The sequence below is a fragment of the Lactuca saligna genome, chromosome 2 (genome assembly GCF_052625555.1).
Source record: "Lactuca saligna cultivar CGN05327 chromosome 2, ASM5262555v1, whole genome shotgun sequence".
NCBI classification, from domain to species: domain Eukaryota; kingdom Viridiplantae; phylum Streptophyta; class Magnoliopsida; order Asterales; family Asteraceae; genus Lactuca; species Lactuca saligna.
The window spans coordinates 171,999,052-172,071,140 of record NC_136418.1 but is presented as its reverse complement, the minus strand read 5'-3'; the positions used below and the strand labels follow the sequence as shown (position 1 = coordinate 172,071,140).

The 72,089-nt window shown below is 37.8% G+C and overlaps 1 protein-coding gene, 1 long non-coding RNA gene and 1 pseudogene across 2 annotated transcripts; 2 read left to right on the top strand and 1 right to left on the bottom strand.

Moving 5' to 3' along the window:
- Nucleotides 1-26,947: 26,947 nt before the first annotated feature.
- Nucleotides 26,948-30,481, bottom strand: LOC145032793 (uncharacterized). Its single transcript, XR_013677211.1, has 4 exons — nt 30,382-30,481; nt 29,601-29,803; nt 28,571-29,526; nt 26,948-27,767 (listed from the first exon to the last, which is right to left on the bottom strand). It is a non-coding gene; the product is annotated as an uncharacterized LOC145032793 (long non-coding RNA).
- On the top strand, nt 28,557-31,622 carry LOC145032791 (G-type lectin S-receptor-like serine/threonine-protein kinase At4g27290). Its single transcript, XM_078981715.1, has 7 exons — nt 28,557-29,838; nt 29,981-30,100; nt 30,191-30,315; nt 30,406-30,616; nt 30,719-30,956; nt 31,045-31,195; nt 31,271-31,622. Exons 1-5 carry the CDS (start codon nt 28,557-28,559, stop codon nt 30,781-30,783), a joined length of 1,803 nt encoding a protein of 600 aa, XP_078837841.1. The 3' UTR covers nt 30,784-30,956; nt 31,045-31,195; nt 31,271-31,622.
- Nucleotides 30,904-31,579, top strand: LOC145030387 (G-type lectin S-receptor-like serine/threonine-protein kinase SD1-1 pseudogene; annotated as a pseudogene).
- Nucleotides 31,623-72,089: the final 40,467 nt, after the last annotated feature.

Sequence of the window (72,089 nt, the reverse complement as noted above, 5' to 3'; positions counted from 1 at the left end):
GTTACCAGGTGATGCGCTGAGAAGAATCATATATGCAGGAATGAAAAATCGGAGGCAAAGCAGTTGTTGATGATTATTGGTGGCAGATGCAAGTGGTGACGGTGAACTCTTCTCTTCAATTTGAGTCAGTGTTTGGAGGGTGCCTGATTTTTAGTGTTTCTCCGGTTGATTCGTCGAAGAAGGTAGTAAAACCGAGAAATGAAGTATGATTTGGGGAGTGTGCTTGCATGTTTTCATATTCATGGATGAAGGATTTAACATGGGTTCCCACTAACTGATATTGTGATGGTTGGTGGCGGTATGAAATTAGGTTTGCTATAAAAAGGCTCGATGATAAGAAGGGTAACTATAATCTACCATAAATATAGAGATATAGTTAATATAATAATTAGTTTGATTAACTAAAATTACTATAATACACATATCAACTGATTGATCCATAATGAGTTATACATTTACATAATACTTGTTAATTACAAAAGATACATATATGAATTGATTGGTCCATAACGATACATTTACACAATAGTTGTTAATTATATAAAATACACATGAATTGATTGGTCCATAATGAGATGGTCCATAAAATTACTAAAATTGCTATAATACATGTACGTGTAAATTGATTGGTCCATAATGAGTTATAAATTCACACAATAGTTGTTAATTACAAATGATCATCTCTCTCTCTCTCTCTCTCTCTCTCTCTCTCTCTCTCTCTCTCGGAACGTGTTTGATACAAAGCTATTGAGATTGTTTGAGAGCTTCTAGTGTTTGACAAAACACTATGTTTTAAACAAAAAATTTCGTTTGATACAACAAGCTTTTAGCATTTAGTTTAAACAAAACGTTCAAAATCTGAAAACTATCTCACAGTGTTTAACAAAACGCTTTAAGTTTGGTGACTTCTTTTAAAATATAGAAAAGAGACAAATTTTGCTAATCATCATTTTCTAACAAGAATTAAGAAAAAACACTTATTCTTTTGTAGGTTTTATTTCCGAAATCGTATAATGGACTGATAAAATTCTAAATGATTTGAGGAAATTCTAAATGGGCCGGCACAATGGTCCCCGTATTTAAGGAGAATTTTTATTTCTCATTTTTCATCCAACGTTTTTCGCAATATATACTAAAAATGCTATGATGAATACGCATGAAGACAACAATAATAAAGGAATATGATAAGTTTTTGATTTTGTTAAGTTTATGTTCTAATCTTCATTTTTTTTAGTTTGTGGCATCTCCACTTGCAAAAATGGGATTTTTGGATGATATGGTTTAAGGTAGATGTTACCTACTAAAATCCTATTTTATTTTTATAGATGACACCTGTAAAAATCTTATTTTCGCAAATCACAACTTGTATCTTTGTAGGTGACAGCAGCATAAATACCAAATACATCTGCAATTATTTTATTTTATTATTTTTTTTCAGATAAATTTTAGTAATTTTGCAAATGATCCCTCCGAAAATACCATATCAATCATTAACAATGAAAAATGTTTTTTCACAGCTGGATCGGATATTTTCGCAGGTGCAACATGCAAAAATCCCCAAAAATCCATTTTTTTTCATAGGTGGATAACATTCTAGCTACTTAAACCTTTTTTGGTTAATGTAACATGTGAGCATAGATTTTAGTGGCCATATTAGTGTTAAAGCAAAGTAAATCTCCGTTTGATAGTTGTTAACTGAGAAAGTGCTGACTGGGAAAGGTATGTTTGGATACGAAATCCTGACTGAGTAAGAAACTTTGTTGTTTGATTGTACATCTGACTGAATGTGCTTACTGATGAAAAATAACAATTTTACCCTCCTGCTCTATACATTGTTTTTCAGCAATTCAAACAATTCATTCATTGACTAGATTCACATTCATTAATCAATTTAAGCAAGTGATGGATGAAATTGAAGAATCACGAACAGGGGAAACGTGAATAGATGAAATCAGGTGCTCCACATTTGAATACAAGGTCAAAAGTCAAAACTAAACTTTTTATGGTAGGAGCATGCATTTTATAAAGAAGGTATGAAGATGAGGAAAAACTAACAATCTGCAATAAGAAATTACAATTAACATGAAAGTTTTTTCATCACATTAAACAATAAAAATGCCAAAGCATTATATAGTGTATGTGCTGTTTAAGTGAGGAAATAAGTAGTACATACACTTGTGCATGTAGCCTTATCATAAATTTTTTGAAGAGTCCAATGACCGTCATATGAATGTAGACCTACCTGCCACCAGATGCATAAATTAACAATTGTTGTTAAATCTGATTTCATAATATGATTTCATAATCAATTTCGTAACTTATTTATGAAGGGTCCGGTTAGTGGTTTGGACTAGGCATTATATTGTAATAGTTCTTTTGGGTCTCTAATTGATTTTGATAGGGTATTTGTGAGTTTACGGCCAAGTCATGAGTTTACGGCCGTAAACCCAGTATCTGGCCCAGTCCACTATATATAGGGGTTTTGTAGGTCTTAAATGGTTGTTGATGCCACAGAGTTCTCGGTTGCCATACACAAGTTGTGCTAGACGTTTTTCATTAATAGAAGCATGTGCAAGCTTGTTCTGATTTCTTTTTCTACTTTATTCTTATTGTTTTGCTTGTTTGATCACTGGTAAGATCCGTTTCAGGACCTTACAATTGGTATCAGAGCAAAACCAGTGTCAAAGAAGCTTAAAATCGAGTTTTTGGCCATTTTCCTCATTGTTTGCGACTAGAGTTGGTGTTTGTTGCGAAAGGTAATTAAGTTTAATAAAAAAAATAGTGATTTCTTGAAGTTCTGAAAGTTTACTACCTAGAGTTTATGGCAGCAAACTCAGTTTACGGCCGCAAGCTCAAGAAATTTCTTGGGCCGTAAACTTCGTTCTTAGACCGTGAATCAAGCATCTTCATAAACCGTATACAGGAACCGCAAACTCTTCACGATCGTAAACAGAGTTTACGGCCGTAAAGACATCTTAGACCGTAAACAGAGTTTACGGCCGTAAAGACTTCTTTGACCGTGAACACTTGTTTTGACCAGACACTAAATTTTTTTAAAAAAAATAATTTAATTTTTATTTAAATTAATATTCAATGGATTCTCAAAATCAAACACATCATGAGCTGGACTCTGTTATGGGCACAACTACTCGCATTCCATGACTCTTGTCTGCAGATGGCTTTCCCGAGTGGAAATACCGAATTGAGAAGTACATTAAAATGAAGGACTTCAAAATTTAGAGAAGTATCATCAAGAATCCCGTCAGAATAACCACAACTGTTGCAGGGCAAGTAGTTGATAAAGTGGTTGAGAATTACACTGATGAATATTTTGAGAAGGTTGAGGATCAAGAACGGGCTTTGGCCACTCTGACCATGGCTCTGTCTTCGGATATAGCTCAAGGTTTTAGGGAGTATACTTCAGCAAAGGCTTTGTGGGAAACCCTAATTGAGGTATATGAAGGGAATGAAGATATGAATGAGAGTCGCTAGGACATGCTGCGCCAAAGGTTCAATATGTTCAATTACATTCCTGGTGAGACCCTAGAGGCACAACTTCAACGATTCACAACTCTCACCACTGAGATGAACATAGATGGAATCTTCTTGACAAAGTATGAAATAAACAAGAAGCTACTAAATACCCTTCCAAAGTCATGGGACATGAATGTAGCCGTTATCAAGAAGACCAAAGATCTAAATCGTCTTACTGTTGCTGAAATGATGGCAATCATCAAGGCGTGTGATATTGATGATAAACAGCGGGAGATAAACCATGTGAACTCGTACTCTGCTGCAAATCTTGGAATTTCATCTAACAATGCTCTTTCATCTCTCACTTTTCCCTTTACAGGTCAACCTTATACAGTTCAGCAAGTTCAGAATCAATCCTTTTCCACTCCATCAGCTACTTTACTTCCTGCTGCATCATCCATGCCTCTCCCTCAGAACCAATCATTTGTTGCCTTTCAAGTTGCTTCTTCTTCTTCTTCTAATGGGGCTTCCTCCTCATGTGCTAAGGAGTGTGATGAGAATCTTGCTCTTGCCACATGACTTGTTAACTGCTATAATGCTTTCGTAGCTGGAGATCTTCCATTACAATTGTCGTTTGCTGATCTGGATAAGATTCATCCAGAAGACGTGGAAGAAATGGATATAACATGGCAAATTGCCATGGCAGTTTTCAGGGCAAAGCAGATTGCTAAGAAGACCGGGAAGAACAACTAGGGTGTGAGTGCCGATAAGAAGGTAGAGTTACGTTGTTTCAGTTGTCAAGAGCCATGTCATTTTGCTCGTGATTGCCTGATGCCAGATCGAAGATTGAACAACGACAAGACAATTATGGCGATGGGAAACAATCGGGGAGGTGCTCAGGTCAATAGCGAGAAGGATATGGTCGCTCAGTCGTTTTATTGGGAGGACCACATGCAGGCCTTGAATATTTCAAAATCTGAAAATGCTCACCTAGCCCAAGTTAAGGATGAAGCTTCTGTGGAGAGTGTTGCTGCTGAAGAAAAGATGATGGAGCTTCAGTTTGCATTTATGGTATCTTCTACTTCTGAACCAAAGAAAAGTGAGGTAAGTTTGCCTTCATGCACTCAAGCTTGTATTGATTATGTTAAAATTCTTCATGAAGAAATAGAAACATTACGTAGAGAAGTAGAGGCTCTTAGATATAAGGGCTATCAACTTAGAAAAGGACAAAAACTCCTTAAGGCCCATTTAGAAACTAAAATAAAAGACTTTAGAAGACATCAGGAAGACTACAGTAAGAAATGTGAAAATTATGACTACATAAAGAGACAGAACGTTGAATTAGTTACTGAACTTGACACATTAAAGAGCAAATTTGAGACTGCTGATTTTGATTTTAGTAAATTTGATGTGTCAAGTGAAGTAGTTGCCAACATGATAGACCACTGCATGCAATTTAAACATAATCAGTCAAAGGGTCTAGGGTATGACAAAGTGCCTCCTCCTTTCAACCATTCATATCAGTTTCAACAGTTGTCCAAGGAGGGGATTGCCACTGAACCATTAATGGTTTATGGCAAGCCGTCTGGTTTTGTTTCGGGAGGATTTATTAATGTTGAAAGTACTAACATTTCTACTTCTCCTACAGATCAATCCTTAAATCAGTCAAATCACGAAGTTGAAGGATCTGTTTCTGAAAATAAAACTGATTTTCAACATGAAGTTTTAGTTTTAAATAAAGACTTTAATTTTTCTGATGTTGCAAGTGACAATGTTATTTGTGATTTTTTTGCACCTTCTAATACTGATTTGAATGTTTTAAAGTGTTTGATGATGTGGTTGACAATTCTAATGTTTATGATGATACTAATGAAAAACCACCAGTTTCACAAGTTTCTCCATCTGATACACCCTCACTTATCTCACAACCTAATTCTTGTTTATGTTCATGTGAGAAAAGCAAGGGTGTTGGTATGGAAAACAAATTTGAAAAGAGCAGTACAGGCTTTAACAATAACAAACAGATTTGTTTCAATTGTGGTATTGGTGGTCATATAGCTAGGAATTGTCCTAATAGCATGTTTGTGCATTATATGTCACCAAGAGGAGAGAATGAATTTAGAGGAAGGTGTTTAACTAGAAAATCCTCTAAAACTCATTCTCAGAATGATGATTGAAAGGATGATCGTAGTAGAAAACAGGGAGTTTTTAAAATTAATAAGAAGGTTTTTCATAACAAAGTCCTGAACAATTTGCCAAAACCAAACATGGCTCAGCCAAGATTGGTTTCGACAAGGAGCAGCTCTGGGTCTTCAACCAATTCTAGTAGAAAACCCAGAAGCTCAAGGCAAACCAATAAAAGTCATGTTTCAAAACCATCGGTGACTGTTAGAAAACCTAATTATCAAGGGCTACCCAAAATAAGTTCCAATCCATCATCTGTATCCTCTGAAAAATTAGTAAATAATGATAAATCTGAAAAGGCAACGGGTCAACCCAGGAAAGTGATGACATGGGTTCCCAAATCTAAATGAACCCACTCGTTTTGCAGGGACAGTTGCGGGGGAATGTCGTCAGACCTTGGTTCGTCGACAGTGGCTCCTCCCGACATATGACAGGAGATATCTCCCAATTGAACAATATTCAATCTTTTAATGGGAGATATATTTCCTTTGCGGGTGGAAAAGGCGGCAAGATCACTCAGAGAGGAACTGTTACAAATGGAGTGTTAAGTTTCGAGAATGTCAACTTTGCTCCCAAATTAAAGCATAGTTTGTTGAGTGTGTCTCAGATATGCGACAAAGGCTATTCTACACATTTCACTAACAATGAATGTATGATTCTCAAGCCAGACTTTGTTATCCCAGAAGAGTGGATTATTGTCAAATCTAAAAGGGATGGGAATGCTTACATTATTGATATGAATAGCAATCTCCCAGAACAAGTGACGTGCCTCTTTTCAAAGATCTCAGAACAAAATGCAATGTCGTGGCACCGAAGACTCGGTCATGCTAACACCGAAAACCTAAATCGTCTTGCGAAGAATGAGATGGTTCATGGTCTACTGGTCAGAGATTTCATAACATTTGAAAAGTGTGTGTCATGTGCCCAGGGTAAGCATCACAGAAAACCACACCTGCTAAAACAAGTTAACTCAATCAGTCAGGTACTTCAATTATTACATATGGACTTGTTCGACCCAGTCAACGTCTTAAGAATTAACATAAGTTCATACTGTCTGGTTGTGATTGATGATTTCTCTTGTTTTACGTGGGTTTTCTTCTTATCCAACAAAGCGGGGGTTGCTGAACTGATAAAGAAGTTCATAGTGTTGATTGAGAATCAAACCAATAATCGGGTGAAGGCGCTTTGTACTGACAATGGAACAGAGTTCAAGAATTCTATTCTTGATCATTTTTGCGCAGAAAAGGGGATTATGCGTCAATACAGCTCTGCTCACACACCTCAACAAAATGGTGTTGCTGAAAGGAGAAACAGAACATTAAAAGACGCTGCAAGGATGATGTTGTGTGATTTAAAGCTGCCTGTTTTCTTTTGGGCTGAGGCGATCAACACTGCGTGCTACGTTCATAACCATGTGCTGATCAACAAAGCTCAGATGAAGACACCGTATGAGATTCTATATGGTCACAAGCCTTCAGCCAGTTACTTCCGCGTATTTGGCTACCCTTGCACCCTTCTTCACCTGGAATCCAACCCAAAGTTTAACACAAAAGCCGATGATTGTTATTTTGAAGGGTATGTTGCTCGCACCACATATAGGGTCTACAAGAAGAAGACAAAACAGATTGTGGAGTCCTATGATGTGTGTGGAGTCCTATGATGTGTGCTGGTTGGAGGAGAATGAAACGGATGCTCGGGTGGGTCCGGATTGGTTATTTGATTACACATCACTTTTCAAATCTATCAATGTGTCTTCAGATAGCTCATCTGGGTCTTTCTCTGGTTCAAAGAATGTTTCTGAAGACGAAGACAAAGAAGTTGTCTACAGACCTCCAACAACATTCCCTTCACCATCTGAGGGGGAGTCCTCTGTTTCGCTTGGGGGGGAGTTTTCTGTATCATCTGATAGTCCAAAATCTCCAGTTCAGAATGATACTCCTGATGCTGAGGCTACACCACTCACTCCTATTGAAAGAGAGTTCATGTCTAGAGATGCTTCCGCTGTCACTTCAACTTTTATAGAACTACTCTTTCCTGAAGACATTTCTAATGAGTTTGTAGCAGAATCTTCTGGTGTGGAACAATCAGCAAATGAAGGAGGTGTCAATATTCACAATCTTCCCATCTCGCTTAATGATATCAGCCAGGAGATACCCTCAAGAATTCAACATGATCATCCGATCGAGAATATCATTGGCCAACTGGGCGATGGCGTTAAAACTAGAAGTCAAAGTGGAGATGTAAATACATGTCTTTACTCTTGCTTTATCTCTCAAATAGAGCCCAAGAATGTTGAAATGGCTCTGAATGATCCCAGCTGGGTAGATGCTATGCGTGAAGAATTGAATCAGTTTGAGAAACTCGGGGTTTGGAAATTGGTTGAGTTACTAAAGGGCAAAAAGTCTCTTGACACACACTGGGTCTATAGAAACAAGCAGGATGATTCAGGGGTTATAGTGCGAATTAAAGCTAGATTGGTGGTTTGCGGGTTTCGACAAGTCGAGGGTCTTGATTATACTGAGGTTTATGCTCCGGTGGCTCGCTTGGAGGCTATTCGTATCTTCCTTACATATGCTTCTTATATGAAATTCACGGTGTACCAAATGGATGTCAAGACTATTTTTTTGTATGGCAAGGTGAAGGAAGAGATCTATGTTGATCAACCCCCTGGGTTTGTTAACTCGAAGTTTCCTAATCATGTCTACAAATTAGACAAGGCGTTGTATGGATTGCACCAAGCTCCTCAAGTGTGGTATGCGACTCTAACAAAGCACTTGGTCGAGCATGGATACTCTTGTGGCACTATCGATCAAACTTTTTTTTATCAAGCATGTTGGTAATGATCAGATTCTAGTTCAAATCTATGTTGACGACATTATTATCGGGTTTACCAGTCCACAGATATGCAAGGAGTTTGAAGGTGTTATGAAAAAACGGTTCGAGATGAGTTCGTTGGGAGAAATGACCATGTTTCTGGGGCTTCAGGTAAAACAAAATTCAACTGGAATCCTGTTACATCAAGCCAAGTATGTGGAGGATATTCTTGAGAAGTTCGGGTTTCAAGACGCTAAGCCTGCATCGACGCCGATGGCTGAAAGACCTCTTCTAACTCCAGATACTGATGGCGAATCCGTAGATCATACACACTACAGATCGATGATCGGATCGTTGATGTATCTTACTACAAGTCGACCTGACATAATGTTCTGAGTTTGTCAATGCGCACATTATTAGGCTAATCCTAGACTTTCACATCTTATTGCTGTCAAAAGAATTTTTCGGTATATTAAAGGCAGCCCAAAATTGGGTCTTTGGTATCCGAAAAATTCTGAATTGATTTATATGCTTTTGCTGACAGTAATTATGGAGGTTGTGAGCTTGACAATAAATCTACTTCAGGAGTGTGTCAATATCTTGGAGATCGGCAGGTGTCATGGCAGTGCAAGAAGTAACACACTGTCTCAACTTCAACAGCTGAAGCGGAATATGTTGTTGCATCTACCTGTTGCTCTCAAGTCATATGGATCCAACATCAACTGTTGGATTACGGTTTGAATTATCTAGAAACCCCAATTTACTGTGACAATGAGGCCGCGATTCAAATTTCTAAAAATCCTGTCCAACATTCCAAAACCAAGAACATTGACATCAAAATTCATTTTATCAGAGACTATTATGAACGTTCACTCATCCGGCTGGAACAGGTTCCTACTGCTAATAATGTGGCAGAGCTGTTCACCAAGCCTTTTAACAAAAATCTATATGCGATGTGCTTGTGGGATTTTTTTAAAATGTTTCGTTTTGAGGATTAACTTTATTTTTATTTTTTACTTATTTTAAGTTTTTAATTTTTTTATTTTCTTAATTCTTATTTTCTAGCTTATTTTTGGTTAGGTTAGTTTAAATTTGCGCATTTTAGTCATTTCATTCTCACACATGCACAAATTTAGGGGGAGAAATAAACAAAAACCAAACAAAATTTGAAAATTTTCAAAAATCCAAAAATATTAAAAAAAATAGAAAAACAAAAAATCTGTTGCTAACAGTTTTGTTTGTAGGTGATGTATTGGGAAGTGATAACATGAAATCTGAATCTGTGTAACGTACCAAAGCTGAAGTGTCTATGCTTTGGGTTTGATGCGCCGGTAGGCACGAAAGATTTTAAATGGACTTGACTAGGCATATTTGAACTTAAGGAATTCAAAGAGTTGACAAATCTTGACCTATTTAGATCCGTTTAGCCTGACAATACGACGCTCGGATAGGTTGAGCAGGGAGATATGCATAGTAATCTACTGCTCACATTAAAAGAACCCGTATCTAGAACTGTGGATTAACTCTTCCTCGATGTGTGGATTCTGTCCTTAATTCCGATATTGATGGGGTGACTGGGGAATTCCGATAAATTAGGTCTGTAGAAAATTATTTTCTTGCTTTCTATCTGTTAGTCATATGTTGCCTCCTCTGCGCGATCGAAAGATCTGACCTGGACTATAACATATGCAATTCTATCTCACTGTATCTTCTATCTATGCAATTCTTTCTATCTGTTAGCCATATACTGTCTCCTCTGCGTGACTTACAATCTGACCTGGTACACAGTATATGCACCAATCTTCTTCTTAATCCATCTAAAACTTCAGTTAGTCATATGTTTCACCCTCTGCGTGATTGGAAGAGATCCAACCTGGGTGTATAGCATATGCATTCTAAAATCTATCTTATTTCTTAATAATTGTCTGCTCACACGGTGTAAGGAGTACTTTGGAAGTCCTTGATTATTGGGCATATCAGGAAGCGGGAAACATGTTCTAGTACACCTAAAAACTGAACGCTTACAAGTTGTCTGTAGATCTCGCTGCTCAATTTAGGTGGATAACAATATCCCTGGTCGTCGTCAGATAAATGGTCCCAAGGAGATTTATTTAAGAATATAGGAAATTAGGATCAAAATGTCTTGTCATTTTTAGTCTATCCAAATTCGTCACAGATTTTTCGTGTTTAAGTGGACCATAATACCGACGATCGATCAGACATGGACATGAAGGTAGAGGTACTGACAAGTGGATTAAGACTGTCTAACAACTTTGATCCCAAAGTCATAAAATTAATATTCAGTGTTTGTGAAGATAAAGTTTAGTCTATTTTGTCTTAAATCTATTTCTATTTTTAATTTTTTATTGTCAAAATTTAAAATTCCAAGTTTTGGAAATTATTTTGTTTAATTTTTTTTGTGTGTGTGTGTCAAAATTTTTGAAATATTTTAATTTTAAATTGCTATTTTATTTTTAATTTCATTTTGATTTTGATTTTTATTTTTAATTTTATTTTATTTTTAGTCTTATATTATTTTAAATCCTCAAAAATTTCATTTTTGAAAATTACTTGGGAATTGGAGTATGCCTTATACTGTATGGAAGCCAGGTAAAAGTTTATGGGGTATAAAATGCAAGTTTATAGCCGGAAACTCATTTTCCTTTTACTTTTCTGATTCCAGCCGCAAACACCCTTTCATTCTCTCTCTAGCTCGGAAATTTTTTGTCTGATTTTGTGAAATTGCTCCATTCATCTCGTAGGTAATCAAATTCCGACCAAGGATATGCATCTGTTTCATGAAATCGATGATTTATGAGACTAAAATCGATGAAAAACCATCTGTCGGAGTTTACAGCCCGAGCTTACTGACCAAGCTTACGGTTAGTAGTTTATGGCCGTAAACTCTGTTTACTGCTGCTAACTTACGACCATGGGTTTACGGCCGTAAACTCAAGTTTGACCGTAAACCCTATGTTGACTATAAAAAATTGATTTTAATCAACATAATTTATTATTGTGGGCTAATTTGAAATTGATTTAATAAATGTAGATTAAAAAATTTCATTGCTCAAGCATTTTTCATCCCTTATTTGGCATGTTTTTGTGCAGATCAAATGGTAGCTCTAAAGTTCGTAGATATGCACAATCTGGCAATAGTACTGGCAGATCCTCCAGTGGCACATGGAGAATTTAAGTCGATGATTCATGGACTAAGGGAATGCTGTCTGGCCTCCGCTATCACCATGAACACTGTAGTTTATCAGAACATAATAAGGGAATTTTGGCAAACTGCTAAGCTGACAACATATGATGATGGAGTAGTGACAGTACATGCAGTCGTGAAAGGATGCAAAATTGTGATCGATGAGCCATTTGTAAGAGAGACATTGCTGATAAACGTGATGGGTTTTGAGCATTCTAACACTTCCTAAGTGTACATGCAACCCTAATAACCTTGAATCTATGTTTTCTCTATATACATGTAAATTTCTTTTTCAAGGTTATTTCCTAACTAGCATGGCATGGGGATTACATAAAACATAAAAACTAGAAGAAATTCATACCTTGTTGTTGCTTGGATTCCTTCAAGACTTTGTAAGCCTAGCACCCCAAATGTTGTGCCTCAAATGAAAACACAACACCACAAAACTTGGAATAACTTGAGAGAATACTTCTTACACTTGAAAATTGGTTATGCCCTCTCTAGAAACACTCTAGTTCCGATTTTGCTAGCTAAAGGGTTCCTTTTATATTGTTGTCACAATTAGGGTTTTCACATGAATACTCTTAATTGTCATGACTCTTCATTTCTCATGAACCATGGGTTTGTAACTCCCATGGACTATCCATTGAGCTCCATATGGTTATAACCAAACCCATAAACCATGGATCATTAATCCACCATAAAAGAATTGATGATTGTCATAATCAACCCTATATATTTAATTAGTCTCACTTTGATCACCAAATTAATACTAGATTAATACTTGATCAATACTAATTAAATAATACCATTATTAATATATTAGAACTTATAATATATTAATAATCATAAGTGCCTTATTCTCTCATCTAGTCTATCCAAGTATTGCAATGCCATGCAACCCAAATTGACCATGTCGGGTCAGGTCAAGTACATACCAACTAAAGTTATGGACTTAGACACTATATCCAACAAAACGACCTACCAAGCTTTCCCACTCAAATTGGTATTGCAGATGCTTAGAAGATCTTAAAGAAGATGGGGTATGAAGGTGATTCTCCTCCTACATTGAAGAAGCTTTTGCCGCCCTATTGGAGATTCCTAGCCCACGTGGTCGTGAGTTGTATCTCCGGCAGAAGGTCTGGTGTGGATGAAATGTCCCTGAGAAACACTGGAGCTATTGTTTCTCGGGCTGCGGGGATTGGCTTCAACTTTTCTAGGTTTATCCTGGACGAGTTTGCGGTCAACATCAATGCCATCACTCGGGATACCTTTCTAATGTACCCTCGATTCGTTCAGATCTTCATCAATAAACAATTTCCTGACATGGTAAAGGAGGGAGAAACGCTTGACATGAAGTCCTTGGGCCCTCACACTATTGAGCTCATTAAACAAAATCGCAAACGGAAGGTTATTTTTCAAGGACTGTATCCATTGGTTAAATTTGGATGATTTGCTGAGCTAAATGAGGCGTCAGAGTCCCATGGATCCTCTGACAAAATATCTCCTGAGCCCACTTCATCAGAAAGGGTGATCTCGGAAGGCGATGTAATCACTGTGTCATAATAGGAAGGAGATGAAACTATTGTTCCCAATGTTATTATAGCAGAGGAGCATGACCTGCAATCTGTCCAAGTTGAAGGTGACTACAATGAAGGGCTTTCCAAGAATGCTACTGAATCTAATCAGTATGAAGACCTTGATCTTACAGGTTTTGATAAAGATGAGATTCCAACCAACTTTGGAACAAACGATGATTTTTTGTCTAATGTCAATCTCAACAATACTTGATGATATCAATGATGTTGCTCGCTTAACAACTGAGATAAGGGATTCTGATGACGTTCTCGAGTCAACACATGTTACTGCAGATCAAGTGGTTGATACAACAACTCCAATGGTGACAGTATCTGGGATTCCTCCCTTTGATGTTGTTTCACCTACTACTGAACCACTTCAGAGTGATGATGCAACAATCCATACCTCACAACCTCCGACAAAGAGAAGAAGACGTGATCCCAGTCCTGGGCTTCTGGACTCTGACCTGTCTCAAGACCTACCAATTACTCCAACAATTACCCCTGCTATCGTCTCAACAAAACCTTTACGTGAAGGCCCCGACACCACCTTTGAGGTTGGTGGTTCTTTTGCTCCCATAGGGTTTTCTCCTCCCAGGCCTGATCATGATGCAACATAGGTAAGGCTAGCCAGGCATCTGGCAGAAGAACAATTTCCAACGCCTCCTTCTCGTGGTAAAGGCATATCTATCGGAGAAGGTAATTCTGGAAAAGAGAATCCTACTATTATTAGACTACAGAAGGAGATCTCAGTGATGAATAAGAAGAATATAGAGCTTGATATTCTGGTTATAGATCTTCAAACGGAAAACACCAAGCTCAACAGTCAAGTTGCTGATCTTCTTGAAGATAATGCTCTGAAGACAAAGCAGATTATAGATCTTCATACTCACTTTGGTTTATTGACTGCCAGTTACTATGATTTGAAGAAGAAGTTGGAAGAAGAATTTTGCGATAAGTTTAAGACATTTGTCGATGAGCCAAGGATCTATATTCCCAATCAAACGGCTCCCATAGTTCCAACACCTGTGAGAAGAACCCGCGTTGTGGATCGTTTTGACATAGAGCCGGCACAAGCTCCGAATGTTGTAGCCTTGAAACACGCCAAATTGGCTAAATCTGCTGAAAAGAGACATCTATTGTTTAAGAAGAGCTCAGATCAGAACGCTCCCTAGGATCAACCCAAAATCACCGTCACAGATCTTGAAAAGAAAAGGTTCGGAACCGAATATGGTGATAGGTCAGGAATTGTCTCTTGGGACTTTCATGATACACAAGATATGTGGTATGTGAGACACAAGAGTGGCAATATGGAGATATACAAAGATCACAATGATTTTAATTCTTGGACCAGGGTTGATCTCACAGAACTGTCAAATGCTCCTTTTGCGAACGTATGTGGAAATCCCAAGGCTATACACTTCAAGATGTTTTTGGAAGACTAAGTGAAGAAGGGTTTTACTGTGATGAATACTGCAGAGTCAATTGTCTTAGAACACCCTGACATACTTGATCCGAAGACGAACCTTCCTATCCAGACAATGATGTGGCCACCAACCAATCAAGTGAAACATATTTCTGTGTTAAAGAGGCTGGTGATGGAGTTTTGGAGAATATGCATTACTGGGTATTTGATGATGCTACAGCTTCTGTTGTCATCAAACTCCCAAATGATTGCATTCGTTTATATCACAAGTATGATCTTCTACGGTTTGGAAAATAGGATATTCATCAGCTTTCTCATCATCAGATTAAGGTCACTGAAGACATTTTTCAGACTGCTGCTAAGGAGTACACATCCGTGGTCGCGGAAATTATCAGGAAAAAGATGTGGTATGGAGCTATGGGGAAGTCGGACGTACTGATAGTTGATAAAGACTGAGTCCATGCTAGCACCAAACCAAGGGGGAGATTGAAGGGTCCAGTTAGTGGTTTGGGCTAGGCATTACATTGTAATAGTTCTTTTGGGTCTGTAATTGATTTTGGTAGGGTATTTGTGAGTTTACTGCCAAGTCATGAGTTTACGGCCGTAAACCCAGTATCCGGCCCAGTCCACTATATATAGGGGTTTTGTAGGTCTTTTATGGTTGTTGATGCCACAGAGTTCTCGGCTGCCATATACAAGTTGTACCAGACGTTTTTCATTAATAGAAGCGTGTGCAAGCTTGTTCTGATTTATGTTTCTACTCTATTCTTATTGTTTTTCTTGTTTGATCACCGGTAAGATCCATTTCAGGACCTTACAATTTCCATTGTATTAACATACATAAATTGGTTTTGAGATCAAATCCCAACAGATTGAACAGATGCCTTGAAACGTAGTATCCATTTTTTTTGCAATCAATTAATGAAAACCATGGTTGAAGATCATTCAATAATAATCGGTGGATAAGTAAACAAATAAAAACCTTAACAATTAAAGTACCATAAAATCAGAATACACATACATAAATGTAGCAATTCCTCGATAATCAGAATACATAGAAGAAAGGCGATTATACACAATTTTTTTTGATTTCATAATGCTTACACACATTTGATAATCTGATTTGCTAATCTAATTTGATAATCTGATTTCATAATGATTTCATAACTGATTTCAATTGTATTAACATACCCCATTAAAAGAAGAAGGGATTTACCTGAAAGTTTTATGTGCGATCGATTGGAGAGATGGGGTGGGGTGAGATGGTGGCGACCGGCGACGATGTGCCTCTGGCGAGAGATGGCAGCGACCGGGCTATTGATGAGAAAATGTGCGACTGTGTTTTTTTGGTATGCGCTCTCTGTGTTTTTAGGTCACGATGGAACGGGAAGAAAGAAGAATGAAGAGGGAGGGTAGAAGTGTCATATTTCCCAGTCAGCGATGTGTATTATGCTTACCCGGTAAGCAATTTAAGATAACTATCTTACTAAGAAAGCCACAAATCAAACAAACAATGTCTGACCGAGTCAGCCCAATTTGCTAACTCGACCCAGTCAGACGGGTTTCAAACACACCCTAAGATAAAAGTCTAGCATTGTAGAACGTCCATAAGGTGGACGACGAACACTATTTAAAACCATAACTTCCAATAATGTACCATCTGGGGACCATTACTTATTCATTGGTTGATGCTTTATGGGGTACTCCCTGATGAACAATTAATAGCATTACAACGTTTACCATTTTCTATTTTGGTGTTTGAATTGTTGTTTGGTCGACTCAGATATTAGGATTTCGATTTTCCATTACCCAGACCTAAAAGGGACATTGAACTTGCTAAACTCAACGTTATGAGAACATGTGTTCCCTAACATGCCTGACTCCTCGTTGATACTAAATTATGTAAATTGTCTAATATGTAACAAGGGTTTTAATCACATTTCGAAATTAGAGTTTGTTTGTTATTTCTTTACTGATTAACTAATTCTATTAAATGTTTAATGATATTCAGTTTATGACATATAAACAAGGTTCTAAAAAACTCTTCATGGCTCTGTTATAGTGCGTCATGGCTCCGAGGCTTGTACATGCTACCAAACTTTACTAAAACACTGCCTTAACTCATATATGTATATAAAAATGAATAATAATTGAACATACATATAAAAATATTAATAATATACAAAGTTACCATCTTATGTCATGCCTTACAAATGATGTGGCTCGCCAAGGCTCAGAAAAGTTTGAGGCTTGACATTATCCTCAAATCATGCCTTACGTTATTTAAAACCTTGCATATAAACCATATAACCATTATATAACTTGCGTTCAAAATATTGTATATATAAATACGATGTATGTTTAAAAATGATTAATTAAATAATGGGATTTTATAAAATAATTTAAATTGATGATGATAGATTACTTAAATGTATATAGAAAAAAATGGGAGATATCCAGAAAAGTCTCAATATTTCGGGAAATTTTTTAATAAAGTCCTAAATTTTCTTTTATGAATAGAAAAGTCCCGACTTTATTTTTTATATTTTTGAATAGAAAAGCCCAAGAAACCAACTAATTAATTCACTTTAGCATTTTTTGATACATTTAGCAGGTCAGCAGACCATAGGACCAAATCGTTAATTTCTCCAAAATAATGAGATTTTTTTTTGCAGATTTCGTCAAAACTTGTATATAATATATAAACATATTATTTACGTATTTATATCTATTTTCATGTATTTTTGATTTTTTTTAAAGTTTTTTATATGTATATGTTTACGTATTTTTATATATTTTAAATGTATAAACGTATTTTTTATGTATGTATATGTATTTTAAAGCATTTTATGTATTATGTATTTTTATCTACTTTTACATATCTATGTATTTTTTTTAAAGTTTTATATGTATATGTTTACATTTTTGTTACGAATTTTAATTTTATAAAAGTATTTTTTAACATATTTATATGTATTTTTAAGTATTTTACGTATTGTTATTTATTTATTTTTATATGTTATTGTTATATGTATTATTTATTTATATATTTTTTAAGTTATATATATATATATATATATATATATATATATATATATATATATATATATATATATATATATATATATGCTAATGTGTTTTTATGTATTTTAAATGTATAACGTATTTTTACATATTATTAAGTATTTTATATATTTTATGTATTTTTTATGTATTACTTATTTATATGTATTTATATGTATTATGTATTTTTTTAATGTGTTTTATTTAGATGTTTATATATTTTTATGTATTTTAAATGTATAACTGTTTTTCTTTATTTATGTGTTTTTTTTTACTTCAAGTCGTCTTCATAGATTCAACTAATTTGTACATCTTCTTCGAGTATGTCTAGATGGTTTTCCTACATACCCACATATTTTAAGCTTTTCTTATTCGCTTATCTTGGAATTAAACATCAAAAACTTAAAATATGTGAGTATATAGGAAAACCATATAGACATATTCCAAGAAGTTGTGCGAATTAGATAAAATAGTGAAGACAACTTGAAATAAAAAATACATAAATACGTAAAAATAATACAATTATACATTTAAAATACATAAACATATATATATATATATATATATATATATATATATATATATATATATATATATATATATATATATATATATATATATATATATACATAAAACATAAAAAATACATAAAACGTATAAATACATAATACATAAAATACACAAAAAAATAAGTAAAATAGTTACAAAAATACATATAAATATGTAAAACAATACGTTTATACACTTAAAATACATAAACGTCTATATAAAAAAACTTTAAAAATACGTGAAAATACATATAAATATGTAATACATAAAAAACACATAAAAATACAAAAAAATATATGTAAAATACTTAAAAATACATACATACATACATACATACATATATATATATATATATATATATATATATATATATACACACACACACACATAAAAATATGTAATACATAAAAAAATAATACATAAAAATACATAAAAAAAATATGTAAAATGTTTAACACTACATATAAATACGTAAAAACATGTTTATACATTTTAAGTACATAAAAATACGTAATCATATACATATAAAAACTTATAAAATACATCAATACGTAAAAAAAATAGGTTTATACATTATATACAAATTTTGACGAAATTTGTAGAACGGTCTCCTTATTTTAGAAAAATTAACAATTTGGCCTCATGACCTGCTGAACAGGTCAAAAAATGCTAAAATAAATAAATTAACCGTTTGTTGGGCTTTTCTATTCAAAGTTAACAAATCGGGACTATCCTGTTTAAAAAATAAAATTTATGACTTTATTAAAAGTTTTCCCAAAATATTAGGATTTTTCTGAAGATTTTCCAAAAAACTTGTAAGAAGTTAATGATTAGAGATGTTTCATTAATGATTAAAGTTAATAAAATATAATGTGACGATAATTTAGGTCATAACATAGATAAACTATTGAAGTACAATAATTTTGGTGTAACCCATGTAGTGGCGAATCTAGAAACAAAAACCACGTGATTCCTAACGTAAATAATTTTGAAAATATGAAAGATTAAAAAGTACTAGTGGTGGCGGGTCAGGTTGTAAGCATATGGATTGATTGTGATCGGTGGAGGTGATGAGTGACAACAAAGGGTGACTGAGCGGTGGCCGATATCATGGTCGAAGGACGGCAACTAACGATTGGAAGTTGGCAAGAAAAGTAGTCGAACGCTTGAGGTCGCATGGAAGGGAAATCGTTGAATCGTTGAATGACGTTTCCAATTTTTTTGTTTAATTTTACTTGGACCGGCTATATTAAAACATTAGAATATTCAAAATGTTTATTGGGTATAGAAAACATGGGCCCATTGATAACTTTTTTTTCAAAATGATTAGGTAGTTCTTTTAGAAATAAGAGTAAATTACACGAATGGTCCCTATTTGGGGTAATTTGCGCGTTTGGTTTCTAACTTATTTTTTTAACTCGGAAGGTTTTTACTGTTTGTTTTTGTTACGCACTTGGTCTCTACTGTTTGTTTTTGTTACTCGTTTGGTTCATGTCATACCAAAAAAACCTATTAATTAAATAGGGAAAAATGATGTGATAGGTAAGATAAGGTGAGGAGGTGGGGTTGGGGGTGTGTTTATTTAAATAAGTTAAAAAATCAAGGGAAAAATAGTCTTTTTAGGTAAGACAGGGACCAAATGCGTAACAAAAACAAACCATAGGGACCTTTCGAGTTAAAAAAAATAAGTTAGGGACCAAACGCACAAATTACCCCAAACCATAGGGACCATTCATGTAATTTACTCTAAAAATAATAAGGTAACTTATATTTTTTTATGAGAAATTAAATTGTTTCCTGTCTTTTATGCCTACAAATATTCATATCCATTAAAATTATGACATGTGTCATCATTCCATATTTAATTAACTATCTTATTAATTTCTCATAATTTTTATTTATTTCGAATTCAAATAAATTTCTCATTTAATCGTTTCTATTTAACATTTTGTTTTAATCAACCCGTATAATATACGGGTTTCACAACTAGTATCAAATAAAATTAAATTGAATGATGAAATGATGACACGTGTCATAATGTTAGTGGGTAAGCATATTTGTAAGCATAAAAGGTAAGAGACAATTTAATTTCTCTTTTTTTATATATATACCAACTATTATAATTTTTAAAATATCCTCCTACTTTTATTCTTACAAATATTTCTACCCAATTAAATTATGACATATGTCATATTAGTATACTAAAATATCATTAAATTTTATTAAAAGACCATTAAATGTTACATATATCAATATTTAATTGGATAGAAAAATTTATAGAAACATAAAATAAGAAGATATTTAATTTCTCTTTTAAAAAATGTAGGCCTAGGCCTACCTACACTTAGCTTAGATACGCCCTTGGGTTTACTCGTGCTACACCTCATATTTTTAGGGTAGTTGGAATTCCTTAAGAAAATTTTCAATGTATTGTAATTTTTACTGCGGGATATCCATCAAATTTACGTGTTATCTCCAACTTGTTCTGCCTCCGCCACTAACTATATATTATCAAAGATTGTTTGAAAATTTAAAAGTTTCACTAAATAGATACAATATTTGGCTAGCTAGGCAAACCATTTAAATATTTCAGTACTAATCAATATAATGATAAAAAACGAAAGGTATGATACTACAAAAAATCATAACTTTCTACAAAATGATGATTTGGCTTGCGTCTTTGTATCGCACATTATTTTGTTTGCAGTTCAATTGTGGTCAACTAAGAAGTTAAATTCATCGACAGTTGTAAGTGAGAGCATTGTAGCTGTGTGTATGTGTGAGCGCACTAGGGCTAGGTTTAGTGAAGATCGTTTATGTTAATATTTTACATCCAGATTATTACATGCACATACGTACATGCTGAATATACTGTAATAAACTAGGCTAGATAGGCATGCAAAAAAGATACAACCATTTTGACAGATTACAGTCAACTCATTGAAGTTCTAAATATGGATTAGCTAGGTTTGCTATAAGTTATATTTGATTGCATTATTGCTTTCTTGGATTAGTTTTCATTTTTCTTGTACTTATATGCGAGTATACAAACATAAATAGCTAATGTCATTACAAAAAAGATCTGTAAATACATGGATAATTTGTGACTTAATTTATGTTCTATGTGGTCCTTATGTAACGCCCCATCTCTGGTATGTTGCTTCCGTGACATTTATTTAGAAGTTTTCTAGAGGGACTCGGCGAGTCTATGGCCTGACTCGTCGAGTAGGGACGAGATTTCGAGCACGTGTTAGTCGGCGACTCGGCGAGTCCGCCTGCCAGGTTGAAACCCTAAATCCCCGGGTTTGCACCCTATTTAAACCACCTTATGAGCCCCAAACTTGTCCCCTTCACCCTCAGAGCATCATTTAGCAAACCCTAACCATTTCCTTGAGTATTTGAGCATTTCTTGTGTGAATCTTGAAGTTTTGAAGAGAAGAAGGAGGCTAGATCCAAAGGAGAAGAAGAAGATCCAAGGCCTTGCACCCATTTCAGAGTTTATTGAGGTATTAACCGAACTCCTTCTGTTTCTATGATTGATTTCTATCTCACAAGCATATTTAGCCTCTTTTAGCCATTCCTTAGCTTGTTCCTAGTAGAGAGATCACATTAGATTGATTAGCCTTCGGATCTAGCCATGTTTCAGTTCCAAAATCGTAGATCTATCACCTTTATAGAGCCATTTTGCATGATAGCCCTAGATCTACTCTTCTAAGTGCCTTTTTAGCCTTTATCTCCTTTTATTTGCGTATGTACACGTAAAGTTGGAAACTTTACGTGGTAAATCAGCCTTAGAAACTCAGATCTATAAGTTGTATGCGGTGGTTTTGAGCAGAATCGAGTTTTTAGAATCTGCATGCATGTGACTCGGCGAGTCGTTCTTCGGACTCGGCGAGTCAGGTCGCGGGTCCCCGATCTTTCCCCTTTGAGTGATTTCGAGTGGGAACCAGTGAGCAGTAGGATGGACTCAGTGAGTCGGAGGTTAGACTCAGTAATGGAAGGGCTCGACGAGTTGTTCATACAACTCGGTGAGTCCAGGGCAATCTTCTTAGCTCAAGAACAACTCGTCGAGTTGTTCATATGACTCGGCGAGTCGGATGCAGATTGCCTGAGTTCTTGAATCGAGAGGGTACTCGTCGAGTCGATGCCATACTCGACGAGTAGCCACGAGTAGGGTCGAGAAGTGAGAATAGGGACTCAGCAAGTTGACGGCCCAACTAGGTGAGTCAGGTCAACTGTAGGCTGACTTTGACCAAGAGAGTTGACTTTGGCCAAGGGTAAAAGAGTCATTTTACCCCAATACAGAGATTATCATTTGATTGAGTGTGTTTATGGAATTGTAGTCGGGGAGATACCGGAGTAGCAGCAGTTAGCTTCCAGAGCCATACACACAGTAGCCAGTTCACGAGGTGAGTTTCCTTCCAGTAGGAACGGGTCTAAGGCCACAATGTCGACCCGTTCAGTTAGCAGTAGTTTCTGGACTTCGGTCCAATGCAGTAGTTAGTAAGTTTGACGCCTTCGTGGCTCAGACAGAATTTATGTGTTTGTGTTAGTTTATATGTTATGCTATGCTGTGTTCAGTTAGTCCGGACTTCGGTCCGATGCAGGGGACGGGGTCCCAGTCAGTTTCGGAATTCGGTCCAATGTAGGGGACGGGGTCCCAGTCAGTTTCGGACTTCGGTCCGATGTAGGGGACGGGGTCCCAGTCAGTTTCGGACTTCGGTCCGATGCAGGGGACGGGGTCCCAGATAGTTAGTCCGGACTTCGGTCCGATGCCGGGACGGGGTCCCAGTCAGTGGTAGGGATGAGATTTAGAACCGGAAAACCGAACCGGAACCGGACCCGTTAGAACCGGAATATATAGAATCGGGTCCGGTTCTGGGTTTAAAAATTGGCTTTATCCGGGTTCCGGGTAATCCGGGTTTGGGTCCATTGGGTCCGGGTAAACCGGGTCTAAAATCCGGAACCGGTTTTTGGAACCGGAACCACTTTTAGGGTTGGAATCGGTTTTTGTGATACGTTTACAAGATGCATATCTTATTCGTTTCAACTCCAATTGACATACGGTTTTTTCCAACATGATTTTAGAGTTTGTACATGATTCTAAACTATAAATTTGTCATTTTTAGTTTTATATTCATTGACTTACAGTCCTCAAAAGTCGAGATATCAAAGCTGGAAGTTTTTAGTTTTTTAGTTTTTTTGTATTCGGTGAAAGTTTTAAAACATGCATATCTAATTCGCTTGAAGTCGGATTGACATGTGGTTTTTTCCAACTTCTAGTTTACAGTTTGTACATGAGTTTAGACTATAATTTTGTCATTTTTGGTTTAACATTCAATGATTTACAGTCCTCCGAAGTCGGGATATCAAAACTGAAAATTTTCAACTTTTCAGCTATTTGTTTTTGTACTTTGTATTATGTGAAAATATTAACACAAGCATATCTCATTCGTTTAAAGTCGGATTGACATGCGGGTTTTTCCAGAGTGTATTTTAGAGTTTGTACATGATTTTAGACTCTAATTTTGTTAATTGTGGTTTTGTATTCAATAAGTTACAGCCCCCCAAAGTCGGGATATCAATATGAAAATTTTCAAAGTTCAACCCACTAAGTAGTAAGTAATTACCAAAAAATTCCGGTTTTTTCGGGTTTTCCGGTTCTAAACCCACTTTATCCGGTTCCAACCTACCCACTTTGATGTTTCCGGGTTTCCCGGTTCTAGACCCACTTTACCCGGAACCATACCCGGAACCGAACCGGAACCGGTTCCTATATACCGATCCGGTTTCCGGTTCTATAAAATCCCGTTAACCGGTTCTGGGTTTTCCGGGTCCGAGTCCATCCGGTCCGGGTTTGGATCCACTTTCATCCCTAGTCAGTGGGCAAGGCCCAATATGTGCTTTATATGTATTGTATGATATGTGGTAGTTTGGGGGAGCTCACTAAGCTTTGTGCTTACAATTTCAGTTCTTGGTTTCAGGTACTTCAGCAAGCAAAAGGAAGAGCTCGGGATGATGGCATCGCACACACCACGGCTTCAGTTTTTATCCTGGGAGTTGATTCAGTCTCTTTGATATGATTTGATACAGTTGTGATACAGTTTTCTCACAGTATTTTATTATGGTTTTGAAACACGCAACGTATGGTTTTATTATATGATACTCAGTTTCATGGTTTTTGTTATAATAAAAATGAAATTTTTGGGTCGTTTCACCTTATATGGAAGTTGTAACATCGATGATGCCCCAGTGTCTGATTGCTTACATGATTTGAACCCAACCTGCCATAAGAATGGTCTGTAGGTGTAGTGCAATCATACAAATTTCAACCAAGAATGAAATAAATTGGGCCAAAATGAATAACAAATAAAATAATGTATAAAACAAAAATTTAAACAATCACAACGATTCTATTCAAAATATTTAAAATCAATAATCTCCCTATTTTAATAAATAAATAAGTTTATTCTTCTATTGATTGATAAATCATTTCTAATAAATGAAGGTTTTTTTACCATTTGTCACACTCTCATTCAAATCGTCAAATGTTATTTTGTGGTTATTTTGAATTAATTTTTTTTCCACATGTAATTGTTGAGTTTTTTTATTTTATTAAATTTCACATAATATTTTAATATAATAATTACAATAAATGTAGTAATAAATGGATATCAGTTTCACTAATCAACTTACTTTTTAATTACAAAATTCTCAAAATTAAAGCTTATTCGTTTCTTTAATTTATTTAAATTAATATATGTTTAAATTTAAAAGATAAAAAACATTTCTATTATAATAATTTAATATTTTTCTTATTTTCTTATAAATTCAAAGTTCTCAAATATTGTGACCTTTATATTTTATTTTATTAAATTACATATAATATTTTAATGTAATAAATTACTATAAATATAGTAATAAATAGATATCAATTTCATTAATGGCTTACTTTCTAATTTCAAAAACCCCAAATTAAAGGTTATTACTTTCTTTTGTTTATTTATTTAAGTTATTTGTTTAAATTTAAAATATAGAAAAAATAAACATTTCACTTTTAGTAATTCATTATTTTTCTTATTTTCTTATAAGTATAAAGTTTTCAAATATTTAGACTTTTATATCTAACTTTTTTTTTTAAATTAACTTATTTAATACATGAGTCTCACAACTAGTATCACAATATTAGAAATCGTCACGAATATTATATGCCACCTATCGTGCCAAATGTCATCCTATTAATTATCCATTTAAAATTTAAATTTTTAAAATTTCCACACTAATTAAATTAAATTAATAACTGATATTCATTTCAAATTTCAAATTTTAAATTTCATACTCTAATTATATAAATTAATAACGTTTGAATAAAAAATAAAATAAAATAAATATATATTATAAGGTGATATAATTTCATGTATTTATTTAAATCAACGATTATAATTTTATATAACTAAAAAATATCTCTTAATTAATAATTTATTTGAAATAATTGATTAATAATTTTGAGTTTTTACTATGAAAGTTTAATTAATTTTATAACCATGGTTCTCACGGATTATAAACTAATATTCTCTAATAAATGAATGTTTTTTTTACCACATGTCTTTTTCTCCTTCCTTTTGGCACATGACTTTTTTTTTTTTTTTTTTTTTTTTTTTTTTTTTTTTTTTCATTTTCTTATTTTTCACATGTCATTTTTTAAGGTTTTTCATTCTTACATTAAATTTCCAGAATTTATGGTTATATATATGGAAGATTTTAATTCTATTCATGTATGGTTATCATTTTATTAAGAAAAAACATCATAAATGGTCCCTGTGGTTACCCAAAATCTGAAGTTTAGTCTCCGTGGTTTAAAAACCTCATAGATGGTCCCTGTGTTTTTAAAACTTTTGACGATTGGTTCTTATTGTTAACTCCGTTAATCGAAGGGTATTTTCGTCATTACACTACCACAGGGACCATTTATGATGTTTTCTCTCTTTTTCTTTAAATTAAATATTATTATTTAATATATATAAAATCTCTATCTCTCTCTCTCTCTCTCTCTCTCTCTCTCTCTCTCTCTTTCTCTCTCTCTCTCCAATTCGATTCTATAGTTCGTAAAACACTCATTTTTGTCAGCCATAGAAACAGTGAAGCGATTGTTGGTTCTTCTATTCTTCCCAAAAGAATCGTAGATTCGTATTTCGAATAATTCAAGGTAAGAGAAATGTGTTTGGGAGCATAATCATGGGGAATCGTTAATTTTGCTACTCAATTTTGCCATTTATACGTGTACTAGGTGTGAGCCCTATGTATTACATGGGTGTATTTAAAATAATTAAATATGTATAAGCATTTGAGAAATTTGAATTTATAAGAAAAATGAGAAAAATATTGAATTACTAAAATTAAAGTGTTTTTTTTTTTCTCTTTTAAATTTAAACAAATCATTTAATAAAATAATCAAAGCAAATTAATCACATTTTATTTTAAAATTTTAAAATTATAAGGAAAGTTAATTAATGAAATTGATATGCATTTATTATTAAATTTAAATACCATATGAAATTTAATAAAATAGGAAAACCACAAAATTACATATGGAATAAAAAATTAATTCAAAATAACCACAAAATGACATGTGGCAAAATGAATGAAAGTGTGACAAGTGGCAAAAAAAACCTTCATTTATTAGAGAAGATTACATTCTAGAAAAAGCTTAATGTAGATGAGCAAACAATTGGTTGTTCAGTTGAGACAATAATCATGAAGTGTAATTTGCTTCTACTGTTCTTCTTGTTGTTCTTTTGAAGTACATTTTAACATCAACACCGGTCTATCCCATTTAAGAGAACCCCATTTTGGAGTTGAAACCCTAAATTTTCAGTTGATGCTCTTGCCAATTTCACCAAATTGATTTCGTTTAATGCCTCAGGATTCTCACTTCCAAGTTCAATAGTAAATTGGTTAGGGCTTCATCTTCAAACCCTTAAGTTTCTTGATCTTAGTTCTTGTGAAATCTTTGGTGCTATTCCTTCCGGGCATGATGAGTGTTGCAATATCGAATGAACCACAACAATTGACCCTCTTAAATGCTTGAAATCCAGAGTAATCACAACATGGACTAGAGACAGATCGCATACATTCCTTGAACCTCTCTTTGGTTCACATCCAGTGGCATTACGGAATGTAGAAGCTCTACGAAAGGAGGATACGTTGCCTGGATTATGACCATGGGGAAGACGAATGGGCCCATCAATGAGTATGAGAAAATCATATGGCTTCAGCAGGATGAAAAGATTGGAGAGAAGGAGCTAGAATAATCATGACCATTGTAGTAGATGCAAATCCAAGAAATCTGATTATCCATTGCATCTTATAATTGTTAACCACTCTTGTGCTTTATAATCGCAAATCAACACGGTCTGGGTCTGTCGACAAATATGAAAGTGAAGCAAAAAGGAACGATATGGTTGTTCCGTCAGAACTGAAAAGTAAATGAATTGGGAATCAGGACTAATTTTTTATAAATCTGTACTTGAACTTTTACTATTAACCATATGAAGATGCTGCCATAGTAACAGATCCAAGTTCTTCTTTACATAGAAAAGGGCAATGGAAGAAAAAGGAGAATCCCCCCCCCCCCCCCCCCCCCCCCCCTAGTCTCAGCCGGAGCAGCGAACCTGAGAGAGAGAGAGAGACCTTTTTCATATTATTTCATTCTTTTTCTTTCTTTTTTAATAAGTGAAAACATCATAAATGGTCCCTGTGGTAGTGAAATGACGAAAATGCCCTTAAGTTATCGGACAAAACTTAACGGAGTTAGCAATAAAGACCAAACATCAAAAGTCTTGAAAATACAGGGACCATCTATGAGGTTTTTAAACCACAGGGACGAAACTTCATAATTTGGGTAACCACAAGGACCATTTATAATATTTTTTCTTTTATTAATTTGAGAATAAATTCACATAAATACTACAAACTCATTGATTTACTTTTTTTTTCAATTACTTTATAAAATGTTTAGTGTTTACATATTGACATTAAACTTTTTATTTTTAATAAACCCGTGTAGTACATAGTCCCACACCTAATTTTTAAAAGAAAAAAAACCTCCATTTGATAGAAAACTAAATAAATAGAGGAAAGACTTTTCTAAGTCCACAATGGCAACTAGAAAAACTCATGCACTCAAGTCTTCTAGAAAACATAAAACATAAAACAGGCTTACAGAGTAAATGTTAATTGTAGAGTGAAGATCAGATTGGATTGTATGGATCGTCTTACCATGATTTGGTTCTACTTGTATGCTCTAGTCATCATCCTGAAAGCTAGTAGTGCAATAGACACCATGTTTCAAAATCAGAGCCTCAAAGATGGCGAGACCCTTGTTTCAGAAGCTGGAGTTTTTGAATTAGGGTTTTTCGGACTTGGGACTTCACGTTTTCGGCACTTGGGGATATGGTATAAGCAAATATCAGAACTTACTATCGTATGGGTTGCTAATAGAGAGGTGCCATTTGTTGACCCCACGGGTGTGCTCAAAATCAGTGACAAGGGTACGCTAGAGCTTCTCAGTGTTAGCAATACCTCAGTTTGGTCATCCCAATCCTCCAAACCGGGGACAAATATGAATCCAGTGGCACAGCTTTTGGATTCTGGAAATTTTGTCATCAGAGATGATGTCAGTGGCGACATCATTTGGCAAAGCTTTGATCATCCTGGAGACACTTGGCTACCGGGAATGAAAATCGGCGTGGACCTTGTAACGGGCAGAAAAAGGAACTTGACATCATGGAAGAGTTCTGATGATCCTTCATCAGGTTCGTATACAGTTTGGATGGACATCAGTGGATATCCACAATTATATACTATGAAAGATGAATCAAGTTTCCAACAGAGGGTTGGATTTTGGAATGGACAAGGGTTTACTGGAATGCTGGGTGTAGGACCAAACAGCTTATACGCGTTTGACTTTGTTTTTACTCACGAGGAGATTTACTCCAAATACACAGGATTTAACAGTTCAATTCTTACAAGGATGATACTCCATCAACAGGGCAGTTTCACGCAGTTTGTGTGGATGCCTATAATGCAAGCATGGGATGTATATATGATTGTAGCTCGTGATATCTGTGACCGCTACGATTTATGTGGTCCTTATGGAAGCTGTAACATCAACCGTTCGCCAGCGTGTGTGTGTTTACAAGGATTTGAACCCAAGTTGCCAGAAGAATGGTCTGCTGCAAAATGGTCAAATGGGTGTAAGCATAACATCACTACTACCGATAAAAATGGGTTCATTAAGTTTACAAACCTGAAATTGCCCGACTCACGGGATTCATGGTTCAATAGCACCATGTCCCTTGACGAATGTGGGATCCTTTGCAGTCGCAACGTCTCTTGTACAGCTTATGCAAATATTGATGTTAGAGAAGGCGGAAGTGGATGTTTACAGTATTCAACTGAGCTGCTTGATATCAGAGAGGCTTCGGAAACAGATTCCTCAGGGCAAAACATCTACATAAAAAAGCCCACCACCAACAACTTAATTCGTAAGTGCATTTGTCATTCACTCATTACATTGCTTATGTTTCGCTTGGATGCTTGATTTTATTCCTAATCATGTTAATGTAAGCTCATTCCTGTTACTAACTACAACTACCACCACTAACGTTTTGAATGGGTAAAAAGCAGACAAGAAGAAGTTGAACACGAGTCTTAAAGTGGCCATGTCAATAGTACTCACAGTCGTTATGCTTGGCTTTGCACTGATACTATATGCTTGGAGAAGGAAGAAGAAATCACGTCTTAAAGGTGAGGGCATCTTACAAGTTCTGAGCTTTCACTTTGTATAGATTTAGGGAAGTTGAACCAGTCATTCATGTTTCATATAATCTTTTTTAGCAAACAAGAACAAGAAGCAAGATTCTGATCTACCTTTGTTCAGCTTGAGTAAGATAATCAAGGCCACCAGTAATTTTTCAATCCACAATAAACTAGGACAAGGAGGTTTCGGTGCAGTTTACAAGGTAAAAACTCCAATATCAAAACAACAATCAGCAATGATATATGAACAGTAAGTAAGTGCATCTGACCTATGAATTAAAAACGATATTCAGGGTGTGCTTGATGAAGGAGGAGAAATAGCTGTGAAGCGGCTGTCAAAGACATCAAAGCAAGGCCTTGTTGAGTTCCAGAACGAAGTTAAATGCATTGCCAAGCTTCAGCATAGGAATCTTGTGAAGCTTTTGGGATACTGCATACAAGGAGAAGAAATGATGTTGATTTATGAATACATGTCCAACAAAAGCTTGGACTCTTTTTTATTTGGTAGGCCCTTCTCAAGATTATATAATAGCACACACTTGATTAAATCATTAAAATACGTAATACAAACTTAAAAAGAAATTCCTTTTTTTTTTTTTGTGGCAGATGAAAACAACTCCTTGTTACTCGACTGGCGTCAACGCTACCACATTATCAATGGGATTGCTTGAGGTCTTCTTTATCTCCATCAAGATTCCAGGCTTAGAATAATCCATAGAGATCTAAAAGCAAGCAACGTTTTGCTTGATTCCAACTTGAACCCAAAAATATCAGACTTTGGCTTGGCTAGAATGTTCAAAGAATATGAGACCGAAGCTAACACAAACAAAGTTGTTGGTACATTGTAAGAAGCCACTAATCATAATGCATGTGTAGTAGCTTAACATATCCTCTATAATATCATTCTACACTAAGATACAAATATTCTGCAGGGGTTACATCTCTCCAGAGTATGCAGCGAATGGGCTTTTCTCAGTGAAATCAGATGTATTTAGCTTTGGTGTTTTGGTGTTGGAGATTGTGAGTGGGAAGAAAAACAGAGGATTCTCTCATCAAGATCACCATGATAACCTTCTCGGGCATGTAAGTTTGGTGAAAATAATCTAATTCCCATAATCAGAAATTAATCTAATCTTATTGAGCTTCAAAATGGTTTAGGCATGGAGACTTTACAAGGAAGACAAACCTCTGGAGCTGGTTGACACAGCCTTAGGAGACTCATGGATTGTTTCTGAAGTATTGCAATCAATACATGTTGGTTTATCATGTGTGCAACAACATGCAGATGATAGACCAATTATGTCCTCTGTGATTCATATGCTGAGTGGTGAGGGTGCACTACCTCCACCACAACCACCTGGCTTTTTCACACAAGTGCCTAACCCTGAAGTTAAGTCTAACTTAATCATGCCAGAAGTTTTGGTTTCAGTCAATGAAGTCACAATTACACAATTTGATGCTCGATAATTACATAAAGGTGTAGACCCATGAGCCATGACCAATTACCTAATCTGTATTCAATGGTTTGCACACAAACCGCCTTTCTGTTTCCTTTTCTCTTGGTGAATCGAGTATGAAACATCAAGATTTCTCTTCACGTCCCTCCCATGATCTTATTATATATTCAATGTGATTAAGTACAGAGCTTATAGAAAACCCAGTCCTGATTTGGAACTTAAATGACTTCATTCTAACCCATCAGAGTAGTAAGCAACAGCGATATCACATACGATCTGTATATAAAAGCTAACATCTTGGTTAGCCACAATTGAAATGCGGAAGTAGGCTATAACAATAACATATTCAAATTTATGGTCTTGCAAACGACATGTTTTCTTTGAGAACTTTCAACAAACACCTAATGGGCAATGTAGGTTACAATCAACAATCGGAATCTAATCAAGATTGGGAAAGTTGCAGCAGATTTAATGTGATGATTCAGATATTAAGCAATTCCTACCATTTTACAGCCCCATTACGATTCACGGCTAACGATCAATATCAAGACCGGGTCATGGAGGACGGATACATGAATTTTGTTTAAATTGCCAGCTGGGCTTTTTCCCCAACCCAAACAAGAATGAAATATGATGGGGGGCCTAAATGAATAGCAAAACAGAATAATAATAATAATAATAATAATAATAATAATAATAATAATAATATAATCATCATCCCTAGTAAATAATTTTTTTTTACCACATCTTATATTCTTATTTATTTTTATACATGTAATTTTTTGGTTATTTTAAATTAATTTTATTTTATTTATTAAATTCTAGATAATATTTAAATTCAATAATAAATACATATCAATTTCACTAATTAACTTTTCTTTTAATTTCGAAATTATTAAATTAAAGATTTATTAATTTTTTTTATTTATTCATCTAATTAATTTTTTTTAATTTAAAAGAGAAAAAAAAAACTTTAACTTTTATAATTCAATATTTTTTCATTTTTCTTATAAATTCAAACTTTTCAAATGTTTAGAATTTTATATTTAATTTTTTTTAAATAAATACATGTAATATATGGGTATTACACCTAGTACAATATGAGCAAAAGAAAAAAAAGATACTATTTTTTAAGGTTTAAATAGCAAACCAAATATTATATAAATCTTTGTGTCCCTACCGTGCCTTCGAAAATTGTTGTTTTACCTTGCTACCAATTTCATTTAATGTAATTACTTGAAAAAGAAAATTCTTTTTGGATTCATTAACAATTAAACAATGATTTTCATATTTTTGAAAAAAAAAAAACTTGTAATTGTTTATATATTTGAGAATTTAGACGTTCACAAATCATTAAAACCAAAATATGATGATTTTTTTTTTTAAATATGATTAAAATATAAAAGTTTTTTAAAAGTTAGTATTTTATAATATAATTTTGATGTTCATTATCTTACTATAATGTTAAGATATTTTTTTATTTGACAAAAAGATTATTTTTATTATAATTTTATCATAAAATATTTTATTTAACACAGATGATATTAGAGTAAATTACATGAATGATCCCTATGGTTTAGGGTAATTTGCGTATTTAGTCATAACTTATTTTTTTAAAGATCCTTATTGTTTGTTTTTGTTACGCGTCCTGTCCCTACTATTTGTTTTTGTTACGCGTTTGGTCTCTATCTTACCTAAAAATACTATTATTTAAATAGGAAAAATGATAGGGTTGTAAGGTAAGGTGATGGGGTGAGGTTGGGGGTGTATTTATTTAAATAAATTAAAAAATCAAGGGTGAAATAGTATTTTTAGGTAAGACAGAGACGAAGTGCGTAACAAAAACAAACAGTAAGGACCTTCCGAGTTAAAAAAAATAGGTTAGGTACTAAACGCACAAATTACCCTAAACCATAGGGACCATTTGTGTAATTTACTCATGATATTATATTATTATAATTTTATTATATTAATCATATCTTAAATATAAAAATAAGTTTATCTTAATATTATTTTATTCTCAATGTTTGATAATGGATTGTAACATTCCGATTGAAGTTTTCATGTGAATAATTGTTTTCTTCACTTTATGAAACAGAATATAATTTGTCTAACAAAGGTTCTTTTTAAATAACTAAAATTGTAACTTTTATATTTTTTTTAAGAATATATTTACTTTAATTTTACAATAAGATAATATATTTTTTTCAAATAGATAGAACACATTAAAATTAAGAGATAATACTTTTTGTCATGCTTAAAGTTAAATAAGATTAAAATAGAATAATATTTTCTATCAGACATAAAAAAATACAAAAAGATTAAAATAAAATAATATAATAGTAAATTAAAATTAAAAAACAAGTCTTATTTCTAAAACCCTAAACTTTGGATGATATTTATAACGTAAACATTTTGTTTTATTTAAAAAAAGTTATAATTCGTTGATGATTTGTTTTCTGTTAAAATATCAATATAAATAATTATAATATTTTATTGTTATTTTTGTTTAACTAATAAAACCAAAACTAAACAGTTAATAAACTATAGAGTTTTGTTGTAGATTTCTTAAATTCCAATAGATGAAAACCAACAAAGACAATGAGAATTTAAACAATCAAATTGGTTGAATGGTTTTAAAAGAAGACAAATGATTTGACACAAAGAGAACTACTTTTCTATTCAACTCAGTTACCTTTTATTTTTCTCCCCGTTTACTATGTTTTCCAATAATATATATATATATATATATATATATATATATATATATATATATATATATATATATATATATATATATATATATATATATATATATATATATATATAGGTTTATGTGTTTTGTTCTATTTAAATACCAATGTTTCACATAAACCCTAGCTTGAAATTCACCACCGATCTCCATCGTCTTCAATAGACTTCCTTGATAATTGTTTATTCACAAACTCAGTTCCTTATTCTCTAAGTACAATATCTATGTTTTATCACTAATACTCCCCTAAAGGAAGAGGTAGTGGCAATCCAACACGAAAGTGCTCAAATAATGGGTGTGGTAGACTTTTGGTGAATATATCAACCAACTATGAAAGAAGTTGGAACAAAGCGGGTATCCAACCGTCCAGAGACAACTAACTCACGAACAAAGTGATAATCAATGTCTATATGATTCTCTCGTTTGTGAGAGATGGGATTCTGAGTAAGAAAAAGAGCACTTTTCTTGTCACATAAGAGAGTAGGACGATCCGGAGGCAAAACATGTAGCTCACGCAAAAGATTGGTAATCAAAATGATTTCAGCAGCAATATTCTCCATCGCCCGGTACTCAAACTCACAACTCAAATGAGAAACAATTGGTTGCTTCTTTGTGAAGGGTTTTGAGCACTATAACATCCTTATGGTGCACATACAACCCTAATGCTTTGGATCTAAGTTTTCTCTAGTTATACATGCAATAAATAATTTTTTCAAAGCATGAAGCCTAACTAGCATGCAACTTGATATATGAATCATAAAAACTAGCTAAAAGATTACCTTTTGCTGTAACTTGTATTACTTGGCCTTTAAGAGCTTAGCACCTTAAGTGGGATGCCTCAAATGCTTCACAAAACACCACCAATAATTGGAGAACTTGAGAGAAAGCTTGGAGGCACTAAAAATCAGCTATAGTTTCTCTAAGAAGACTAGTGTGTCCGATTTTAGGCCAATGGGTTACATATATATAGTGTTAGAATTCTAAGAGTCATATGAAACCCTAGTTCTTACACTTAGGCTTATGATCCATAACTCATGTGGACTAAATCTTCATGGACTCTCACGTAAACCTAGTCCATCATGGATCAATAGCCCAAACCATATGTATCACTAATTTGCACTATTAGTCCCCATTAATTTAGTTAGTCTCTTTTGATCACTAAATCAATTCCAAATTAATTATTGATCAATACTAATTAAATAATATGATTTATCCATTAATATATTATACTTATAATATATTAATAAATCATAACTAACCTCTTTCTCAAATGTCCATGCTATCAAATTGTTCTGGTGAATGCAACCCAAATGAACCATACTACTCTCGGGTCAAGTCCATACCAATTATAGTTATGGGCTTAGACACCTAATCCAACAGTCTCCCACTTGGATAATCTAATAACTATAGTTGCATGTACGACTTAAAACTGACTAGAAATCGTAGCTCTTAAAATCCACTATCGAACTTTGACACGCCATTTTAGATAAGGGATCGTATAATCCTCTGTTCTTCAAGATATCATGCGGATAAATACATGGAACATAGTCATACTTATTGTCCAACAATTTGTTTCCCGATTTCCGAGTTGTTTGACATAGAACTTAATTGAACACATCAATTGAGTCCTGACCGGGACCGACACATAAGTCAAGACAAAATCATTGAGGGGCCCAAGATATCACTTTCAATCCTCCAAGGATCAAAATGAACAGATAAACCTTGACTTATATGCTTGTACTAACTACTTGTTAAATCATACACAACAACATGTTTTATAACATTAAGTTACTGATACGTTTTCATATTATCAATGCACAACCAACTTGCAGTCAACAACTCATATATATTGGTTTAAAGACTTATACGATATTATCATCTCACAATCACTCGTGATAAATTCCATGAAGTGATTCAGGTGAGCGTGGGTTTAATCCAATACTCAAATTTTATTTCAGGAGCACTCATGAATGTTGTAGCAACTTTTTCTATGTCTAAACATTTTAGACATCTACAAGCCAGATTCATCACAGTCTTGCCTCAATACATACTTCCAAAGTATGATCGACTGTGGATAGTGTAACAACGCAAATTTTCAAATAAATTTTTCATTTTAAAATAAAGTGATTTCATTCAACCAATAGTATTTATTCCATGTTTCATATCAATACATATATAAAATCCCCAAGATCTCAAATAGCAGCAGTGTGTATGCATCATGTCGGCGCCTTCCCACGGTCCTCGCTAGTACCTGAAACACATACATAACAACTTGTAAGCATAAATGCTTAGTGAGTTCCCCAGTATACTACTTACGCATATACGCCTTTCCAGGCCTTGAGATAATCGCCTTCCAGCCCATAACATTTTGCCTTCCGGCCCATATCATAATGCCTTCCGGCCCGTAACATATTGCCTTCCGGCCCGTAACATATTGCCTTCCGGCCCATAACATATTGCCTTCCGGCCCATAAACATACACAGCAATTTATACATTAATCTTAACACATATAGCACATATATCATATATCATATCCGACCTTTCAGTCACATAACATATTGCCTTCCGGCCCGTATAACACACATAACACACATAGCAAATACCTTACCATTTATAGCACGTATAACACAAATCATATCCGACCTTCCGGTCACACAGTCAAACCCTTCCGGGTACAGTATAGTGAGAAGACTCACCTCGTGGTAATGAAAACTATAAACTCTTGAAATCACTCGCACTCGATCCGCCGATCTGCAGACTCCCTATAATACCATATACCCTTATTAATACTCTTATCATTCAAGACAACTGACCCTAAGAAATTATATGCAGGTCAACTCTGGCCAACAGTCAACTGGACCGGACTCGTCGAGTGCAAAGGTGACTCGACGAGTCGAGACGCCCTCTCCAACTTTCCCTGATGTTCCCTTTCTACTCGTCGAGTATCCCCTTGACTCAACGAGATCCACGTGGAAGAATCGCGGGGCCACCCCGAATCCACTCGCCGAGTCTGAAGAACAACTCGGCGAGTCCTAGTGAACCTTCAAGCTACTCGCCGAGTCAGTTCATTGGACTCGGCGAGTCCATGCCATGCAGTCGATCAACTGCTTCCTGAAATACGTATGGTCCCGAAATACACAATCATGGGACTTTCTGCACCTCTAAACATCCTATTACTGGGGTATAAACGTTTGGGTAACAACATAATAATCCATCTAATCACCAAATGGGTTTCATAAACCCTAAATCCGTGTACACATCAAAATAACAGGAATGATCCGAAGTATTACCTGAAAAACGTACTCTCTGTGTCCCCAAACCTCATAACTCTAATCCCTTGCTGTTCCTTTAGCCAAAACTCCTCTCCTTCTTGCCCAACAATCTCTTCAAAGTGCCAATAGTCTCAAATCTTGCTCTAGATGTCCACAGACGCTTAGGGTTCTTCTCAATCGGCTAAAAGACGGACAATGACGGCATATGGGGCGTTATATACGATCCAAAACCAAACGGCTAGGGTTTCTGCTGAACAGCGTAGACTCGCCGAGTCCATAATGGACTCGTCGAGTCCAGTCGCGAACCCGCGACCCAGTCTGTGGTCCTACTCGGCGAGTCTGGCTCCAACTCGCCGAGTCCCTTCCAAAAATGCCCCAAAAATAGCTTTAAAGCAATACCTGAAATTCCGGGATGTTACAACTCTCCCCCACTAGAACTAGACTTCGCCCTCGAAGTCTCACTCTGCGAATAACTCCGGATGTTGCTCTCGCATCTCACGCTCCGGCTCCCAAGTCATCTCCGATCCTTTCCGATGTTGCCACTGAACCAACACCAGAGGTACTTCCTTGTTCCGCAGAACCTTGATCTTCCGATCCCTGATAGCTACCGGTCTCTCGGCGTAATTCAGGCTCGCATCCACTTGAATATCCTCTAACGGAACCACTGCCGATTCATCGGCTATACACTTCCTCAACTGTGATACGTGAAAGGTATTGTGAATCTGTCCCAACTCTGCTGGCAACTCCAACCGATAAGCTACCCGACCTACCCTTGCAATTACACGAAATAGACCTATGAACCGGGGCCCCAACTTGCCCCTCTTTCTGAACCGGATCACTCCTTTCCAAGGAGAAACCTTCAGGAGAACGAAGTCTCCAACCTGGAATTCCAGTTCGGACCGGCGTCTGTCCGCATAATTCTTCTGTCGGCTCTGGGCGGTCAATAACCTCTGCCTAACCTGCTGAATCTGCTCTGTCGTCTAGAGTACGATCTCTGTACTGCCCATCACTCTCTGTCCCACCTCTCCCCAGCAAATGGGAGTCCGACACCTCCTACCATACAACAACTCAAAAGGTGGCATACCAATGCTCGAATGATGGCTGTTGTTGTAGGAAAATTCAGCCAAGGGTAAATGCGCATCCCAGCTACCCCCGAAGTCTAGCACACACGCTCTAAGCATGTCTTCCAATGTCTGAATCGTCCGCTCGTTCTGACCGTCTGTCTGGGGATGGTATGCGGTACTAAAATGCAGTTTAGTACCCAGCTCCTCATGGAATTTCTTCCAGAACCTGGAAGTGAAGCGTACATCACGGTCTGAAACAATCGAGATCGGCACTCCATGCCGAGATACTACCTCTCTCACGTATAACTCCGCCAACTTCTCCGCTAATGAACTCTCGCTAATGGCAAGGAAGTGTGCACTCTTCGTCAATCTATCCACAATCACCCAAATTGCATCGACTCCCCTAGTAGTTCTCGGCAATTTGGTGATGAAATCCATAGTAATCTGCTCCCACTTCCACTCAGGAATCTCCAAGGGCTGCAACTTACCATGCGGTCTCTGGTGCTCGGCTTTAACCCTACGGCAGGTCAAACACCTCTCAACGAACCATGTGACGTCTCTCTTCATACAAGGCCACCAATATTCCTTCCTCAAGTCCAAATACATCTTTGTAGCACCGGGATGGATCGAGAATTTCGATCTATGAGCCTCCTCCATCAAAGTAGCACGCGTACCGCCCACGAATGGTACCCAAATCCGACCCTGAAACGTCAGAAGTCCTCGTCCATCCTTAACGAACTCCGAAATTAACCCAACGACCCGCTCTTTCTTCTGCATCTCGGATCTCGCAACCTCGGCCTGTGCCCCACGAATAACATCTAATACTGGAGACATCACCGTCAATCTCAGACATACGTTTCGCAATGGAGTGCTCTCCGCCCTACGACTCAATGCATCGGCTACCACGTTAGCCTTGCCTGAGTGGTATAGGATCTCACAGTCATAATCCTTAACCACGTCCAACCATCTCCTCTGACGCATATTTAGGTTGGGTTGATCCATCAAATACTTCAAACTCTTATGGTCCGTGTATATAGTACAACGAACCCCGTACAGGTAGTGACGCCAAATCTTGAGAGCGAACACTACTGCCCCCAACTCTAAGTCATGCGTGGGATATCTCGCCTCATGAGGCTTTAATTGCCTCGATGCATAAGCTATCACATGGCCTCTCTGCATCAACACTGCACCCAGTCCCGAAATCGATGCATCGCAATATACGACAAAATCCTCCATCCTCTCCGGGAGGGCTAATACCGGGGCTTCGCATAGTCTCTGACGTAGTGTCTCGAAGGAAGTCTGTTGCTCGGGTCCCCATGAGAATGTAACACCCTTCCGGGTCAATCTGGTGAGCGGTACCGCGATCTTGGAGAAGTCCCTAATAAACCTCCGATAGTACCCCGCCAACCCAAGGAAACTCCTGATCTCGGAAGGTGACTTCGGTGCCTCCCAACTCATCACTGCTTCCACCTTGGCCGGATCGACCAATATCCCTGCCTGATTAACAACATGCCCAAGAAATTGGACCTCCCGCAACCAGAAGTCACATTTGGAGAATTTCGCATATAGCTTCTCCGACCTCAATACCTCAAGGACCTCCCTCAAATGTCCCTCATGCTGCTCTCTAGTTCGCGAATACACTAGGATGTCGTCGATAAATACAATCACAGACCGATCCAGCATCGGCCTGCATACCCTGTTCATGAGGTCCATGAACACTGCCGGGGCATTGGTGAGCCCGAAAGGCATCACCACGAACTCGTAATGCCCATACCGCGTCCTGAATGTTGTCTTCTAGATGTCCTCATCCCGTACTCTTACCTGATGGTACCCTGATCTCAGATCGATCTTGGAAAACCAAGATGCCCCTTGCAACTGATCGAATAGATCATCGATCCTAGGTAACGGATAACGGTTCTTGACCGTCACCTTGTTCAACTCCCGGTAATCAATGCACATCCGGTGTGAACCATCCTTCTTCTTGACGAACAGAATCGGTGCTCCCCACGGCGAGCTACTCGGCCGAATAAATCCCTTCCCCAGCAACTCCTGGAGTTGCGAGGACAGCTCTTGCATCTCTGGAGGTGCAAGACGATAAGGCACCTTCGCAATAGGCGCAGCCCCCGGAATCAGATCGATACCAAACTCTACTTGCCTCGCAGGAGGTACTCCCGGCAACTCCTCGGGAAAAACATCTGGAAACTCGCGCACCACTGGAACCTCCTCCACTGTCCTCGGTCTCTCGGAAGCCTCCCGCGTATCTATCACATACGCCAAAAAACCTCTACATCCCTGCTGTAGGCATTGCCTCGCCCTAGCGGCCGAACAAAAAGCTGATCCCGAACGGGTACCCTCGCCGTATACCGTAAGAACTCCCCCACTAGGGTCTCATATAGTCACCAGCTGGCGCTCACAGTCGATGACAGCGCTGAATCGGCTCAACCAGTCCATGCCCACAATGACACAGACATCACTCATCGCAATAGGAACTAGGTCAATCGGAAACTCCACCCCGAAAATCTCTAGTACGCATCCCCGAAGAACCTCCGTGGCACAAACCACCCTCTCGGCCGCTATAGAAACGCTCAGAGGCCGACTTAACAGCTCACGACTAATGCTGATATGCTGACTAAAAGCTAAAGATACAAAGGATCTACTCGCACCCGAATCAAATAACACTAGAGCAGGCATAGAGTTCACAAGAAAAGTACCTGCCACAACATCGGGCGCAGCGCGGACCTCCTCCGCAGTCAGCTGAAAGGCTATCCCGCGAGCCCTCGGGGCCTCGACCTTCGCCGGTCGGGTTTCAGTAGTCCTGGTAGTAGGTGTAGATCCCTGACGAAGCTGCGGGCACTCGACCTTCCGATGGCCTGTCTGGTTGCAGTGAAAGCAAACCATGAACCCCTTAGGACAATCCCTGGCAATGTGTCCCTCCTTGCCACACTTGTAGCAACCACCAGCTCGACACGCCCCCTCATGACTTTTGCCGCACTTCCCGCAAGTGCGGCCCTTCTGACCTCCCATCCTCGAATCAGCGGACTTGATCCGCTTGGCTACCGGCTTAGACTGAGCCGGTCGTCGGTCCACCTGCCGAGACTCGGCCTCTTCCATGGCCTGAGTCTCCAACTCGATCTCGCGCTTCCTGGCGTTCGCCTGAAGCTCAGTGAAAGTACGATAGGTGGAGTTTGACACAAACTCCCAAATATCCCTCCTTAAAACGCCTAAATACCGGCTCATCCATGACTGCTCTGTAGACACCAGCTCCGGGCAGAACATCGCCCTCTCGTGAAACTTCCGTGTGACCACTGAAACGGAATCAGTACCCTGCTTAAGGGTCAAGAACTCCTGAATCAATCGTTCCCTCTCCACTGGGGGAACGTACTCGTCCCTGAACATCTCAGTAAACCTCTCCCATGTCACCGCTGTAATCTCTGCCAGAGTGAAGTTCGCCGTCACGAACTTCCACCAATCCTTTGCTCCCAGACGGAGCTGGTTCAAGGCGAACCGTACCCTCAGGTGCTCCGGGCATGAGCAAGTGTAGAAGCACCCCTCAATGTCGGCGATCCACCTCATCGCAGCAATTGGATCCTGCGTCCCATCAAACTCAGGGGGTTTCGTGTTGCTGAATTCCCGGAACAGCAACGAATCGCCCCCTTGCGGCCTGGCAGCGGCCATAGCTGCGGTAGCGGCAGCGGCTGCAGCCTCAGTTAGTGCGGCGTACCGCTCCTCAAACGTCTCCATCAGTGTGGTCTTAATAGACCCAAACATCTCCGGGATCTCAGCCCGGATCGCTGCAGCTACCTCCTCCTGAATCATCTGACGAATATCCTCGTCGCTCACACTGCTCGAACTCGCCCCATGACGTGTGGTAACCATGATGTCTCTGAAATACAACATAAAATTATCAGAGACTCCATCAAGTACAATTGTACTCGATAACGCAACCCTACTCAGTCTCCGATATCCAGGGATTCTTACTTGGGTCTTCCACCGACCCGGTGTCTTCGGTAGTACGGGCCCAATACTACCGACCACACCGTGTCAGTATTCGTCCCAAATCTTCCTCCCCAACCCCGAATAGTGAGTACTCTACCTCTAGTATGCACTATCTACCTGCACGCTATCGAATATCTCATATAAGCAAACTCCCTAGACTAAGGCATCACAAAACAGGCCATTCTAGTCCTATCATGAATACCTAGTCTTCTAGCATGCATAACAATTCATAATTCAGTGCATAACATAACATTGTAAGGTATTCTGGGGATCTTTACCGTTCGGGCGCTAGCTGATCGTACACACTGCTCCGTTCTTGTTTACCACTTTACCATTTATAAAAATTTATGTCTTTATTATTTTTAAAAGATTTTTCCTCAAATCCTCGGTTTGAGTTCAGTTACACCCGAAGGTACACCCGAATCCCTCAAACCAAGGCTCTGATACCAATTGTAACAACGCAAATTTTCAAATAAAATTTTCATTTTAAAATAAAGTGATTTCATTCAACCAATAGTATTTATTCCATGTTTCATATCAATACATATATAAAATCCCCAAGATCTCAAATAGCAGCAGTGTGTATGCATCATGCCGGCACCTTCCCACGGTCCTCGCTAGTACCTGAAACACATACATAACAACTTGTAAGCATAAATGCTTAGTGAGTTCCCCAGTATACTACTTACGCATATACGCCTTTCCAGGCCTTGAGATAATCGCCTTCCGGCCCGTAACATATTGCCTTCCGGCCCGTAACATATTGCCTTCCGGCCCATAACATATTGCCTTTCGGCCCATAAACATACACAACAATTTATACATTAATCTTAACACATATAGCACATATATCATATATCATATCCGACCTTTCAGTCACATAACATATTGCCTTCCAGCCCGTATAACACACATAACACACATAGCAAATACCTTACCATTTATAGCACGTATAACACAAATCATATCCGACCTTCCGGTCACACAGTCAAACCCTTCCGGGTACAGTATAGTGAGAAGACTCACCTCGTGGTAATGAAAACTATAAACTCTTGAAATCACTCGCACTCGATCCGCCGATCTGCAGACTCCCTATAATACCATATACCCTTATTAATACTCTTATCATTCAAGACAACTGACCCTAAGAAATTATATGCAGGTCAACTCTGGCCAACAGTCAACTGGATCGGACTCGTCGAGTGCAAAGGTGACTCGACGAGTCCAGACGTCCTCTCCAACTTTCCCTGATGTTCCCTTTCTACTCGTCGAGTATCCCCCTTGACTCAACGAGATCCACGTGGAAGAATCGCGGGGCCACCCTGACTCCACTCGCCGAGTCTGAAGAACAACTCGGCGAGTCCCAGTGAACCTTCAAGCTACTCGCCGAGTCTGTTCATTGGACTCGGCGAGTCCATGCCATGCAGTCGATCAACTGCTTCCTGAAATACGTATGGTCCCGAAATACACAATCATGGGACTTTCTGCACCTCTAAACATCCTATTACTGGGGTATAAACGTTTGGGTAACAACATAATAATCCATCTAATCACCAAATGGGTTTCATAAACCCTAAATCCGTGTACACATCAAAATAACAGGAATGATCCGAAGTATTACCTGAAAAACGTACTCTCTGTGTCCCCAAACCTCAGAATTCTAATCCCTTGCTGTTCCTTTAGCCAAAACTCCTCTCCTTCTTGCCCAACAATCTCTTCAAAGTGCCAATAGTCTCAAATCTTGCTCTAGATGTCCACAAACGCTTAGGGTTCTTCTCAATCGGCTAAAAGACGGACAATGACGGCATATGGGGCGTTATATACGATCCAAAACCAAACGGCTAGGGTTTCTGCTGAACAGCGTAGACTCGCCGAGTCCATAATGGACTCGTCGAGTCCAGTCGCGAACCCGCGACCCAGTCTGTGGTCCTACTCGGCGAGTCTGGCTCCAACTCGCCGAGTCCCTTCCAAAAATGCCCCAAAAATAGCTTTAAAGCAATACCTGAAATTCCGGGCTGTTACAGATAGTTTGAATAATCGTATTATTCTGGAAGTCAAAACATGCAAAATGAAACAATAGTAAACAATTGACACAAGATAGTAACTTTACTTATAAATAAAACTCCTTTTATTTAATCATAAAATGTCAATTACATTTTATCGATTACAAGTTTCTAAACAACTATCTAATCATTAAAACTAATATCGTCCTTCAGCCCAATGCTCATCGCATGGTGCAAGTGATTAACCCTACTCAGTCCCTTCGTGAGGGGATCTGATGGGTTCTCCTCTGACGATACCCTCTTTACTACGAGGAGTCCTTTTATCCGATGTCTTATGAAGTGGTATTATCTGACGATGTGCTTGGATCTGCCATGATCCCTTGGTTCCTTGGTTAAGGCGACCGTACTCTCACTATCATAGGAAATCTCCATAAGCTCCTTTACAACTGGTATAACTCCAAGATCCCCGATGAAGTTCTTCAGACATATCGCCTCCTTTGAAGCTCCACTCGCTGCTATGTAGTCTGATTCGCACGTTGAATCAACTACAGTCTCCTGTTTGGAACTTTTCCAAGTTATTGCTCCTTCATTCAGGGTAAATATCCAGCCTGACTGAGAGCAGAAATTATCTATGTCGGTCTGAAAGCTAGTGTTGCTATACCATGTCACTCTTAATTCATCACTTCCACTGAGGGTAAGGGCCCAGTCCTTAGCCCTTCGCAGGTTCTTAAGAATGCTCTTTATCGCAGTCCAGTAAGCTTTACCAGGATTCCCTTGATATCCGCTGACCATGCTCAAAGCAAAGGCACATCAAGGCGAGTACAAGTCATAGCATACATGATCGAGCCAACTGGGAAGCATATGGTACTCGACTCATCTCTGCTATCTCAGCCTATGTACTCAGACTCTCAGTCTTACTCAGTTTGGTATTGCTTTGGATAGATAAGTCTCCTTTCTTGGAATTCTCCATGTTGAAACGCTTCAACACCTTGTCCAAGTAGTTACTTTAACTAAGTCCTATTAGTCATTTACTCCTGTTTCTTAATATCATTATCCCTAGAATATAAGTAGCTTCTCTAAGGTCCTTCATAGCAAAACACTTCCGAAGCCAAGACTTAACCTACTGCAAGGTTGGGATGTCATTTCCTATGAGAAGTATGTCATCCCCATACACACCAGAAAGCTAAATATACTCCCACTAGCTTTGACATATACACATGACTCATCCTCGCTTCTCGAAAAACAAAACTCTTTGACTTTCTCATCGAAACAAAGATTCAATCTGCGAGATGCTTGTTTCAATCCATAAATGGATTTTCTCAAGCTTACACACTCTATTAGGGTACTTTGCATTGACAAAACCCTCTGGCTGACTCATGTAAACATCTTCAGCCAACTTCCCATTAAGGAAAGCAATTTTGAAATCCATTTGCCATATTTCATAATCATGAAATGCAGCTACGGCTAACATAACCCTTATAGATTTAATATTCGCTACTGGTGAGAAGGACTCATCATAGTCAACTCTCGGAGTTTTAGTAAAGACCTTCGCAACCAATCGCAACTTATATGTGTGTAATTTCCCATCCATGTTGTTCTTCTTCTTGAAGATCCATTTACACCCAACCGTCTTACGACCTGGTACATTGTCAACCAAGTTCCAAACTTGATTTGTTGGATTTTGAGCATCCTAACAACCTTAAAGTGCACATACAACCCCAGAAGCTTTGGAACTATGTTTTCTCTATTATACATGCAAAATGAATTCCAAAGCCTTAACATATCTAGCATGCAATCCTAGGTACATGAATAACAATAATTATAGATAGAATTACATACCTTTTCTTTGTAGTGAGTAGCTTGGAGTTTATGACCCTAGCACCAATAGTGTGTATGCCTCAAGTGGTGTCACAAATCACTCAAAACAACTTGGAGATACTTGAGAGAATATGATGCTCACAAAATCGGCCCACTCTTGTTCTCACACACACTAGTGCCAATTTTGGAACCAAGGACCTCTTTATATACTATGCAGGATTAGGTTTACACCCTAATACTCATGACTCTTCATTTACCTAGGATCCATGGGTTAAAAGCTCCATGGATTATCCATAGACTTCCATATACTCTTAGCCCATCCTAAATAAATCTTAGCCCATTCCATATATATATATATATATATATATATATATATATATATATATATATATATATATATATATATATATATATATATATAGAGAGAGAGAGAGAGAGAGAGAGAAAGTAAATTACTGAAATTGTCCCTATGGTTTGGTCAAAATTGCTCATTTGGTGATTGTATTCATTGATGAAATTTTGGTATATTCGAGATCTAGAGAGCTGCATGAGGAGCATTTGAGGGAGATCCTCGGAGTTCTGAGATCGGAGAGGCTTTATGCCAAATTCTCCAAGTGTGATTTCTGGTTGTGAGAGGTCCAGTTCCTAGGACATCTTGTTAACCAGGAAGGGATATTGGTCGACCCGGCCAAAGTTGAGGCAGTGATGAGTTGGGAGGTGCTGAGGTCACCCTCCGAGATCAGGAGTTTTCTAGGGTTGGCCGGTTATTATCGGAAATTTATCAGGGATTTCTCTAAGATCGCAGTGCCATTCACTAGGTTGACCCGGAAGGGTGTCGCATTTTCATGGGGCCCCGAGCAGCAGGCCTCCTTTGAGACGCTTTGCCAAAGGTTATGCGAGGCCCCGGTGTTAGCCCTCCTGGAGGGAATGGAGGACTTTGTTGTATACTGTGATGCATCGATCTTGGGGTTGGGAGCGGTGCTGATGTAGAGAGGGCATGTGATAGCATATGCATCGAGGCAGTTGAACGCTCATGAGACGAGGTATCCCACCCATGACCTAGAGTTGGGGGCAGTGGTGTTCGCCCTCAAGATTTGGCGCCACTATTTGTATGGGGTTCGGTGTACGATATACACGGACCATAAGAGTCTGAAGTATTTAATGGATCAGCCCAACCTAAATATGCGGCAGAGGAGGTGGTTGGATGTGGTTAAGGATTACGATTGTGAGATCCTGTACCATCCGGGCAAGGATAAGGTGGTAGCCGACGCCCTGAGTCGCAGGGCGAAGAGCGCCCCGTTGTGAGATGTATGTTTGCGATTGACCGTGATAGCTCCGGTGTTGGACACCATTCGGGGAGCACAAGCTGAGGCAGTGAGGTCGGAGAACCAGAAGAGAGAGCGAGTTGTTGGGTTGGTATCGGAGTTCGTTACCGATGGTCGGGGGCTTATGACATTTCAGGGGCGTATTTGGGTACCTTTGGGGGGGGGGGGGGGACGCGTACCATTTTGATGGAAGAGGCTCATCGGTCGAAATTCTCGATCCATCCTGGGGCCACTAAGATGTATTTGGATTTAAGGAGGGAGTATTGGTGTCCCTGTATGAAGAGGGATGTTGCGTGGTTTGTTGAGAGGTGCTTAACTTGCCGTAGGGTTAAGGCCGAACACCAGAGACTGCATGTTAAGTTGCAGTCGTTGGAGGTTCCTGAATGGAAGTGGGAACAGATCACCATGGATTTCATCACCAAATTGCCAAGGACTGCTAGGGTAGTAGATGCAATTTGGGTGATTGTGGACAGGATGACGAAGAGCGCTCACTTCCTTGCTATCAACGAGAGTTCGTCTGCAGAAAAGTTAACAGAGATGTACGTGAGGGAAGTGGTATCTCGGCATGGGGTGTCGATCTCGATTGTCTCAGACCGGGATGTACGTTTCACTTCCAGATTCTGGAAGAAGTTTCATGAGGAGCTGGGTACTAGGTTGCATTTTAGTACCGCATATCACCCCCAGACAGACGGACATAGTGAGCGAACGATTCAGACGCTCGAGGACATGCTCCGAGCATGTGTATTGGATTTCGGGGGATGTTGGGATACGTATTTGCCCTTGGCCGAGTTTTCTTACAACAACAGCCATCATTCAAGCATCGGTATGCCACCCTTTGAGCTGTTGTATGGGAGGAGGTGTCGGACCCCCATTTGCTGGGGAGAAGTCGGACAGCGCGTTATGGGCAACACTGAGATCGTACTTCAGACGACAGAGCAGATCCAGCAGGTCAGACAGAGGTTACTGACTGCTCAGAGTCGACATAAGAGTTATGCGGACAGACGCCGGTCCGAACTTGAGTTCCAGGTCGGCGACTTTGTGCTCCTGAAGGTCTCTCCTTGGAAAGGAGTGATTCGATTCAGGAAGAGGGGCAAGTTGGGGCCCCGATATATCAGACCATTTCGGGTAGTCACGAGGGTAGGCATGGTAGCCTATCGTTTAGATTTGCCAACAGAGTTGGGGCATATTCACGACACTTTCCATGTGTCGCAATTGCGGAAGTGTATAGCCGATGAGTCGGCAATGGTTCCATTAGAGGATATTCAGGTGGATGCGAGCCTGAATTATGCTGAGAGACCAGTGGCAATCAGAGATCGGAAAATCAAAGTTCTGAGGAACAAGGAGGTACCTTTGGTTTTGGTTCAGTGGCAGCATCGGAAGGGGTCCGAGATGACTTGGGAACCGAAGCGTGAGATGCGCGAGCAGCATCCGGAGTTATTTGCAGAGCGAGACTTCGAGGGCGAAGTCTAGTTCTAGTGGGGGAGAATTGTAACAGCACGGAATTTCTAGGTATTTATTATTGGTGTATTTTTTTGGAGAATTGTGAGTGGACTCGGCGAGTTAGAGCTCAAACTCGCCGAGTAGGATCGCGATTTTGGACGCGGGTTCGCGTCTGGACTCGGTGAGTCCACGTTGTGTAATGAAACCCTAATTCCCAGGGTTTGAGACCTATTTAAAGGGGCTTATGGCCATCATTTGCAGCCACCAAACTCTAGAGAGAAACCCTAAAGAGACTTGAGCGTTTTGGGAGAGAAAAGAGGCCATTATTGACCTTTGGGGCTTGGTTTGGCAAGGCAAAGGAGATTCTAGCTAAGAGAAGGCAAGGGAAGTGGACATTCTGCGATTTTGGAGCTCAGAGCATCATCTTGGAGGTATATCTTGGCTTCATTTTATGTTTTTACGATGAACATGGGGGTTTAGGGTTTCTTGACCCCTTTGTTGGCTAGATTTGATGTCCATTTCATCCCTAATCATGATAAGGCTTGAGATGAGATCCATAGAGGTCCAGAAGAGCTGTATTCCTTAAGCTTTATGAGTGTTCATGAGAGTATTGGCCTATATTTATGAGATATCGGGCTATAACATCATTTATGAGCAAATAGTTGTTGTTTGAGCCCCAAGGTGTGGACTTTACGTGATTATCATGCTTGGGGAGGCCAGATCTATGAATGTATGGAACAGATCTGACCTCAGGAGTGAGTTTGAGTTGTTGCATGGCATGGACTTGCCGAGTCCGAAGAACAGACTCGGCGAGTAGCATGAAGATTGCCCAGCACCACTCAGCGAGTGGTCTTGCCGAGTTAAGGGATTGACTCAGTGAGTCAGGGAGAGTCAGAGTGGGTTGATAGGTGGACTGAGTCAAGCTGGGACTCGGCGAGTTGTTCTTTAGACTCGACGAGTTGAGTCGTGGAGGCCCCACAACTCATGCCAGGTGGAACTCGTTGAGCTAGGAGAATACTCGTCGTGTCAAGTGAGGATCCTAGGGAAATCAGTGTATGCACATAGACTCGCCGAGTCGCTATAGTGCACTCGCCGAGTCCGGTCAAAGTTGACCGTTGACCATTGACCAATGTTGACCTATGTTGACTTGTTAAGGGATAGTCAACCTTAGATGTGAAGTGTTATTTAGAGATGTATTGTGTTATAGGAGGACTATAGATCGGGAGATCGAGCACGAGTGATTTCAGGGACTTGCGAGGTACTGAGATACGCGAGGTGAATCTTCTCACTATACATACCTTGAGTAGGTAACTAGAGTTATGTGATACAGTGCTTGTATGCTATATTTGTGTTATGTGTTGCGCTGCATTATTCTTTGTGATTTATGCTGTGCATGTTTATAGAGTTAGAACCTGAGGGTTCACAAAGTTTGGGTGCACGGACCCACAGAGTTATAGCCTCGAGTAGCTAATATGTGTTATATGTGGTATTTTAGGGAACTCACTAATCTTTGTGCTTACAGTGTTTGGTGTTATTGTTTCAGGTACTAGTGATGACCGCGGGAAGGCGCCGGCTTGATCAGTACACACGCATGAGATTTATGATTTTGAGATCTTTGGATTTTTGTATTACTTGGATTGAATTTCAAACATGGTTGTGTTATGAATATTAAGTGAATTATGTTTTTATAAAATTCGAAAAAAATTGTCTTGAAATTTACGGTGTTACACTAGTCAAACAAATCTACAGATCACTAAGCATAACTAGGGCTGTAAACGAACCAAACGAACACGAACAAGGTCTTGTTCATGTTCGTTCGTTTAAGTTAGCCGAACAACAAACGAACACGAACGGATAAACGAACGAGATTTTCTTGTTCATGTTCGTTCGTTTAACAAATTACTTTGTTCATGTTCGTTCATTTATGTTCGTGAACATGCTAAACGAACATAAACGAACAAACATAAACGAACAAAGATAAATAAAAACACAATTGAACATATATGAACATAAACGAAGATATAATATAGCAATATAATAAAAAATAATTGAATATAGATGAATATAAATAAACTTAAACGAACGAACATAAACGAACGTAAACAAATATCATAAACGAACATAAATGAACGAACGAGACCATTGTTCATGTTCATTCATTTAACTAAACGAACGATAATTTTTGTTCATGTTCATTCATTTATTAAATAAACGAACATAAACGAACTTCCCGCCGAACAGTTCACGAACGGTTCGCCGAACGTTCAGTTCGTTTATAGCCCTAAGCATAACAACATGCTATCTACCAGGATACCGATCTAACAGATCACTACATGAAAATGACATCCTATCTGCCAGGATACCGATCTAACAGATCACAACAATACAATAACATACATAACAAGATATCAATCCAATGGGCCAGCATTGGTGCCTTCGACACGCAGGTACGGTGAGGAAAACTCACCTTGCAAACTGAATAGAACTGATGAGGACCGACTCCAAATCTCAGCTCTTTACCCGATACCTAATTCCACCAAATGACCAATTTCCATAAGAATCCCAAAATACTCAAAATACCCTTAAGGTCAAACTTGGTCAAAGTCAAAGTTAACTGGTCAAAACCAATTAACCCACTGAGTCAACCCAACCAAGTTAACTCAACATGGGCTGACATATGCGAGTACGTGGGGCGTACTTTGTAGGTACGCTCAACATACGCGAAGCTACGCCCAGAAGACCACCATCAGGGTGGATGACCGAGTACGCGGGGCGTAACGTCGCAACCCCAAATTCTTCATTAAGTGCTTAATGGCTACAACACTTAAGCCCATACTTCAGATCCAAGGTCCAAAGGCATACTAGGGTCATAAAGTTTCCAACTTTATGACTTTGCACATCCATAAAGTCCTTAACACAAGGTATTAATCCATTAAGATTTTCTACAAGATGCATGGAGCAAAACTAGCTAAAGGGACCTCATTTTTATGGCTAAGGACCCTTCATAGGGCCTGGAAGGACAGCTCAAAACAACAATAACCAATCATGCACAAAAATGGGTCCTTTGGGACAAGAAGAACAACACAAGGATCCTAAAATGAGATATAATCAAGCAAGGCATCAAGGGGAAGACTTTTTTCCTTCTAGAGCTGCTTAGGAGGTTAATGATCCAAGATCCACAAACTTGCTTCCACTTCTAAGCTCCTTGATGCAACTCCTTATTCCTTAAGCACACCAAAAACACACTTTTGAGCTCAAACACACTCTTAAGGGACTAGGGTTTTCCAAAAACGACTTAGAGGATATGGAGGTTGAAAAGGTGGGGAGAAATGAGCCATAATGTTGCTTATATACCACCCAAACCCTAAAAATTATGGGTTTCTCCTGACAAGAGTATGCCTCGGATACATAAGTGTACGCCCAATGTACTAGCGCTTGCCCTAGTAACTCAGTGTACATTCATGTAAGCTTAGTGTACTCATCCTACTCAAATTATGAAATTGCCACAAGGCTTCAAGGCTCATTATCATGGTCTTAAGGACTAAAATGTCATATCATAAAATCATAGGGATTAATTTAGAAGTACCTGAATCTTGGGATGTTACAACTCTCCCCCACTTGAAATAGACTTCATCTTCGAAGTCTGTTGCAGTGAACAAATCTGGATAATGCTCTCGCATCTCAGCCTCCGGCTCCCATGTTTACTCAGATCCCCTCCGGTACTGACATCGTACCTTTACCAAAGGTACTTCGTTGCTATACAAAACATTTACCTTCCTTTTTAGGATAGCCATTGACCTTTCAACATAGTTCATGCGCTCATCGACCTGAATATCATCTAAGGACACCACTAGGTCCTCATCCAATACGCAATTTCACAGTTGCGAAATATGGAAAGTTTTGTGAATCTGACTGAGATCCTCAGGAAGATCCAATCTGTAAACAACGTTACTAACCCTGGAAACAACCTAAAATGACCCAATATACTGGGGACCCAATTTCACCCTCTTCCTGAAGTGTATCACACCTTTCCAAGATGAGACAATCAGTAGTACCATGTTGCCGATCTAAAATTCAAAATCGGATCGGCATCGATCGGCATAGCTCTTCTGCCGACTCTTTGCAGTCTACAATCTCTATTTGATCAACTGAATCATCTCCGTGGTCTGAAGGACCACTTCGGTCCGCTCCTTCACCCTGTGACCAACCTCCCCCCAACAAACTGGGGTACGGAATCTCCGCCCATACAAGTGCTCAAAAGGCGGAGCACCAATGCATGCGTGATAGTTGTTGTTGTAGGAGAACTCCGCAAGAGGCAGGTAGGAGTCCCAGCTCCACTGAAATTGATAACACAATCCCGCAACATATCCTCAAGGTTCTGTATTATCCACTCACTCTGGCCATCGGTCTGCAGATGATAATCAATGCTGAAGTGAAACCTCGTGCCTAGTTCCTCATGGAACTTCTACCAAAAACAGGAGGTGAACCGAACATCACGGTCTGAAACAATGGAGACCAAAACCATATGGAGAGCAACGATCTCGTGAACATACACATTGGCCAACTTCTCGGCTGAAAAACTCTCCCAGATCGCTGAAAAGTGGGCAATCTTGGTCAATTGATACACGATGACCCAAATAACATCAAAACCCTTTGCCGTCTTCGGAAACTTGGTGATAAAATCCATCGAAATCTGCTCCCATTTCTACATGGGAAACTCCAAAGGCTGTAGCTTTCCATGCGACCTCTGGTGCGCAACCTTGACCATTATGCAAGTCATGCATCTCTCAATGTACCAGGCTATCTCTCTCTTTATGCACGACCACCAATAGCTTAATATCAAATCCCAATACACCTTGGTGGCCCCTGGATGAATAGAAAAACAAGACTTATGAGCCTCCTCCACTACAATCTATCTGACCCCACCAGACCTCGAAACCCAAACCCAACCACATCGGGTCAACAAACCACGAATATCTAAAGCAAATATGGTAATCTCACTATGATCCTCTCTTTCTTCCAATTCTCTTCCTAGACACCCTCGACCCGAGCCTCTCTAATTAAAACCAGAAGTGGGGAATCCACTAAAATCCTCATACACGACACCCCATCTGAATTCTCAATCGAATTGTGGCTCAAAGCATCCGCCACTACATTCGCTTTACCCGGATGGCAATAAATCTCGCAGTCATAATCCTTGACTACATCCAACCACATGTGTTGCCTCATGTTCAGGTTTGGCTGATCCATAATATGCCTCAGAATCTTGTGACTCGTGTAAATAGTACAACATACCTCATAAAGATAATTCCTCCAAATATTGAGGGAAAAAACCACTGCCCCTAACTCCAGATCATGCGTGGGATATTGCGTCTCGTGCGTCTTCAGGTGCCGCAAAGCATAAATAATCACTTGTCCTCTCTGCATGAGGACTGCCCCCAGACCAATGATGGAAGCATCACATAAAACCCTGAAATCCTCAATCCCCTCTGGGAGGGTCAACACCAGGGCCTTGCATAATCTCTGCCGTAGAGTCTCAAATGCCGACTGTTGCTCAGGGCCCCATCAGAAATCCACCCCTTCATCGTCAAACGTGTGGGGGGTATCGTAATCTTGGAGAAATCCTGAATGAATATCTGATAGTACCCTTCTAAACCCAAGAAACTCCTGATATCCGATGGAGATTTCAGAACCTCCCACTGCATCATGGCCCCGATCTTGGCCGGATCGTCCAATATCTCATCCTGATTTATGAGGTGGCCAAGGAACTGAACCTCTCGTAACCAAAAATCACACTTCAAGAACTTGGCATATATCCATTCTCAACTCAAAACCCCCATAAGCTCACGAAGATGCTCCTCATGTTGCTCCCTGGTCATGGAATACACCAAGATATCATCAATAAACACAATAACGGAATGATCAAGCATCGTCCTGCAAACCCGATTCATTAAATCCATAAACACAACATGCACATTAGTGAGCCCAAATGGAATCATCACGAACTTGTAATGTCCATAACGAGTTCGGAATGCGGTCTTCTCCACGTCCTCCTGTCTCACTTTAACCTGATGATGCCTATAGCTCAGATCTATCTTGGAGAACCAAGATGCACCTTGCAACTGATCAAAGAGATCGTTAATCCGTGGGAGGGGATAACAGTTCTTCACCGTCAATTTCTTTCACTCTTGATAATCAATGCACATCCGATGTGAACCATCCTTCTTCTTGATGAACAATATCAACACACCCCATGGAGAACTGCTCTGCCTAATTAACTTCTTGCCTAGTACTTCTTGCAGTTGAGATGACAACTCCTGCACCTTAGGCGGTGCCAAGTAGTACAATGTCTTGGCAATAAGGGCCACAATTGGAACGAGATCAATCCTGAACACAACCTGCATCTTGGGAGGTACTCTGGGTAACTCCTCCTGAAACAAATTTACAAATTCACTCACAACCGGGACCTCTGAAACTGAATCTGATCCCCAATACACATATCCATCACATAAGCCAAGTATCCTGCACACCGATGATAAATATATTGATGAGCCCAAGCTGCTGAACAGAACCCTGAACCCATCCTAGTGCCCTCTCCAAAGACAATCAATTCTCCCACACTTGGGGTTCGAACTACCAAATGTTGGCCCTCACAATCAATCATAGCACCAAACCGGCTCAGCCAATCCATCCCCATAATCATGAAAACATCCCCTATAGGAATAGGGATAAGATCAATTGGATAAGGCAACCAGAAGATCTCCAATACAAAACCATGATACACTAAAGTTGAAAAAACCCTATGTTGATTGGCAATAGAAACCCGCAATAGACACTCTAACTCCCCAACAGGCATATCAAACTCCCTAATGAATGAACTAGATACAAAAGACCGAAGCGCAGTTGAGTCAAACAACACTAGATCAGGCAAAGAATTCACTAGGAACGTACCTAACAGAGGCACACACATAAGCATAACACAAAACATAATCAAATAATTAATGGATAGAAACATACCGGTCACAACATCTGGAGCCACTATAGCAACCTCGGCGGTGAGCTGGAAAGCGCGACCTCGATCCCTCGGGGGCTCCACCATGCTTTGACTCCCATCTATGATCTACAAAGTAGTCGACACTGAAACCTACGCTGGCCTGGCAGCAAGCAAGGGAAACTGGACTTCATATGGCCCACCTGATCATATTGGTAACAAATTCTGATGCCGACAATCCCTCACAATGTGGCCCTGCTTGCCATATTTGTGGCATCTCGAAGAAAATTGATAAGCTCCATCATGCACCTTATTGAATTTCCCATAAGTGCGACCCCTTTAACTCCCCGACCTAGAATCAGTGGTCCTAAACCACTTCGACACAGGCTACGACTTTGTCGGGTCGAATCTTTTCTCCCTCTTCTGCAAATCAATCTCAATCTCATGCCGCCTGGCGGCCTCCTGCATCTCCAACAATGAACCATATCACTGGGTGGAAACAAACTGTTTGAATACCATCTTGAGCATGCTCAAGTAATGGGTCATCTGAGCCCGCTCAGATGCAGCAAACTCATGATAAAACATAGTCCTCTCCGTAAACATATTGGTGATATCCGTCACTGACTCTGTCCCCTGTCTCAAATCCAGGTACTCCTGGGCCAACCTCTCCCACTCCACCAGCGGCACATATCTATAGCGGAACATCTCTGAGAACTGCTCCCATGAAACAACAGCTCTCTGCTCAGCAGAAAATGAACTAGTAGCATGTCTCCACCAATCCTTCGCTCCGGTCCTCAGAAGGTTTAGAGCACACCTAACCTTCTAGTTTGTTAGACAAGAGCAGGTGAAAAAGCATCCCTCCACATCAGATAGCCACCTCATGGCTATGAACGGGTCCTAAACTCCATCAAAATTTGGGGACTTCGTATTGTTGAAGTCCCGATACTGAAAAGCTCGCCCAGTACAAATCCCCATAGCTACAACGACTAAGCAGCGTAACGCTAATCAACGTACTCAATCATGGCAGTTTTGATAGACCAAAAAATATCTGGAAACTGAGCTCAAAAGCGAGCAACAACCTCTTCCTGCAGGATCTCCCTAATCCTATCATCCTACGTAGCTAACCCACCCTATCTACTAGCTCCTGATCCCAATCCAGACCCAACCTTAAATCGCCTCGTAGTCACCATACTGGAAATATACCAGTGAGACATCAGATAACACATATATCATAAGAGGGGGAACCAAATCCCAACAAATCCCTAGGGGTTGTAACTTCCCTGTTACACACACGGGTCCTTTGCTTTCACTAGTACAGGTCCTATAGACTGTCGAATATCTAGTCCTACACTAAGCCCTTCAACAAACAAGAATAGGAAATATGGCCAAACCAAACATTCTTAGGCTATAGAATCTTAGGTATGCATAACCATGATACATACACTAAGCAACTACAGTAATGATGTCAATTCCATAAAAAGAAAGGTCCTAGGCTATCAGACATCATGTAATCAGGCAATTCTATCATGCAATTGCTAAAGATACCTAGCCTATCTCTAGCATCTTGTTCTAACATATCACGATATCAATAGCAGTGTGGTATTTTGGGGTCTACTTATTGGCTCCGGATGATTGTACACCTTGCATCCTCCTCGACTATTTTGAAAAGTGAAAATATTTGAAAATTGTTTTAAAAATCTTTTTCCTTAGTTTCAGACTGGATTCACATGAGTATTCCTCCAATTCACTCAAACCAAGGATCTGATACCAACTTGTAACATTCATAAACTTCTTGAATAATTTAAACATTTTCAAACCAACCAAAAATCATAACTGTTTACAATGTAGCTTTCAAAACATGTTTAATATCAGAGTTTTTCCCAAAATCACAAAACACAACACGAGGAGGTTCACGATCACGCCTTTCCTCCCTGCAATCATTTGAGGTACCTGAAACATAACCCAAAACCGTAAGCCCAAATCTTAGTGAGTTCCTCCAAAGTACCAACACAACAAATAATACATATATAATAACAACATACTATGGGTCCAATCAACCATCGGGTTGGAATACCTCAGGCCCCTTAACCATCTGGTTGGAATGCCATCATACTATAGGTCCACTCAACCATCGTGTTGGAATACCCCACACCCTCAACCATTGGGTTGGAATGCCAACATACTATGGATCCAATCATTGTCAGGATGGAATACCCTCGGGCCCATTCAACCATCGGGTTGGAATATCCTAGCCTGTTGGCTTACGCACAAAGTAGTGAAGACTCAACCACCGACCAAACAAGTGCACATATAACAGATAGTCATGTAACAGTCTACAGCCAGTCAAACATATCTATAGATCACTAAGCATAACAACATCCTATCTACCAGGATACCAATCTAACAGATCACTACATCATAACAACATCTTATCTACTAGGATACCGATCTAACATGATCACAAGAATTGATGTGGCCCGACTCCGAATCTCAGCTCTCTACATGATACCTAATTCCACCAAATGACCAATTTCCATAAGAATCCCAAAATACTCAAAATACCCTCAAGGTCAAACTTGGTCAAAGTCAAAGTCAAGTGGTTAAAACCAATAAACCCACTGATTCAGCCCAACCGAGTTAACTCAACACAGGCTGACCCCTGCGATATTATGGGGTGTACTTCTGAGTTACGCTCAACGTACGCGAAGCTGTGCAAAAGAATACCATTGGGGTGGTTGACCGAATACATGGGGCATACTCCTAGCTATGCGGGGCGTAACCTCGCAACCCTAAATTTTTCATTAAGTGCATAATAGCTTTAGCACTTAAGCCTATATTTCAGATCCAAGGTCTAGAGGCATACTAGGATCATAAAGTTTACAACTTTATGACTTTACACGTCCATAAAGTCCTTAACACAAGGCGTTAATCCATTAAGACCTTCTACAAGATGCATGGAGAAAACCTAGCTAAAGGGACCTCATTTTTATGGCTAAGGACCTCCCTAGGGTCTGGAAGGATAGCTCAAAATGACAATAACCAATTATGCACAAAAATGGGACCTTTGGGACAAGAAGAACAACATAAGGATCCCAAAATGAGATCTAATCAATCTAGGCATCAAAGTGAAGACTTTTTTTACCTTCTGGAGCTCCTTAGGAAGGTAATTATCCAAGATGCACAACATTGCTTCCATTTCTAAGCTCCTTGATGCAACTCCTTCTTCCTTAAGCACACCAAAAACATACTTTTAAGCTCAAACACACACTTAAGGGACTGGGGTTTGTGAAAAATGACTCAAAGGATATGAAGGTTGAAATGGAAGGGAGAAATGAGCCATAATGATGCTTATATACCACCTAAAATCTATAAATTAGGGTTTTCTCTTAACAAGAATACAACCCACATACACAAGTGTACGACAAGGGTATTAGGGCACGCCCTAGTATGCTCGGTGTACCCTTATGTACGCTTAGCTTACTCATCCTGCTCAAATTACAATATTGCCACAAGGCTTCAAGGCTAATTCTCATGGACTTAGGGGCTAAAATGTCATATGATAGAATAATATGGTTGAATTTAGAAGTAGCTGAATCTCGGGATGTTACAGAGAACGTGCTCTTCGTAGCACAAAGAGGATTCTTTCGCAAGAGAGAGCTCATATGTAAAGAGGATAGTATGAGTACCATTGATCTTGAAGAAATTCAAGAGTCAAATGATGAAGGAACTTCTAAAAATGCTAGCGCTCAACCTGAGGAAGAAATTCCAGTTGAACCAATTGATGAGTCATTACCTCTTAGGTGTTCTACTAGAGTTAGAATACAACCAGAGTTGTTTGTTTTCCATATTACTATAGATGGTGATATGTTTATCAGTGATAGTACACTAGTAAATTTTGATGAACCAGCTAGCTATAAGGAATCCATGGCAAGCGCTGAGTCAGCCAAGTACAAAGAGGTAATGGAAAGCGAGATCAATTCCATGTATAACAATCAGGTTTGGAATTTATTGATAATATACATGGTCGTATGTTAGTTGTGTGCAAATGGATCTTCAAGAAGAAGACCGTCATGGATAGAAATGTACATACTGTTAAGGCACGATTGGTTGCAAAAGGCTTTACTGGGGTTTGACTATGACAAGATTTTCTCACCAGTGGCCTAGATAAAATATATTAGGGTAATGATGGACATAGCTGCATTTCATAATTATGAAATTTGGCAGATAGATGTCAAAACTTCTTTCCTTAATGTGAAGTTGGCTGAGGATGTTTACATGATTTAGCTAGATGATTTTTTAGATGAAAAGTATCCAAATAGAGTGTCTAAGCTAGAAAAATCAATATATGGATTGAAATAGACTTCTCGTAGATGGAATCTTTCCTTTGATGAGAAAGTCAAAGAGTTTGGTTTCTCTAGAAGTGAAGATGAATCGTGTGTATATGTCAAAGCTAGTGGGAGTATAGTAACCTTCCTGGTTTTGTATGTTGATGATATACTTCTTATAGGAAATGACATTCCTACATTGCAAGAGGTTAAGCCTTGGCTTGGAAAATGTGTCGCTATGAAGGATCTAGGAAAGACTGCTTATATTCTGGGGATAAGGATTTTGAGAGACAGGAGAAAAAGACTAATTGGACTTAGTCAAAGTACATATTTGGATAGGGTACTAAAACGTTTTAGTATGGAAAATTTCAAGAAGGGAGAACTTTCTATACAGAGTAATACCAAACTGAGTAAGAGTCAGAGTCTGAGTACCGATGCAGAGATAGCATAAATGAATATAGTTCCATATGCTTTCGCCATTGGTTCTATCATGTATGCTATGATCTGTACTCACCCTGATGTGGCTTTCGCTTTAAGCATGGTCAGTCATTATTAGGGAAATCCAGGTAGAGCTCACCAGATAACTGATAAAAATATTCTTAAATATCTGCGGAGAACTAAGGACTAGGTCTTTGTGCTTGGTGGCAGTGATAACTTAAGAGTAACTGGGTATAGCGATGCCAACTTTCAAATAGATAGAAACAACTTTCGTTCTCAATTTGGCTGGGTGTTTACCCTTAATGGAGGAACGGTAACCTGGAAAAGTGCCAAATAGGAGACGATGTATGCTTCTATATGTGAATCAGAGTACATAGCAGCAAGCAAAGCATCGAAGGAGTCTACATGGTTGAAAAACTTAATCATAGACCTTAGAGTTGTTCCATCCATCAAGGATCCAATGGAGATTTTATGTGATAATGAAGGAGTGGTTGCCTTAACAAAGGACCCAAGAGATCAGGGCAGATCGAGACATATCGACAGAAAATACCATTTTATCAGACATAGAGTACAAGAAGGACACCTCTTCTTGAAGAGGGTATCATCAGAAGAGAATCCTGTAGAGCCTCTAACCAAAGGTTTGAGTAGGAGTAAGCACATTCAACATGCGAAGAACATTGGTCTAAAGGATGATATTAGTTTTAGTAATTAGATAGTTGTTTATAAACATGTAACAAAATAAATGTAATCGACTCTTGATGATTAAGTAATGGAGAATTATTTATGAGTATTGTTTACTATCTCTTGCCAATTGTTTATTACTGCATTTCATTTTGCATGTTTTTACTTCCTGAATAATTAGATTATTAAAACATCCACAGTCAATCATACTTGTGGAAGTAAGTTGTGAATCAAGACTGTTATGAATTGGATTGTAGATTGTCTAAAGAGTTTTTGTCAAAGCAAATGTATTGCTACAATATACATGAGTACTTTGAAATGGAGAATTTGAGTATTAGATTAACCCACACTCAGAGAATTACTTCATTGAATTTATCACGAGTAATTCTGAGACGATAATATCTTATAATCTTTAAACGAAGATATATCAGTCATGGTTTACAAATCAATTATGCATTGATAATATGTAAACGCATCAGTAACTTGATGTTATAAAAACGTATTGTTGTGCATGATTTGGTGAGTAAATAACGCAAGCATATAAGTCAAAATTTGTCTATTCCTTTTTTCCTTTAGGGGGGGAAAGCGATATCTTCGGGTTCCTCGATGATTTGGTGTTAACTTATAGTGTCGGGGCCGAATAGGACTAAATTAATGTGTTCGATTAGTAGTTCTTTGTCATTACAAATCGGAAATCGGGAAACAAAGTTTTTAGACTATGAGATTGACTCTTTTCCATGTCTCATATCCACATGATATCTTGCAGAACAAATGATTATATGATCACTTATCTTAGGACACGTAACTAAATATGTCAGAGTTCAACAACAACTTTGAGAGCTACAATTTGCTAATAAGATTTTGAAGGATATACTGGCAACTATAGTTATTAGACTTATCCAAGTGGGAGACTGTTGGATTTAGTTTCTAACCCATAACTATAATTGGTATGTACTTAAATTGATAGTAGCACAATCCCTCTGGGTTGCCCTCAAGACTAGCAACTAGACAGGATGATTTTGGTAGAAAAGGTGGATTTATTAGTTGATTAATAAATTGAATAAATGATTTGTTAATATATTATGAAGATAATATATTAATTAGAAATAGTAATATTTAATTAGTATTTAATCAGAAATTAATTGGAATTAATTTTGGTATTAAAAGAATTAATTACTAGTGCAAGGATTCAAATGCAATATTTTTAATAGTTGAGCAAAAGGCAATTTGGAACCCTCCATAGGCCATGAATAGTTTTCTTGTGCCTTAGGGTTTTTAGAATAGTCTTTAATAGATAAACATGAAAGTACATTATTACCTGATTTAAGATTATCTTGGATTAAGGTTTATCTAGGGTTTCCTGATTGCACTATATAAACAACCTAAACCCTACAAATTTTGGCTACTTGTTCTTTGGAAGATGTAGACAAAATTTTGCAACCTCTTTCCTCCTCCTCAATCATTCTTCATTGCTAGTATTGGGTGTGAACCATTAGAGGCGTGACAATTGTGACGCTTGCTTTAAAAGCTTCTACAACACTAAGGATTTGGATTGTTATTACTATATAACAATCAAGGTATGTTTCAATAACCGTAATTGTGTATTTTTTATTATATACTAGTGTTTTAGGGTTTCTACATTTTTTTTCATATTGTATGTTCAATTAGAGAAAATGTAGATCAAAATTAGGGAAGCACACATAGGATTTCATGTTTTGCATAATACCCATCAAATAGTTTAGAACGTTATGCCTAATTCGACTTAGCATCAGGTTGTAGTTAGCAACCAGAGGTGGGGGTGGGGGTCAATCCCGTATAGATCTATACATATCTTTCCCGCTCACTTAAGTTTTAACGATTATAGGTCGGGGCTAGCTAAATGTTATTTAACTAGGAGATGAATTGTTATGTAACACTTGTTGTGGGAGCCTCCCCTGGCCGATCATGTTGTTGTTCTTTGTTGTCTTTATACGAGTTAGTTATTATACATATATAAATTAATCCTATATATATATATATATATATATATATATATATATATATATATATATATATATATATATATATATATATATATAACTAAGTTATACTCCATCTGTCTCAAAATTATCGTTCATAGACAAAAAAACACACAGATTAAGGAAACATTAATTTCGTAGTAGGTTAACTAATAATGATGGGTATTTTGGTAAAATGGATATTTATTTTTAGAAGTAGACTATTATCTTGGGACAAACAAAAAAGGAAATATGGACTATTAATGAGATGGAGGGAGTAATATTCTGTTTAACCAAGTATTTGGGTAGTGTAACCACTAGGTACAAAGTTATTCAAAGGGTGAGTATAGGTAGGCTAGCGTAACAGCAAAGTAAATCGTTTCTCTAAATGTTTTATCAGTATAACGACTAGGTATGCATAATTTTTGAGAGTTTGAGTTAGCGTAACATCTAGGCATAATATTATCTATTATAGTTGGGCAGGGTATACCAGTTAGTAATAATTATTAAAATAATTGAAATCTAACAAAGTGCATACTCTACTACATCGTGGTGGTTGGGCATCAACAAAGTGCATTGTTGATTCCGTTCCAGTTCGAGACAATTTTTCTTCCAATTTCAAACACACATAACTTCTTCGTTTCTAACTTGTTCTCTATAATCTTTATATTCACGCGAAGGTGGGAACATACTCTACAATTCTATATAATTACTTGTGATTTAATTCATAAATAACTTAATCGATTAAGCCATGCAAATAGCCTAAAATACCAATGTTGTCCCATTTTCTACTGCATCTTCAAAGATGAATATCTTCGGCATCTCATCTTCGTTTTCCACAAATCTTATATCCACACAAAGGTGGGGATGAGTTCTACAACTCCATTAAGTCATTTGTACCTAATTTATTATAGGTTTTAATCTATTAAGTTACAAACTTGATCTAAAAAGCATAAAATTTTCCATTTTACCCTTTTGGCCAAAATGCATATTCTCATGCATTTCTTCTCTTAAACTCACTTATCTAATCTCATCTAAGTGATTTAAACTTGTCTTGGCCATTTTTATGCAATTACAACTTCATATTTTCATCTTATTATAATAATTGACCAAATTGCCCTTTTGATATTTGACTAAAAGTCAAATATTTCTAAATTTTGGTTTGTTACACTTAGCCTCTATATTCTAAATATTTCACACTCATTTCATTATCAATCTCACAAAGTACTTCCCTAATAATCACATTTTTAAGATTTCGCTGATCTTTGAGTAATTATGTGAAATCACATATTTCGTATTGTAGTGCATAGATGACAGAGAAAGTTTGCTTGTATCCTAGTAAATTCATGAATGTCTAATTTAATATTAAGTATAATTCATCTTACCATTTTACTGTCAATGGTTGCATATATAAAACTTTATATTAAAAAAATTACCATCATGTCACTATTAATTACATAACTTTTTATTTTTCTAAATCTAACAAACCAAAATTGATCATAAATACACATAATATTAGAAATTCATTTTTAATCATAACGATATATATAGTAACGATAAATTTGATCTTACTAATGTGGATTTATTGAAAATGAAATTAGTTTGTTTTAACAGGATACGAAACTTATAAAAAATAACCTTTTATGTAAATAAAATAATTTAGCCATTTTTATAAACGAAATGACATATAAAGAATTTATGTGACGATAAAATGCCGCATTGAAATTTGTTTCCTGAACGAATGAATGTTTTATTTCATTCTTTCGAAAAAGTTCTTTTTCCAAGTTTAAAAGTAAATTTATAGAAATACTGTATTCTTCAACTATTTTTTTTTTATTAAAAATGGAAAATGTGAATGCAATGATTCATTGGTACCACAAAGTGTGGTCTATTATCAATTTGTCGGTCTCTTGATACCATTTTTGTACATATTGTCTTCCGATTTAGGAACACGTTAAACCCACGAAATACTTGCTTTAAAAATCCAAAATTTGCTTTACGATTTCAATGTTCTAAACTTATATGAATAATAAAATAATAAAAATAATAAGTAATGCATTCATGATTCTTTACAAGTATTTAGTGAACATGCGATAATTAAGTGTCTAGATGGTATAGTTTATGATTTAAAATCGATGTTAGTGTATGGAGGTGCCCCTGTTTGGATTTTACACGTTTCACCTTTGTAGTGATCAATCGTTCTAAAATATAGAAAATTTCAATTAGATATAAATTATTTAATATGATCATTATTGAGTTTGTGCACAACCAGAGGGGCAGTGACGTATCCGTCTTTTCGGCTGACATAATTTAGATCATGGGTAGAGTTTGGTTTGTGGGCACCCTTTGTTCGTCTTGGCTTTGATGTGTATTTTATATCCTTGGTCGCACAACTTGATTTATGTTTGATTTTTACGACTGGAGTTTAATAGTTAGGTTTTAAATTTTGTAAAAGAAGTTCAAGGTTCAAACATTGATATGTCTTAGCTATTGTTAGTGCTTCATGATTTATTCCCCATGATAGACCTTGATATAATGATACACCTTGATATAGGTTCTACATATGTGATGATACTACAGTTTACTATTTTTTAGAATCATTTGTGTCACATAGAGTATAATATCCTAGCAAGTTATTTGTTGTGTGATTTAAATTAGTTTTGCAAAAATAGTAGGCCCACTCTTTCACCACGAATAAAAGTCTTAATCAAGTTAAAAGTTTTCACTTTTGCTCACTATGTGGTATTTTATGTCAAAGATAGTTTTCTTGGACCCTTTATCTACCATGCGAAACAAATTGAAATCATCTAACGGACTACTATATTGTATTATCAAAATGTCCATATTTAATGAAAATTATACTAGATTTTACTATGACATATTGCATAAATTAATGTGTTCCTTCTAAACTCACTAGGATAGCTATTTAATAACCATCATTGCTAATAATAGATTTATGTATTAAGTTAATTTCACAAGATTATTTATGTATTAATATAAACAAATTGATAGAAAGTAGGATGTTATAAATTTATAACTGTCGAGCGATGCTATCAACATTTTACTAAAAACTTAAAGATATATGGATTATATTATATTTTACTAGGTGTTTTATTATCTATATAAAAGTAAATTACAAAATTAATGAAACTCTTCAAATTGTTTTAAAGTTAGGTCAACATGCTTTAATTTAAATTTAGATGTTCACGTGGCACCTTTTAGATTATTTTATTAGAACAAATAAACATTGTATTGTCATATATTTGGATAATCATCATACATAATGCATTAACTATTAATAAAAATCAAAAGAAAAGAAAAGAAAAAGTGTGAGTGGGGTGGGGGAGAAGAAAACAATGATGGCTCACGCCAATTCAATCCAACTAGTTCTTATTAATTCTAATTTTTCTCATCTGAACTCGTTGGTCAACCTTCTCGATTCATAATCATGATGTAAGAAATATATAAATATACAATTGACTAAATTACAAGAATGGTCCATGATTAAATAGAAAAAGTGAAAGTAACCAACTTAGTCCATTGTTTTGCCTTGTTAGTTCTATTTTGACCCTCTTAGTATTGTTTTTATTGTTGTTGTTAAGACAATAAAACCTAAAAAGTTCTTACCCACATATATACACGATGACAGAAAGTATAAAGACAATTAATATTGATGGATGAAGTGGATACAAGGGTCAATGGGGGTAGTCACACATGACGGAGAGGCAGAGAGGCGACAACAAGACATTGCTATATGTTAGAGCAATCAAAGGTTTGTTTCTTGATGTCAACACATACATGCGATCACCATCATCTTTTCTGTTGACGGATTTTCTTTCGGTGACAACCCTTATTGACAAGTTTGTCCTTTTAGTTTTTGATGTTGTAACACCAAAACCACATACTTAATAAAACTCGTAAGTGAAGGACTATGTGTTGGAGCAATGGAATACAAACTCATATCTTGGTGGACAACAGAAGTTTGAAGATTTGGTTTAATCCATAATCCGTATTAAAAAATAGCAAAAGGAAGACCCAATGATTTTATATTAAAGAAGATCCACAAAGGGTTTTGATTATCTCCTTATGTTAATGTAGAAATAAGGCTCAAAACAATTTTATTTGATAGAAGATAATGTTTAATTTTATATCTAAAGTTTATCTTTTTAAGATCCTATTTCAAGATATCTCTTATTTAAAATAATTACTGTAATTTGATCAGGTGAAGGTCTAAGGTCTCAAACGATTAAGTTTGAACCTTAAAGAAATAAGGTTCTTGGGCTATGAGTTAAAATTTTGGGTTAAATGTGAAGTTGGGCTAAATGTGAAGTTGAGCTTGTAACCCAAATTGAATAAAAAAAATAAGCTTGGAAATATGGGTTGCAAATGAAGTGATCAAGTAAACAACATAAAAAACTCAAAATTACAGCTTATAAATGTAAGGAAACGAAATGACATCATGTCATACAATAATAAATCTTCACATGAACATCACGGTTAAAAAAATTGTACCGGTGAACATAAAAAACCGCACCATATGTTTGACTCGGTTTAAACCCGACACCGAACCGGTACAAACCGAAACCGCACACAAAAACCGCAAAACTGAACCATTGAAAAACCGCACCCAACGGTTTCTAGAATTCAAAAACTACACCTTGCGGTTTGCGGTTCGGTTTGACACTAAAATCGCACAAAACCGTACCATGCTCACCCCTAGCTGGGCGTACCCAAGCATACGCAAGGCATACATGGCATGGACCAAAACCATAATATTTAAGGTTTGCGTACTATTTATACATCCTTAACTCTCAAGGCTCCCTTTATTCATCAGCTTCCAGCCTCATATTCGACCCTTGCGAACCTTAATCCATTTTGAGAGCATCTTTGAGCCATTAGTGTGTGTATTGGTGTTCTTAGAGGAAGGATAAGGAAAGGAAAGCATCTTGGAAGCTTAGAGGACTTTGGATCCAGAAACACATCATAATTTTGCACCACCTGGAGGTAAAAAGCTCTGACCTTGATGAAGTTTTCCTTTAGATCTTGTTAGCCACAAATTTGTGTTCATTTTGGTCCCATAAGCTTGGTAATATGACTATGAGATACTTTAAATCATATGAGTTGTCCTTTCATACATTTTAGAGTGTTTAGAATCATAAAAATGTAATCTTGGACCATAGTTTCATTCCATGCATGGACTATGATGTCTTAATGAGTGAAGAAGTTGGGGTTTTTGGTATTGAGCACTTAATAACCATGCAAGATCATAAAGTTGGAAACTTTATGATTAAGAACATCATTTGAGGACTAGATCTGGATTTTAGACGAAAGGGATTAAGGGATTAAGCCCTTAATAGAAGAAAAGGTGGTAGGTGCGTAAGTTGGGCGTACCAGGTCAACATCCTATTTTTGGTCAATGCTCTAGTACGCTGCACGTATGAGCTGAGTGTAACATCCCGGTTATAAGGCACTTCAAATTTCAACCCTTTAATTCATTTATATTGCATTTGGTCCCAAATTTCAAGAAATATATGCAAAAAGGGCCTTAATGGAATTTTGGTAAATTAATGCTTTGGAGTATGCCATGCATACGTGGTGTACGTTGAGCGTACTAGGGCACGCCCTAGTACGCTCGGCATACATAATTGTACGATGGACGTACTTGCTAAATGAGGAAACCCTCATTTTTTGGGTTTGGTTGGTATTTAAGCATCCTATGGCCTCATTTCCCTTCACCTTATTAGCCTCCACCCTCTCATTCGTGTTTGAAGCCCTAGTTCTCCTTGAGAAGTCATTTCTATCCTAAAAGTGTGTGTTTGTGTGTTTAAAAGAAGGAAGGAAGCCAAGATCATAGGGGATTTACTCTTCATTTGCAACCCTTCATAGGTATAAAGCTTGAAACTTGATCTTTCAATCATGTAGATCTAGAAATGGGTGTTTTAGTGTTACTTTTTGGTCCCAACCATCTTATGTTGAGCATGGGCATGTTCTTGACGATTTGACTTGTCCTTTCAGACCCTAGGAAGGGTCCTAAGTCACAAAAATGAAGTCCCAATGGTTAGTTTTGCTCGATGCATCTTGTAGAAGGTATTAGTGGATTAAGACCTTGAGTTGAGCACTTAATGGGCATGTAGAGTCATAAATTGGAAACATTTTGACTCTAGAGTGTATTTGTGACTTGGATCTGAAATATGGATGTAAGTGCTTGATCCATTAAGCATTTATTGAGTTTTGAAAGGTGTGAGAGTACGCCCTGCATACTCGGTGTACGCCCTGCATATGAGGTCAACCAACCCGATGGTGGTCAACTGTGAGGCTTTAGAGTACGCTTAGTGTACCTATGGAGTACGCCCCGTGTACTCGTACTAGGTGATCCCGGGTGAGTTAACTTAGTTAGGTTAACTCGGTTGGGTTAACTCAGTTGACATAGTGGGTTTGACCAGTTGACTTTAACTTTAACCAAGTTTGACCTTGAGGGTATTTTGGTTATTTTGGGATTTTGATGGAATTGGTCATTTGTAGGATTAGGTACCGGTTAGTGAGTGGAGATTTGGAGTCGAGACCTCATCAACTTCTGTCCAGTTTGTGAAGTGAGTTTTCCCTCACTGTACTTTTGGGGTCGATAGCACCAAGGCCGACCCATTGGATGGTTTTCCTAGTTTATCGCATGTTGGTATGCTGTAGTGATCTGTTAGATCTGTATCCTGGTAGCTAGGATGATGTTATGCTTAATGATCTGTAAGATCTGTCTAATTATATGTTGAATGTTTATATATATGCTTATCTGTTATATATATGTCGACATGGTTTATGTGTTGTTGTGTTGAGGCAGACCAATGTAGACCGAGGGCCAAGAGACCCAGGGCGTCCCGAATAGACTATAGGCCTGAGGGACGTACTAGTCAGGCCGAAGGCCCAAAGAACATTCTAGATAGGCTGATGGCTCGATGAGGCATACCAGTCATGCTGAAGGTTCTATGAGCATACCAGATAGACTATAGGCCAATGGGGTGTTCCAGTCAGAATGAAGGCTCTGTATACACCCTGTCTGTATTATGCTTAAGTTATGTGTTTGTACTTTGGGGGATCTCACTAAGCATTGGCTTACATTTTTGGGTTATGTTTCAGGAACTTCGGATGATCGCGGGAAGGAGAAGGTGTGACCGTACACATCCTCATGTTTTGACTTATGATTTTTGGAGATTATGATGTTGAACATGTATTGAAAACTATGTTTGTAAAGAATTTTGAAATTTGTTGGTTTTAAAAAGTTTTAAATTTATCATGATTTTTATGAGTGTTACAAGTTGGTATCAGAGCCTTGGTTTGAGTGAATTGGAGGAACACTCGTGTGAATCCAATCTCAAACTAAGGAAAAGATTTTTAAAAATGATTTTCAAATTGTTTTCACAATAATCAAAGAGGATGCGATGTGTACGATCAACCGGAGCCAGTAAATAGACCCCAAATTACCACAATGTTATTGATTTTGTGATATAATAGAGCAAATTGCTAGTGATAGGCTAGAGATCTTTAGGAATTGCATGATTATATGATGCCTCATAGCCTAGGGTTCTTTCTTATATGAAATTGACATCATTACTGTAGTTTCTTAGTGTATGAATCATGGTTATACATAACTAAGATTCTATAACTTGAGAATGTTTGGTTTGGCCTTATTTCATGTTCTTGTTTAATGAAGGGCTTAGGGTAGGATCAAATATTCGACTGTCTATAAGGTCTAGTGTTATGTATGATTAGCATACACAAGTGCTGTAGGGTTGGTGGAAGTTTCATGGATGAGTTGTGTGGGGTCAGCCGGCCGGTCTTGTTATTTTTAGCCTTTCTCTAGGGAGTGAGGATTGAGCGTATGCGTCTTTTAGTGTGTATTGTTAGGTTTGTTGTGATGATCCTTGAGACAAATAGTTGTAGATGTAGATGTGGAAGGTAGTATGGGCCCGTACCACTGAAAGCACAGGACCCATACACGTAACACGGAAGTTACAACCCCTAGGGCTTTGTTGGGAGTTGGTTCCCTTGATATGATATGCATGTTATCTGATATCTCCCTAGTTTATTTTCATAATGGTGATGACGCAACGTTTCGAGGGAAGATTCAAATCAGGATCAGGGACACGTGGCCAGGGTGGGCCAGCTGTGTCTAAGGACAAGATTATGGATATCCTTCAGAAGGAGGTTGTAGCTCACTTTCGAGCACAGTTTCCAGAGATGTTTCAGTCTATTAATACCGCCATGGTGGAGTATTTTGATGAGCTTTATGCTGCTACTGTAGGCATTGCAACCGTTGCTGCTGGGAGGATTTTTCTAGTATCGACACTTCAACAATACAAAGCCCCCAACATTTGATGGATTTTAGGACTAGATCATAGCCATGAGGTGGCTGTTTGACATTGAGG

Coding starts and splice junctions, on each gene's coding strand:
- LOC145032791 (XM_078981715.1), top strand. CDS start 28,557: ATGGATCGTCTTACCATGATTTGGTTCTACTTGTATGCTCTAGTCATC. Junction 29,839..29,980: donor CACCACCAACAACTTAATTC/GTAAGTGCATTT, acceptor GGTAAAAAGCAG/ACAAGAAGAAGTTGAACACG. Junction 30,101..30,190: donor GAAGAAATCACGTCTTAAAG/GTGAGGGCATCT, acceptor AATCTTTTTTAG/CAAACAAGAACAAGAAGCAA.